The following is a 71722-nucleotide window of genomic DNA, read 5'->3' as shown; positions in this document are numbered from 1 at the left end:
ACGGCATCTGTTCTGTGACATAGTAAATCTATGTCTCTATGAGACAAGGACATTGATTTTTTTCCAGAGCAGGATTATTTTTTTCAGTTCTAAGAAAGAACTGCTGAGGGCTGCAGAACTGAGCAGATCGCCCCATGGAAGAATCTGCTTGGTTGATAAGATGGTTTAGAAGAAAAATCACCTTACTGCACATCCTGAATAACTGTCAGACTAGGTCACAAACGCTGTTTGACTGGACCGTACCAAAATATTTAAGGTATCGAATTTTCCAGAGCTCAAGGTAACTGTCTTGCCTAAGACCTGGACTTCAGCTTAGATTTTCCCGTCATCCCTTCGTTCACAGCGACCGGTCTGGGGCCATGTCTGCGGATCCAGTCTTTACTCTGTTGACCACACAGGGGTCTTTGTAATAATACCGCGTCTGATCTGAGTAAAAGGTAAACAGTAAAAGGTGCTACTGAGTGCTGGGTGGTCATCACCTGAAGACAGGGTTCAAGGACCCAGCCAAGACCTGAAGCTGGATATGACTAAGTAATTCTGTAAATCCTCAAACAAGTGCAGTGAGGTGCTTATCAGAGCAAAGAGATGCTCCTTCGCAAAAGAAAAAACATTTTCTTGATCTGTGGAAATGGCAGAACGTCTCCCCTCTACCATGATGGGCAGCCTCTGCCCTGAACAGCAAACTTGCAGATTAATGAAGGTAGTAAAATACAGCACATCGTCCTGCCTCCAGGTATGATATTTTATTCATAGAGGAGCTGTGTGAGCCTTGATGTAGATGGACTCCCATTAACAGGCAAAATTCAATCTGAAGGTGTCACCTCCAGGCTCCCTTAAATTCAGCTCTCAGTCAGATGTGCTGGGCGTCCCCCCTCCTCAGGTGATTCTTCCCAAAAATAAAAAGAAAAAACAGGGGAAAAGGAAAGACAAGCAGGTTAGAAACAACTTGAGCGCCAGTATAACTCATGCGGGTCCAGATAGAGCCCTGAATCTCCCAGTCACGGAGAGAACAGCTCTAGGTTCCAGTAGAGCCATTTTATTTTATTCTCTAAATTTGTACTCCCAAGTTTATTTATTTATTTTATTAATCGAAGTATAGCTGACTTACAATGTTGTGTTAGTTTCTGGTGTACAGCACAATGATATACATATATATATATATATAATACATATATGTGTGTATATATACATATGTATATATTCTTTTCCATTATGATTTATTACAAGATATTGAATATGGTTCCCTGTGCTATACAGTAGGTCCTTGTTGTTTATCTATTTTTTATATAGTAGTGTGTATCCGTTAATCCCAAATTTCTAATTTATCCCTCCACCTCTTCCCCTTTGGTAACTGTAAGTTTTGTTTTCTATGTCTGCGAGTCTGTTTCTGTTTTGTAAATAAAATTCACTTGTATCATTTTTTTACATTCTACATATAAGTGATATCACATGATATTTGTCTTTCTCTGTCTGACTTACTTCACTTAGTACGATAATCTCCAGGTCCATCCATGTTGCCGCAAATGGCATTATTTCATTCCTTTTCATGGCTGAGTAATATTCCATTGTATACATGTACCACATCTTTTTATCCATTCATCTGTTGATGGACTTTTAAGTTGTTTCCGTGTCTTGGCTATTGTAAACAGCACTGCAATGAACATTGGGGTGCGTATAACCTTTCAAACCATGTTTTTCTCCAGATATATGCCCAGGAGTGGGACTGCAGTATTATACGGTAGCTCTATTTTTAGTGTTTTAAGGAACCTCCATACTGTTCTCCATAGTGACTGCACCAATTTACATTCCCACCAACAGTGTAGGAGGGTTCTCTTTTCAGAAGAGCAATTTAAAATCTTGTCAGATAGGTAATGGGTGGTGTCAGATACACCAAAATTTGTGATTTATTTTCTCCATAAATTGTGAATGTTTTCCAATTACCCCCAAACCTTTAAGAAGCTCTAATTGGCCTTAAATAAAAATTCAATTACACATTTATCATCATTTCTATTCTCAAGTGTTTGATTTCTTTAGGTTCAGAGCCTTCGTTCATCCACTCATTCATTCATTCACTTCGTTCCGAGCCTGGCATCACACAAAAGCAGAATTGCAGGAAGTGTATAAAACCATGTAGGGACCCCCAAATGGATTACTTTTAACTTTCTTAAACCATTAAGATGTAACTCAAGTACATTAATCTATCTGCCAGGAAAGGAAGTGGGGTGTTAAATTTTCTGATATATAGGACAGGATAGTGGACTCCTTGGGATTTGAAGCCCAGTATTTTAAGCTTCCGGCCATTCTAAGCCCTTAGCGCTTGCCCATGACATTCGTGCAGGACCCTCGACCCGCCCCAGAACGGCTCCAGTCTGGGCTGAGGGCAGGAATAAAGGCAGAGCTGCCCACCCCACAAGCTCACCGCTGGCTGCCACTCCCAGAGAAAACAGAAAGGTCAGCCCTTCCTTATGCGACTCCTAAAATTAATTTGGTGCTTAGCCTCAGAGGTGGATCAAAGGGTGGATTACCTGAGGTTGCCTCTGTACTAACAAAGGCATCTCTTCAGCATGGTAAATCGGTGTGATGGCCCTGGGCCCAGAGCAGCGATTTGAGAAAATCACCCATGGCAACAATTAGGCCATGAGTCTTCAGTGACTGCCAGGAATCTCACTGAATATTGGAGGGAGAGAGAATTTATATGTAATCCAATTTAGAACAACAACATCAACTGAACATTCCCTGTTCTGCGAGGGCGAAACCCAGCCCAGGTCTGAAGGGACCCGATGGCTGTGCCTCTAGTGAGACATTTATCTCACAAAGCCTTGGCTTCCTCGTCTATAAAATGGGATATCAACCTCACAGGCTCCATGAGGCTTCCAGGCCGGCACAGAAGCGCTCAGCACACAAGTTATTATTATTATGATCCTTCAGGCTGCTGTGATAGAAGGAAGTCCACACCAAGAAGCAAAGGCCTCCCGAACAAGGGAGCACCCTAATTGCCCTAATATAAGCCTCACAGAGATGCTCTCCGTGTGGAAGCTCAGAGGAGGGACCTGCAAGAAAGAGGTACAGAGCTGACATTATCAGCTCCAAGAGGAGGGAAAATTCAACCTCACAGCCTTCTTGCAGACCTGTGAATATCTGAAGTCTTTGAGAAAACTTCAACAAGGAAGAAATAGCAAAGCCACAAGAAATGAACTTTAGCAGCAGGAAGGAGCCCCTTTGGGCCCCAGCATCTCTGACCAAATGGAAGCAGATCTTGACGGGTGCTAATTGGGTGAGTGTTTCTTAAACATATGCCTCATTTTCCAGCGGAGACCCTCAGCCCTCACATGAATGGATGGAGGGCTGTGGTCACTGGTCAAGGAGCAAGAGATGGGTGAGGACGAATGATGGGGGAGGTTATCCTCAAGGGGGCTGCACTCCGTCAGTTCCCAGCCTTCTAAGGAATCCCCTCTACTGGGAGAGGTAGGGGTCCAGGACGAAGCAATCGTCCCTTAATAACTAACTATCTTTTATTCTACATATTTTATGTGGCAGGCAGTGTGGTGGCTATTTTAAGCAGGTGATATTTCTAATCCCCTCAATGGTCCTGGAATGTAATATTATTGAATCAGTTAGCTGGATGAGTGAAATGAGGCTCTGTGAGACTGAGTACCTTGCCCAGCTCAATACACATCGATACATATAATATTTTGTCCACCCTAACGTCCTTCCTTTCACTAGGATTCTGAATGCGGGTGGGCAGGAGAGCTGTCACATAGGGTGGATGCTGACCCAGGCTGCGGAATCAGGCTACCCCACAGGGTCCCCCGGTGACTGGTCTGGGAGTGAGCATGCAACCCATACAGAACCAGAATCATCTGGAGGAAACTTTGTACGATGTTGGGAAAATCTCTTTTTGAAATTGCTAACTCTGAAGGGAATGTAGGCCTGGGGCTGCCGGGAGCTTACTGTGTCAGGACTTCAGCCCACAGGAATACAACACGGAGAGGTGAGGAGAGAAATAGACTCCTAGGAATTTCATCCCTGAGATCCAGCAGTGACGGGATCTTGGGCCAACGGTTCTCAGAGTGGGATACCCAGGGCAGCAGCAGCAACATCCCTTTGGACCTTGTTGGAAGTGCAAATTTCAGCCACCCCGGACTCAGTGAATTGGAAACTCTGGAGGTGGGGTCCTCCAGGCGAGGCTGATGCAAGTTCCCCTAGAAAACCACGGCTCTAGGTCAACCACGGAGTCTTTACTTTCATGAGCTAACAAATGCCCTTTCTTTGCCTAGACTTTGATTAAAATAAAAGAAACAAAACCAAGATAGTTTTGAATTATTTTCATGAAAAAGTTAAAGTCTTTCTGTACATCCCAAGCAAACAATTATTTTCTAATGAGAAGCTTTTCACTACAGAGGTGTCTTGGGGGGTGTTTTCGTTTTGTTTTGTGTTTGTTAGTATCTGCCTGATGCTTACAAGAAAGAGGAAATTTGAAGCTCCACAGACAGAAGTCGTATTTGACGCCGTGAGTGCTGCACAGTGGAAAGCACTGCTGGGGATGTGGAATCTGAGTGGCTGTCATTTACACAGGAAGCAATTAGCAATAGGAGTCCAGGCCACAGAGAAAGGAGGGGGCTGGAAGCGTAGATGTGGCCACTGGAGAACACCGCAATTCAAACAACACAAAACTCTAGTGAAGAGGAGAAAAATGACAGACGATGAAATCTTTGAAGAAAAATTTGAAGACTTGGAAATGACATGCATCCTTACCTTTGCTAAATGCATGGAGAAAGAATGGCCGAAAAAGATATCACAGGAGATCAGAGCAAAGGAGAGCAGTGGATGAGGGGACAGTTCTCACGGGCAGTGGTCCACTGCATGCGGTGCTCCTAGAAAAGCAGGATGTGGCCAGTGGTTTAAAACTCCTCCCAGAGGTCCAGGGCGGTGGGCCTAGGAGTGTCCTTTGGATCTGCCCATGGAGAAGACTGGTGAGCTGTTTCAGCAGGGGATGGAGACGGGAGGGAAACTAAGCTGGAAAAGGAGTGAGTAGATGCTGCAGGCAGTTGTCCTGGGGGTGGGGTGTACACCCCAGGACACAGGTTGTGTGGATGGCAGGTGGCTGACGTGGAGGCTGGAGGAGGGCGCGTCCTAGGAGGATGGATGGCCGCATGCTTATAAACTGAGTGGAGGGGTGAGTAGCAAGCAATGGAAAAGAGAGGAGGTGTGAGGTATCCTATGAGGCAACCCTCTTGTAAAAGTGGGGAGGCTCACGGCTGCAGAGGTGTGAGAGAGAGAGAGAGACAGAGGCATCACAGGGCTCTCGGGCAGAGCTGGGCTGGAACCCCTACCTTCTGGCTCCTGGGTTCCGTGCTTTCCACCCATAGGTCTGCACGCTGTTCCTCCAGAGTCACCCATCTATTCATCCAACAAATGTTCAACGAGCACCTTCTACGCCAGGCAATGTGACCGTGCACAGAGACATAGCAACGCCCAAGGCAAGAGTCGTGTGACCACGGCTGTCGCCCCAGAATCATAACCCTGCCCCCCCATGAATAGAAAACAATTACTGTTATCCAAGTTTCAGGAGGAAGCTACAAAGAGAAAAAAACAAGAACTGGTTCAAACCACCGTGACCCAAGATGGCAGAAGATCCGACTTCCGGTGGTCCCTGAGCCTCATCACAGGCTCACTGCGATGCATTAGCTGAATGACACGCCCACCAGCTGCACACGTTGCCAGTTGCCATGACAACAACCGGGAAAAGCCAAAACAAGGACTGAAAAGGACGGTTGCATCAATTCTGGGCCCAAGCCACAACGCTGTTTCCAGATAACTCATGTGTTCCTCTCACTCTTTTCCAAACGCCTCCCTTTTACCTCGACCTTCCTATATACTTGGTGTCTCCACCCGAACTGTGTTGAGAAGTTGATTTGCAAACTAGGTTCCCACTTCCCCATCCTTTGGCCACTGAATAAACCTGGTGCTCTTCCAGTCTCAGCATCAGTTTTGTTACTGGCTGCGTGAATCTGATCGGAAAAAGAACCTCCCCAACCGAGACAGGTCGTCTCCACCCGGGCTACGATCCCAGCATGGGTCTGGTCAACCAATCTGGTAACAGTTGCAGGGTAGGGTTTGGGGCCTTAGCTCCTGCCCTGTGTGATCTCCAAGCCCTCAAGGCCCCTCAAATAGGTGCTGGATATAAGTTAGAAGATAGCATTTGCCATGAAACGCAGCTTCCAAACAAGTGCCCTCCTCAGATCACCCTCCCCACAGGTCCTCCCTGTAGAAATCCGGGGCTGCCCCTGCCCTGGGAGGTTTAGAGATGAGGACACCAACCACAGAAACTGTGACTGCAGAAGCCCAAGGTCAACGTAAGGAGGTAGTGACGATGCTGAACTGTGTAGAGCAGAGAGGTCGACCCCGGGTGCTCCTGGGAGGCTCACGAGTCCATCGGAGCATGGAATTCCCGGAGGGAGCGAGAAGGGCCTGTGCCTTAGACCAATAGGAGCTACCCAGTTGGAGGAGGCGACTCACAAGAGGCAACAGGATGTAGCAGGAGGAGAAGCAGGAGGGCAGAATGACCAAGTGCAGGAAAACCCGGGCCATTTGGCATCCCCAGAGCAAGGGAGGAACTCCTGGGACCGGGAGGCCAAGCTGGCGCTTGGGCTTCATCGTGAAGGCCATCGGGAAGCCCGGGGCACACGGCAAGACACCTGCCAGCATCACGGATGGAAAAGAAACCAGTGCCAAGGCTGGAGGGTGAGAGTCACGATCCAGGCAAGAGGCAGGTGGCGGGCGGAGTTGCCAACGGCAGCAGTAACAGAGGAAATGGGACAGCGGGGCAGAATGTTTAGGAGACAGAGTAACTGGGTTAGAAGGGGGCATGTGAAAAGCTGTGACAATGGGGGCAGATTTTGCATACGTGTGCAAGTCTGCCTTTCTTCCTGGGGACAGTTTTCATTCTTAAAGATGTCCGTGACCCAAGAAGACGTCCTTATCTAATTTTGGAGATGCATGCTGTCCATTGGGCGGGATTGGGTGTTTTACTGGTTAATGGCAGGTAGGAATGGGGCGTCACTCTTAAGGCTTGTGGCTTCTCTCCAGGGAGCCTAGGGGGAGGGTAACCTGCAGACACGCCAGGGAGAGGGCACACGCGTTCACAGGTCGGCAAGTCTAAGGTGCACATGTTCTTTTGTGTGTTTTTTGATGTATCTATTTATTTCTTTATTTTTAAACATCTTTATTGGAGTATAATTGCTTTACAATGCTGTAAACATTTAGTTTCTGCTATTCGTATACATATATCCCCATATCCCTTCCCTCCCACGTCTCCCTCTCACCCTCCCTACCCCACCCCTCTAGATGTGGCTATATATACAATGGAATATTACTCAGCCATAAAAAGAAACAAAATGGAGTTATTTGTAGTGAGGTGGATGGACCTAGAGTCTGTCATGCAGAGTGAAGTAAGTGAGAAAGAGAAAAACAAATACCGTATGCTAACGCGTATATATGGAATCTAAAAAACAAACAAAAAAATGGTCATGGAGAACGTAGGGGCAAGATGGGAATAAAGATGCAGATGTAGAGAATGGACTTGAGGACACGGGGAAGGGGAAGGGTGAGCTGGGACAAAGTGAGAGAGTGGCATGGACATATATACACTACCAAATGTAAAATAGGTGGCTGGTGGGAAGCAGCCGCATAGCACAGGGAGGTCAGCTCCGTGCTTTGCACGTGTTCTTTAACTGGGTTAATCGGTCCAGCGCGGAAGGAAGCTGTTTCAGTTCAACCCAGGGAAGACTCGTCAGCTCTGCTTCTTCAGGCACCTCACCTTGGAGGGACCACGTGCTGCTCAGCACAGTGAGGTTGTGATACCCTCTGCCCAGGTCGGGGTTGGAGACCTCAGCCCAGGAAAGAAGCTACAGTCTCACCCCAGGCAAGTAGGGTCTCCTGAGCCCAGAAAGACGACCTGCTTCACACGTTCCAAAGATAGCCAGCAGCAGCGAACAGGAAGCAGCAGGAAAGAGAAAGAAAGGCAGCCGCTCTCCCCCCCATCAACGCAGTTTCAGGCTGGTCCCAAACAATCGCCCAGAGCCACTGGGAGGCCCTCTGATGGCCTCACCGAGGGGAGGGTGCATTGCAGATTAAAAACAACAGCCTGCCCGTCAAAGGCAATGCTGTTCAGCATAAGAAGAGGAATGCCACGGCGGGGAGCAGATCAAAGGGCTCTGAGCATCGCAGAAGCGGCTCACAGACTCACAAAAACACCTCTGTGCCTTTAACAGCAACCCCTGGAAGGGTCCCCGGGTTGCACAACCCGAATGCTGCCCAGTGATGTGGTTTGGAAATTAACCTGGCTTTTCTTCCCACTGCTGTTTTACATATTAATTAAAGTGTTTTCCCTGGATCTGGAATGCCTGCAGGCTGGCTGGGCTCTGCAAAGGCCCTTCACTCCTCCGGCTCTGCCCTGGCCCCAGGCTCCGTCGTGCAGGGTTCCGGGATTAAATCTCTCCTGAATCTGCAAGGGACCCTGTCCTCCCTGGCTGGTACCGTGCTAGAGAACACACACTCCAATAAGGCCTTTAAAAAGTCACCCGTCACTTCCCCCAAAGATGACTGTGCTGTGCAATTTAAGGGAGCTGGGCTGTAGGAGAAATTGCTGGAATGGCCTCCATCTCTCTCCTCCCCGCCAGCCCATTCCTTTCTTTTCTTTGCACGAGCCTATTCCTTTCTTTTTCTTGTTTCCTATTCCAGCAGTGTTTGGAAAAACGTGCAAACAACTCACATTTTAAGAATAAGCTGACTTGTTTTAGATCATATATTTTGAGGGAATCACAGTGGCTTAACGTTTAAAACCACGGAAACCTGAACCCTCAACATGCAGAACTGTTCCGCAGAGCTCAGCTTCCATCCGCCTGCTCCCATCTCAGGCTCTGTGTCCCGACGTGCACCTTCGAATATCATTTTTTTTTTTTTAAATGGAAGATTCACAGTGCTGCTTCAGATATACAGTAATGCCAGGATTTTCTAGTTAGATACATGTGGTTCATATATCTGTCACCAGGGTAATAAAATGAAGTCATAGTACTGCCTTAGGTTTTAGATGGTTCAGCCTAATACATCCTTTTCAGTTCTGAATTATAATTTGGACTGTATCCATGAACTTCTTGGATAACGTTAAGCTTACGTATTTCTTTGTGATTTTAGAGAACTTCGTTCCCTATAACATCAGGCGTCAGGTGATTTAAACTCAACAATGCAAAATGTAGGGCTCATTGGTCATCTGTCACAAAGGCAACTCTGTTTCTATAGCAAAGAGAAGATTATTTCAAAATTTATCTAACACGTGGAAGTAGATAGCAGTATACATAAGGAAATCCAGTTGACTTATTGAAAATAAAATAAAGCTACTCTCTCTATTTCCCTACTTAGCGTTCATTTATAAAATTCAAAAGAGATCGGAGAAGGTCAGGATTCATTGCAACGAGGGTTTAGGGGTGCCACGGAAAGGTGGCCTCCACACCAAACGTGAGCTGTAGCAGCAGAAATTCCATCACCGTTGACGTATTCCTTGGAAGTATGTCTACAGTATCTACCACACGCTCACCTCCACCCCGCCCCTGCGTAGTGAGAGGGTACCAGTGAGGGTGGCAGAAATCCTGTACCAAACTGGTTTAATTAATAAGGAAACGTAGCGGCTCCTCCGGACCATCAGTGCAGAGGCAGGGCCTGCTTCGGGGCTGGAGGGGCCGGGAGTCCTGCGTTGCCCCCTCCCCTGCCATCAGCCTAGGTCTCCATTCTTCTGCTTGTTCTTCCCGCATTAGCTCCGTCCCGGGCTGGCACGTCTTGCAGTCCTGGGCTGATTGCCTGAGAACTTACCTACATTCACCGAGTGAGCTGCTTCCAGAAGGTTCTCAGTGGTGCTGGGGAAACCCTTCCATGAGCCCTAAGCCTCCCTCACATGCTATCCGGGGTCCCGAACCACCCAGCAACGAGAAGACAGCCCCCCTGGAGCTGCAGGGGGACCAGCCTCCTTCCGGCATAAGGTCCGTCGGGGCCTCAGCGTTCTCTTAGAAATGTCTGTGGAATGAAGCAGGGGATCTCTAGCAGAGGAACAGCGGTGCGAAGTTGCAAGTCCCCATCCCAAGAATAACTCCAGGGGACGGAAGTGATAGATTCCCAGTCGGGAAGTTCATCCCAGGGTTTCCGTACTGAGAGCTAGGACTCAAGCCCATCTGAGGCTTCTTCCAACTCCAAGAGCCTGTAACATTACACCTGTTTGAAATGTCCCACTTTGTCAGGACGGAAGATTCACAAAGGATTTATCGAATGCCTACTGTGTGGAGGGGACTCTTCTTCTAGGGTCTGGATAGCAGGAGTGAGCAAAGCAGACCTCACCGCCCAGGTCACTTACCTTCTGGCAGGAAAGACGGACAACACACAGGGTCAGCAAATGGAACGACAGAGGGACAAGCGTGAAAAAGCAACAGATGGGAAAGCGGATAGGAAGTATGGAGGCAACGCTGGAGTTTTCATTTTAAATAGTAGCCAGGGAAGAACGGACTGTGAAAACCAGCCCCCGCAAGGAGTTGGGTTCAATTCCCTTATCCGGGAGGCAACTCCAGGAAGCCCAGCGGGGAAGTAGGAGGTGAGCAGGGAGCCTGGAGAGTGAGCTGCACTGGGGCAGCTGGGACTCAGGGCGGCTGAGGACCAGAGGGAACATGGGGAACACAGCTCAGGACGCCCCTCAGACAGAGGACCGGGGGGGACAGAAGGTTCTGGAGCACAGGGGGCTGCCTGTCGTGGTGAGCACGGGGCCACTCGCTGGGCACCAGGCCCTGCCTGGTGACTTTGGGAGATGCCGTGTGGCGTGGCCTGGGGAAGCGGAGCTGGGAACGGAGCCAGGAAGGTTTTCAGGACACAGACTTTTCCCCCGAGTCAAGTGGGGACACATCTGACCTATTTTCTTAACAGGGTCACAGTGCTTCCTAATGAGGAATGAACTGAAAGGCAGCGAGAGCGAAGCTGGGGGGTCAGTCCGGGAGGAAACCAAGGCCCAGGTCGGGGAGTGGGCTCTTCTGAGGACCACGTGGAGAGGTGTCGGCCGGGCAAGAGTTGAGTCAGGGGGTCCCAGGCAGCATTAGGTCAAGTCTGCATGATTGGAATGTCTGCAGGAAGAGAGAGAGCTGGAAACTGGAGAGAGGGAGAGAGAGAGAGGAGAGAGAAAGATGGAGGGAGAGACGGAGAGAAAGATGGAGAGAGAGAGAGAGATGGAGAGAAAGATGGAGAGAGAGAGATGGAGAGAAAGATGGAGGGAGAGAGATGGAGAGAAAGATGGAGAGAGAGAGAGTTGGGGCAAAAGTACAAGGAAGTTGGAGGCAGAGGGAGGAAGTGTGAATTAAAACAAATCTTGTGTCGCCTTGTTTGTGTGTTTGCCTTTCTGACGCCAAGTCGGGATTTCAAACTTTAAATATAGCATAAGAGTGTGAAACATGCAGCTCACTGGAGTAAGGAAATCTTTATATTTGCTGCTGATGGGGTAAGAAATGTGGGTCTGGGGGATGATGTCCTTTTCCATTAAGATACCTTGGCCTCAGGGAGGGAAAGCTGGACTCCGCTACCCGCCACCTCACACCCCCGCCACGACTCAAATTGTTATTTATTCCTCGTCATGTCTCCACATCATAAAAAAATGACTGTGCAGGGCTTCCCTGGTGGCGCAGTGGTTGAGGGTCCGCCTGCCGATGCAGGGGACGCGGGTTCGTGCCCCGGTCTGGGAGGATCCCACGTGCCGCGGAGCGGCTGGGCCCGTGAGCCATGGCCGCTGAGCCTGCACGTCCGGAGCCTGTGCTCCGCAACGGGAGAGGCCACGACAGTGAGAGGCCCGCGTACCGCAAAAAAAAAAAAAAAAAAAAAAAAAAAAATGACTGTGCATATTATGGGGTTTAACATAATTTTCAACGAATGAAAGAATTTGGGGAGAGCGTTTCTCAAAATGCCAATACCCATTGGTTAGATCTTCTAAAGATACAGCTAGGATTCTTCTATGAACAGATTTATTTAATCTGAGAGTCCAAATAAAAGAAGCGATACACACTTATGATATGTTTGTCCGAGTTACACATAATCCTATCATTCAAGAACAGACCTGTCAAAATAGAGAGAGCAGAGTGCAGCTGGCTAAGCTGACCTGGCCACAAAAGTCATTTATCAAGATCCAAAGGTAGCTCCCCACAGGACGGCCTTTTCACACCAACCCACAAGTCCACAAATGATTTTGAAGACCCAAACTTTGACATTCTTTGAGATCCAGTAGCACTGGGGCGAACACTTTGACCAGGGAGAGGCCAGCCGTTGCTAGGGTTAATCCCCCAGCAAGCCGTTCGTGCCTCAGCGCCCGCGAGCTTACCTCCCCCGTCCACTCTTCCGGAGTACGTTCACGCCTCTAAAAGGACTATCCCTGAGTTACAAAACCACAGTTACCACCATACTCTCATTTTGAGTCAGTTTTCTAAACATTTACGCCCGTGAAAGTCCAGGTTCGGGGTAGGCTGGACATTCGTCCATCCCTAATCTCGGAGAACATACACTTTACTAGAGGGGTGACCAGGTACCTCAATTCAGGGGCAAGCATGAGCCGCCGCAGCCACCCCCGTGCTGTGGGTCCGTCGTACGTTTGAGGGAATCAGGGAAGTCTTCCGGGAGGAGGTAACAGTGGCGAAAGGCCTTCGAGCACGGCTAGGCTTTTACCAGGCCAACTTAGGGGACAGAAGGAGGCGGCATCCACACAGACAGCGGGGCGTAAATGTGTAGGGAGGGCTCCTGATTCCTTCCCGCCGCCCCTGGACCACACGGCGCCGGGGATGCCCAGATGAGTCGCTGGAGATGGGGCTGAGTCGTAAGGGCCCGGAACCCTGAAGACCAGAGTTTAGACCTTGCTGGGTAACAAGAGGGAGATCTGTTGAGGTTTTGTGCGCTGAGCAGTGATGCGACCTGAGCTGAGCATCAGAACGATGAAGGTGTGACGCCACAGAGGTGGGCTGGACGGGAGTCGGGCTGGAACAGGGAGTCCAGAGGAGCTGACGCAAGAAGCAGCAACCTATCAGCGGGGACGGCGAAGCAGGGGCGGAGCTGAGTGAGACCCCGAAGACAGAAACTGGCTGGATGTGGGGAGGGCCCAGGGGGCTGTCAGAAGTAAGTTTCAGCCTCACTGACTCAGAGAACGTGGTCAGGAAGTGGAACTGGTGTTCAGGGAAGACAATGGTCCGTTTTTGGACCTGCTGGATTGACGATGCCATCAGGAAAACCAGGTGAAGGCATCCTGCAGGCCACTGTTAATGCGAGATCGTGGCTTCTGGGACCGAGAGATGGGAGCAGACACCAAGAAGGAGGTCGCAGAGGAAGGAAACGCCGAGCCGGGAGGTTACGGAAGCAAAGCGGGGCTCGATGAGGGTCAGAGGGCAGAGGACGCAGGAAGGGCTGGAGGAGAAGGACAGCTGGGCAACCAGAGCCCCGGGGGAGGGTGGGCGCCGTGCGGAGGCGTGAAGCCAGACAGACTGGGCATGAGCCCTGGGCCCCCCCTCCTGAGGCCACAGTACAGCGCGGCTCCCCCTGCCAGCATCCCCTCGTGTTCCAGGGGGAGGTGCTCTGAGGATGAAGTGCGACCACAGGGTCTGGCCCACGACCGCCCCGTGGAGGCCGCTCGGAGGAGCCGTGACGTACGGCTCCGGTGGCCGGGAGGTTGTCCGCACCCGTGGCACCTGCTGGCAGGGAGCGCCGGAGCCACTGCGGGTCGTCCCTTCTCTACCTGGAAAACATGGAGACTGTCTGTCTCCCTGCCTTCCTTCGAAGCTATAACTGACAGTTTCTCCCTCGAACGCCCCTCAACTCTTCAAAGCAGAACTGGGATCTCAGCGACTGGCGTCTGCTGGTCTTTGTTCTTCATATGAGGCCCAAGGGGGGGCCACTGAGTTTCTCACCAGCTGGTTTGGCACCAGCCCACCCACACGGATTAGACAGACAGAGACTCAAGCAGGAATGATGCCCACGTCCTAGAGCAGGATGGGATCAAGTGCTGGTTGTACAGTTGGCTGATGAGAATGAGGCAGAAGGAGGGGAGGGAGGGGGCTTTGCGTGGTAGACACTCCGTCGCCCCCCCCCCCGCAGAACCAGGACCCCTGGGGCTGGCTGGACAGGGGAAAGGGAGGGAGAAACCCAGGCGGCCAGCATCCTGGAGAGCGGGAGGGGCGGGGAGCTGTCAGTTACAGACCCGAGCCGGGATTAGAAAGTGCAGATATGACGTGGGGTGTCCTCACAGCCCGAGGTCGGGAAGGCCCTGACCACAGGGTCCTCTGGGCCAAGAAGGTGAAACCTGTCGGGCCTTTCTGGACTGATCTCCTGACTCTATTTATGCTTGCCCACCTGCTTCAGGTTAAATGTGCACCTGAGACCACGGGGTGGCAGGGAGGATGGGCTGGGGACATAGAGAAAAGCGAGGGGCAGTGTCGTAACCATGGACGGCACGGGGGGAAGTGGGGCATGTTCAAGAGGAGACCTTCTTGTCACCGAACAAGCAGGGAAGCCCAGTGGCAGACAGACCTTCCCCTTTGCTCCGAAGGGTGGGCTGGGAGTCTTTGCATCAGCTGGGTGACTTCTCGTCTAGCCTGGGCTCTCAGAAGGCTTTGGGACAACCGGCCTGACGGGTATCTGCTGTGTGTGGTCCCCCGTCAGCCAACAGACCAGCCTGGGCTTGCTCCACGGCGACCCCAGGCTCCAGGGGGGCAAGCGGAAGCTGCCGGCCTTGGGGACGACCAGGTTCGGTCCCTGTCACTTGTGCCAGCATCCTCCTGGACACAGCAGGTCACGGCCAGCCTGACTCAGGAGTGGAGAAACAGACTCCTTTTCCTGATGAGACGGGGGGGTCACATCTCAGGGGGGAGATGCAGGGCGGGGCCGGAGAGGGACATGCGGGGGAGCGTTTTTGCAGTAAATGTATGCCTGAAGCTTGGGGAAGAGGAAGGAGACAAAGAAAAATGGTGCTGCGGTGGCGTCTGTCGTCAGGCAGGGAACTTCGGAGCGTGAATTCTTGGCATTGGGTCATTTTCAACTCCTGATAAGGCCGAATGAGTTGCCACTTGATACGATGGTCTGTCACGTAGAATGTCGTTTAGGGAATCGGGGGAAGGATCTTCAGAGTTTCTTATATGATTTATTTTCGTGCTTGTCCCTTATTATAAAATTAATGAACTTTTATGAAAGACCTGTGCCTGACACAGGGTAGGTGATTAGTAGAGGTATTTGCTGAATGAATCTAATTCAATCCCCTTTGAGATAATTCACGTGTAAGGAAAATGAGGCCCAGAGAGGCAGAAGAGTTTGCTTAGTGTCACACAGGAGAATCTCTTTCCCCGAATCCTAGTTAATCCCGCCTCTTTTTCATTCTCTGTTAATTATGGGTTTTTTTTATACGTGATAAGAAAAGAGAAAATGATTGAAGACACTGTAACATTAAGTCACGTAATATGTTTTATCATTTTAAATTTATTTAACCTAGCTTCGCTCAAAAGTTTTGTGGCTACGGTGGTATATTACATGATATGAAATAGATTATCCTGTAATATAAGGAACCAGTTTCTCTGCCGACTACCTAACACCACGCCTTGGGACATCAAACCCAAGAACGTTGTTCAATTATTTTATCAAACGGTACTTATTTTAGCCTCAGATTTTTCCAGGACAGCTGATTCCATATTCACTCCAGATCCTCTCTTTAGGTCTGGAGAAGTCGTTTCTTGAATAACTCAGCAAAGACTTCAGTACAAGAGGATCTTCTGCTTTTTATACTCAATCTGCTGGTCAGCGTTTCCCTTTGTCAAAAGCAAGTGGGGATTCCATCCTCAAACTGCAGGAGGGCCCTTGGCTAAGAGCAGCTCTGGACCACAGAGCAATGATACTACGGAAGAAAGCCCAGGGGACGTAGTCACAGACGAGGTTCCAGAAGAAGCACGTGCCACGGGCAGTAACTGGTGGACACGTGGCTTGGCTGGGAAACATCTGTAGCAGCAAAAAAGACGCGATCAGCAAAGGATAGCTGTGTGTCCTGGGAGTGGATTCATGGGCAGCACGTTATGAAGGAAATCATGGGATCCTGTTTTTCCTATAAAGGATTCTATCCTTATCCGCTGATTATATCAATCAAAACAAAGTGGGATTAGTTAAAATAGATAATCAACAAGGACCTATTGTATAACACAGGGAACTCTGCTCAATCCTCTGTAATAACCTAAATGGGAAAAGAATTTGAAAAAAGGATAGATACGTGTATGTGTATAACTGAATCACTTTGCTGTACACCTGAAACGAACACAGCATTGTTAATCAACTATACTCCAGTATAAAAGAAAAATTAAAAAAATACAAAACCACAGCAAAGCAGGGCAGGTGGCTGGTGTCACAGGAGTGGCCCATGTGGCTCTAACACTTCCTGACACGAGGCTTCACTCGCTCTCTGGAGATCCTTCATGCTTGTTCACCGTGTTGAGGGCACAGCAGGGCTGGGAGGTCTCCCCTCTACCTGTGGCTGCCGAAGGGCTCCAAGCCATCCGTCCAATGCCGAGCGAGACTCGGACCCAGGCTTTGGTCTCTATCCTGGGCCCCGAGACAGCTCCCTGCAATGTCCAAGTGCCAGAGACTGAGAAAAGCAAAAGCATCCTTCTCTGCCGTCTCCTGGCTTTGACTTTGAATTGCGTATCATCCTTTTAGCCATTTTCACATCCTAGGTGGGTGGGCACTTTACAAAAGTCTCAGTCTGTTTGGGCTGCGGCAACAAAAGTACCGTAAACGGAGCAGCTTAAACACAGGAGAAACCTATCGCGCATAGCTTTGGAAGCTGGAATTCCGAGGTCCACGTGCCAGCCTGGGCAGGGTCTGGTGAGGGCCTCTTCTGGGTTGCAGACTCCTCATTGTACCCACGTGGTGGAAGGGGGCCATCTCAGGCCCCCTTTCATAAGGGCCCTAATCCCACCCATGACCCCCTCACCTCCCAAAGGCCCTGCTTCCCAACACCATCACCCAGGGACGTAGGTTTCAACAAAGGAATCTGGAAGAGACACACACATCCCGTCTATAGCAACAAACAAAGATGAGCAGTTATTTTCTAGAAAATGACACAGAAACCATTTCAACCTATGTTTTCAACTTCCTGACATGTTCATTTTGGTGCCTTTCAATCACTACAAGTCTCACCTTTCTACCAGACCTTGAATGCCAAGGCATGTCATGAAAAGTCTTATTTTCTTCCCCAAGATACGAGCTCAGCGAGCAGCGTAATGAACCCGTGACGTCCAGAAAGAATGAGGACGTGTGAAACCCTCTTTCCAGAGAACTTAGGGAATCAGCACCCCGGCATCCTTTGCAACAAGCCAGCCACCTGGCCCCTGCATCTCTCCTGAGTCACCAGGTAAACAGCTCAGGTTACTGTGCGCATCGGTGCCCTGCCCAGCTGTCTTGCACGGCTGTTCACTGCCCTCAGGTGTGGCATTTACTCCGGGATGGAGCGTATTTTCAGCCACACCTGGATGCCCCCAGGTAGTCGGGAGAAAACGTTTAGTGGAAGGGAAACAACATCCCTTTGACTGACGGGAGTCTGTGCAGAGGAAGGCTAAGCGGAGGGAGGGGTTTACTCACTATCCTTGCAGTGGAACAACTTCGCTTCCTGCTGGAAAAGTATGTGATGAAAAGCTTCCTGCCGTGTTCAGTTACCCTTTGGAGGAGGCCAGAAAGGGGCCATTAGCAGCGCGACTCCAGAATTCAGGCAAGCACTGGAGGACCACCCCGGGGGCTGCCATCTGGCAAAAATCAAGGTGGCTGAGGGCACGGCTGAGCCAGAGACAGATGTATTATCGACTTTACATCCCGTGGCCCAAGTGGGATACACTCCCCTTCACGTGAGTCTTCAAAGGTCAGCCTGGTAAGTAACTCGGAGGGGAGTGAGAAGAAGAGGATTCCCCGGGCCTCTGTGTTTCTGCAAGACCAGTGGTCCTGACCTTGGAGGGCTGCTCTGGCCACTGGCCGGACGTCCTCGGTCCAGGCCAAGCAGATGAAAGCAGGAAGCGATGTCTGTGAGCCAAGAGCTGAGTGTTTTCAAAAAATAGACCGGACGGGAGGAAGCAGCACTGGTTTGCTTTGAGAGCAGTAAACAAAACTTTGGCTGCCTGCCAGGGAGGAGCTGACGTCTCCAGCAGATCCTGGAAAGCCTGGCGGCTGCTGGGGCCTCATTAGGGCTGGGAATGGGCAGCAGGAGGGCTGCTGGGCAGGGGCGGTGGTGGTGGGGGAGGTGTGGGGGGGTCGTCCCTTCTCCTCCGTCCCTTCCCAGGGAGGGCCATGGTCCAGAGGAAGAGGAAGAGCCCAGGCTGGTTTTGGTGTTTGGGATAAACGCCACCAGGGCTCAGCTCCCTGATGGGAAAAGAGGATGGAGGGAAACGGCCAGGCAGCATCTCCCGAACTCTGCCAGCAGGTGCTTCTCGCGGGACAGGAGCTCGTTCACGAGAGGGTCCTGTTACCACGGGGTCCTGCAGGGAGGGCCCGTCTGGGTCTTAGCCCAGGGCTTCCCTTCCTCCCTCACAAGGAGTCTGAGAGGGGCATGACCACATCCACACAGATGAAAGAACTTTGCAAAGACAGACCCTTCCCTGGGGTTTGTCGTCCGGTGCCCTCGCAAATTAACTGGCCTCCCTCGCTCTTTTAGGGGAAAACCTATTTCTGCACACCCCGCAGGACAGTTATGAACCGAATCTCTAATCTTGCAAAGTCGCCGTGGGCGTGACCACTTCTGGGCATCCTCTGGCCTCGCTGGGTGGTGAAGGTAGGTGGCCCGTGAAAACACTGCCAGAGAGACGGCAACTTCATTAAAACCTTATCTTTGATTATTGTAACAGGAGGTGCCCATCTCCCCTCCTCAGCACACCCGGAAGCGTTCATTCCGTGTGAGGACAAAAGGACCGTGACTCTTGTGTGTTTCGCTTTTCTTGGACACAGCATGGCCGTGTATAGCAGACATCACTGATGGTCATACTAACCAAGACCACAATAGTGCTAACAGCAGTTATATCAGTGGATGAAGAAAATACACAGCCCGGCAATTCTGAATCACCCTGACTCATCACATGCCCTATCTTAAAGGTAGGGCAATGGACACAGCGTCATCAAGATCGAAAGAAGCAACGGCTCCCTTTGTCTTTCAACTGGCGGCACTGAAGAGCGGAAATGACAAAGAAGTCGAACACTGCTATAGCTCAGGGTTTGGACACACAAAGGAATGAACCGCCTGCCCAAGGAGCCTGCAAACTTGCCAAGTGATCTTTAACCTGGGACTCAGGGGCTTCAAGATGGACTAGCTATGATCCTGCCGGACCCTTGAAGATGGTAACAGCGTCACTAGATCACCAGGAGTCAATGTGCACCTTCCAAGCTGACCACTAATGGGTCAGAGTCAAACTCTCCCAAAACAGTGCAGGGGGGCCCTTGAGCCCTCAGCGCGGAATGCCCTGGAACCTAGCATTCTCCTCCAAGTTTATAAGTTGGTTTCTGGTGAATAGTTCCAGCATCTACGGGACTTTGAAACAACTCCTCGCTTCTTTATTTACAATCAACTTTTCTGGGTAAATACACTCGCCAATTCCTGCCTTGTACGACTCCCTTAGAATGACAGCCCTCTCGTCACTAAAATAGCAGATTTCAGGGATTTTAAACCCTGCAGATCATGCCTTCTTCCCGGTGCCGAACAGGAGCCCCCAGGAACAATCAGTCAGGGCACCAACGGGCCGCGCGTCACCGACAAGTTCCCAGATGCCACACAATGCAGGCCAGTCTTGTGGCTTAAACGCCATCATTTAAAAATCACCTTCCCGGGGCTTCCCTGGTGGCGCAGTGGTTGGGAGTCCGCCTGCCGATGCAGGGGACGCGGGTTCATGACCCGGTCCGGGAGGATCCCACATGCCGCGGAGCGGCTGGGCCCGCGAGCCACGGCCGCTGAGCCTGCATGTCCGGAGCCTGTGCTCCGCAGTGGGAGAGGCCACAGCAGTGAGAGGCCCGCGTACCACAAAAAAAAAAAAAAAAAAAATCACCTTCCCCATCGCTCTGATTTTATTTGTTCAAAAGAGACGACACCCATGTTATTGCATTACTATAACGCCCAGGTAAAGCGGAGATACAGAAAAACGACTTCTAACAAGGAGGTGAAACCATCCTTGATGAAAACCAACAGACACCATTTTCGTATCTTCCACCTCCCGAACTGCACCTCTTGGCTCTGCTGACCTGACTGCCACGTGCTCTGGATGCCATCTGTCCCGTGCCCGTGTCTCGGAAGCAGGATGGCAGCAAGCACACGGGCACAGGTTCCGGGGCTGTGCTTCTGCGTCTGAGTCCTGGTTCCGCGGCTAGTGAGCTCTGTGCCCTCCGGCGAGTCCTTTCACCATTGTGAGCCTCAGTCTCCTCATCTACGAAATGGGAGGGCGAATGCCACCACCGAAGGGTGTGAGGGACGATGAAGGAGTGAGTGTCTGTACAGGACTGAGAACAGCACCCAGCACACAGGCAATGATTCTACGTTGGGTGAAGTGAGTAAAATATTTTTTTAATGAACACATCGACTTTTCATAAATGTTGTGATGTGTGGGGTATTTTCTGGTTTCCAGAATACAAATAATAAGTGAAGAGGTCACACAGTCACCAAGTGTTTTTAAAGAACCAAATATTTACTGAACGACCCCAAACACCAGAAGAGTGGCTTGATGTCAACTTCATTATCCACACAGGAAAAAGCGTTCTCCAGGCTTCCTTCATTTCATAAATAATGTATTTTATTGTATTGCATATGGCTATTAAGGAGAGCATCCATGATCATTACAGACTAAATACAATGCACTAGTCTAGTTCCATTGAGTCTGGTTTCCAGCAGTGCCATATAGGCCCTTATGTACAGCAAGGACAGTGGAAGACAGCAAGAGAAGGTCAGTCTTTTGTCATATCACAATAGCAAGAAATATATTTAACATCTTGATCTCCAGAAACAATACGTACCCCAAAAGAAAACACTGTTTAATAACTGTTAAAGTTTATATAGCAAAAAATATTTTAAATTTAAGGTAAGTCAGGCAAAATGTACAAAGACCCAATATACATTGTGAAGCTTTAACAAACATAACATTTATACATTTTGGTTCCATTCTGTAAACTAAATTAAAAATGTAAATATTGCATATGCCTTTTTTTTGAAATGTACAGGATAGAAGAAAATTTAGTATATTATCAACTTTTTACTTCGCTTGTTTAAAGTTGCAGGAGGAACATGAACCATGGGAAGGGTGGCAGGACCACGTGAAGGATGGGGAGAGCTACTTAAATACGAGTCAGACACTGCAATCAGCAGCGCCCACGTTCAGTCCTATCTATGGGGGGGGGGGTTGGGGGGGGGGTGGTTTCCATAGCAACTCCATCCATCCCGAGTCCCAAAACTAAACCAAAACTTTAGGACATTTTATACATTTTAATAAAGTCTCTCTATATTACACACTGAAAATGACCATCAAACTAACGTGGTATAGTTTACGCACTATTGTGCTGTGTGATTCTCTACAAAAGTGAAACTTGGAAAATGCTCAGGGCGATCACTTTACATTCAACTTTGTCTTGCGGTACAATCCTCTGTTCTAAAAGGTCAGCATGGCAGGAGAAAGACTTTTGCATTGCGATTAAATACATGTTTAAGACATTGAATTTTTTGGTCTTCCTCTAGAAAAGCCTCATTTTATGAATGCATTATTCTATAGTGATATCTATCTATATATTTATATATATTTTTCTCCCCCCCCCCCCCCAAAAAAAAAACAACTCGTATCTCCAATGAATTCGTGTAACCTCTACAGGACTCTCAGAGAAGAGGCACTGGGGACCCAGACACGGGAGGGGGGCTCTAGAGCTCCCCCGACGTGTCAAGGCAGCAGAGAGATGCCGTGACATCCTGCAGGTCAAGGGCAGCGGTCTTCCGCGACACCCGCGGTAACTGCCACCACACTGAAAACATGTGCAATAGGGGTAGCCTTGTTGGGAATTGTTTTCACAAGTGACATGTACTGTAAGATTGTTTTTCTTCTTCCTTGTCTATTAATAACATAGGAGCCAGAATGCCTCTTTTATCAGTTCCTTTGTGTGTGTGTGTGTGTGTGTGTGTGTCTGTGTGTGTTGTTGTTGTTGAGGGCAGCCTCGTTGCCAGACACAATAGCATCATAGTAAAGATAATACATTTTAAAAGAAATCTGCCAAACCCTTGACCAGCCTTGAACCGCTAGCATGCCTACGTGAATTTTTGGTTAGAGAAATGCAAGCTCAGGATTAAGGATAGCAGAGACGTTTGAGCTTGTAAATAGCATCAAAGGCGTTTGCAATTTGAAGTACCTACATAAACATCTACAGAGAGAAGATTAAACAAGTCTGTTAAAGGTAAAAAGAGATACTCACCCCCTTCCCAGACCCCGCCCCTCCCACCCCCCCATCCCCCAATACAGCTGATGGTTTTCCAAAGTAGGTTGCTTCAGTTACATATAATAATTATTATTTATCCATCCATCTTCAAAGTCCAATCTCAAATTTCATCTCCGTTGGGAAACGTCAGTCCCACGCTGGGCTCTGTCTGTGAGTAAACACGCAGGTACCTGGGTTGGAGTCTGACAAGCAGCTGTGTACCGGGCCTGTTCGATGAGGCAGATGACCGCGCTGGGACTCTCGGTACCCAGACGTCCTGCCGGCCCCTGACCACGCCGATCTGGCTTCACCTGGAACTGAGGTAGGACGGTGGCAGTTTTGAGAGGATGCCAGTAAATACCAGACTTTACCACTTTAATGCGAATTGGTGGAATCTCCTAGCATGCTGAGGGATATATCTGCTTTGCCAAAATGAAAGTTAAGGAGAAATTAAGACACTGGCCACAACGGAAAAGGCCGATGAAAACGTCCAATTTTCTCGTGAATCACTCCTTCCGCTAATTTCGTCGAAAAACAAAACACAACACGACCAGCACAAGGATGAATGCCCCCTGTGGGAACGAGGGACAGAGATGGTTCCACGTCTAATCCAGAGGCGTCCACGTGTGGTAATCGCTCAGATTCAAAAGGAAGCTGAGCAGCTTCAGATTTTAAAAAAATGCTGAGCATCTTCTGTTCATGTTTTTCTCTGATGTGTGTCGTCACGGGGATAAAGCCAGGCAGATCTTCACTCTGAAAGAGGAAGGAAAGAAGTCAGCGGGGCCGCTGTGCACACAGAGCCATCCTACTGCGGGAGACGAGGTCCCTCTCAACCCTCCTTTACCATCTGTGTCACTTCCAGGAAATGATCCACTTTGGGAAGCAAACGTTTACTCATTCCGTTTTCCAGAGACGAGTTCAATGGGTAAACTCCCCTTCGGTTTCCCCAGGAGCAGGGCGACTGGGTTTACAGTGAGTTGTGAGATCCGTAAGGTGAGGGTCACATTTTCAATGCAAGAAAACCATTCATGATTCTACCCTTGGGAGAGGGGCTGAGCGACCTGGCAACGGCCCCTTAAATGCTCAGGTCTCAGTTCTTCGTGTGGACAGAGGGGGAGAAACCACTGCTTTCCTCACAGGGCTGCGGAGAGAATGAAAACCACGCCACGTGTCACCGCGTGTTCTCAGCTACACGGATAATGCCAATGTGGGTCGCGGTAAGAAAGTGGGAGAAGTAATACGTTCACACTTCTGCCCTCGGAAAACCCTTCCCACTGGGTACTCTATCCTGTTGCTAAAACGACCCAAGATTCAAAAATAAGCCCCCGTTACACACCCGCTTCCTCTGCCCTTGGGCGGAGCCAGCAGGACCCTCACCAGCTTCAAGTGCTCCCCTCTTTCTGGGCTGAAAGATCCAACTTCCTTAACTTTTTCCCAGTCCCCAATGTTTTCAGCATATTTTTACTGGATGTGTTTGTCCCTTTAGAGGAGAGACTGGAGAGACTGACTGACATTTCACAGCATACCGCCTTTTTTCTCTTTTTAAGCCTCTTGGCTTTTAAACAAAAATGCCAAGTTGTTCATCACTCCCCATGCTGGTAACTACTTGGTCACATGCGTGCCCGGCGGGTCACGCCCCACCGTAAACAGAACAGTGTCTTCCTTTGCAGCTGTAGTTACTTAACCTGCACCTCTGAATATTCCTCTAAAATCACTCAGAATTCTGCGCTCGGCGCTCACCACACTCCTGGATTTGCTTTTTTTGTGTGTCTACTTCTTTTCTGTTCATCTTGAGTTCAGAGGACTAATCCCAGCAAGAGAGAAACTTCCAGTATCCCACAGCCAAGAGTAAGCACCTGCTCTGTAGCCCGGTAGAACCCAAACAAGAGCCTGTGTAGACACGTGCTGTCTACACGCAACACAGATACTGTATCTTTTCATGACGTTTTCAGAAGTTCCCTACAATGTGACATTTTGAGGCAGTGTCACTTCATTGTTTTTAAAAAAGCTTACGTCCTTTAAGAAATGTAACAAGTAAACTGTTCAGCACATGAAACTTAATGGAGAACAGGGTCCCAAAGTCCCTCCGAAGGGAAGATGCGTCTCCGGCTATTTTATTCATTATTGTGATTTCTGGTCCTAAGAGGCTCTGGTGAGAACCTGAAGGTTAGTGTCCCTTAATAAATACAGGCATTTGCTAAAATCCACCTGGACTCGAGTCTCACCCTAATGAGTTTGCATTTTGTCACTCAGGCCCTGACGGTGAAAGGAATCTGACGGCCACCCTAGAGGGAGTACTACCCTGTGGGTCCACTTTCAGAAGGTTTCTATTCAGAGTTTATTTTATTTTTACACTAACGATTAGCTAACTGTACCTAATTGTCTCCTGTTAACGCTAAAACCCCATTACCTTGAAAACAGCTAAGCAAGTAACTTCTTTAATCCCTCAAACTCAAACACACAGAGTTAATTATTGCTGAAAAACTTACATTCCTTTACTGCAAACTCATAGGGCCATGGACATTTTTGCTCTGTTTTTAAGGATGCTTTCTTGCTATGAAATAACTATCATTAGACCGTCATGAGCTCTAATCAAGTTGAATGTGTAACTTCATTTTTTTGAAGTACAAACAACACGACTGTCAAAACCTTAATTTCTAAGCACTAGCATTATGAAAGAAAAGAGCTGCTAAGGAGCAAGGAAATAATTCATGCATTTATTCACACAGTGACCTTTCAACATGACTTCCAATTCTGCTCCGGTGCAGGGCCTCTGTGAGGCACATGGGAGAATGATGAGGTAGAGAATGGGAGTCACATGACAGCTGTTTTCTGGGCAGGGAAGGAAGCAACTCTTTCAAAGGTGCACTGCCCTCTGCAAACACCTGCATTCTGAAGGATGCTCGGCTGCCGTTACCAGCAAAGGGAGAAGAAAGCTCTTCCAAGGGCACAAGAGAGATTCGGGCTGTCGGCCACCCAGTGAGTCAACTTGATGTGGGGACAGTAAGGAACATGGTCCCCTAAGGTGCTGAGCCCTGGGCCGAGCAGCCCCAGGCTTCCACGGAAGGGAAGGGCCAGGGATGTGGTCCCACACCTGGCCAGGGAGAGCCACAGATGACTGGGGAGGGAGGCTGAGCACGCGCGCACGTGCACGCACACACAGGTACCATCACAGGGAGGGGGGTTCGTTCACGGCACATGGGAAGGACGTGAGCAGCCTCAGGCCAAGGAGAGCAGAAAGAGGACGGCCACCAGCTCAGAGACAGATGTCTGGGCGAGAGCTGTGCCGTGCTTCAAACACATATCTCAGCGTATAGATGTGCCCTGGAGCCAACACATCGACCCAACGTGGATGCAATCTGTCTCCTACTGGGTCAGGTAACAGTGGCCTTGCACAGACACCTCGAGGCAGAGAGCCTCCGAACTTCAGTCCACGCCACCCAAGTCACCTGCCACTGAACCCTCTTGGGTTCACCCCCAACTCACGGGGAGATCCTCCTGCACGCACCCCAGCAAGAATCCCGACCTAGGATCACCAGGAGGGGGCCACTCGTGGAAGATTCCTGGGATTCGGGGCTCAAGTGCACCAAGCAGGCAGGCTCTCTGCGGCCAGGCCAGCAGCCAGCCAGCAAAGCCAGACCCGCCTGCCACGAGCCGCCTCTCACTGCTGTCGCTCCATCCCGCATCCCAGGAAGGAGGGGACGGAGGCAGGAGCGGGGCCCTGGGAATGTGAGCCCACTTCTGCCTTTTATTTAGTCCCTTCTGAAGTAAGTTAAATTACCCCTCCCGCTGAAAATCAGTCTGGTTCAGCCAACTAGAAACAAAAATCTTCCAACACCGCCAGCCCATCACCCTCAACTGTTAAATATGTATGCTTCGTAACGATGAGATTCCAGCAAAATTTTATTTATTTTATGACCTATGTTAATTCTACTAGAGGCAAAGAGCCAGTGATTAATTTCACAATTCCTCCACGGTGAATATCATTAAGATGGGAGACATTCTCTGAACTGTGAGGGTACAGGGGCGACACAAAGAAGAAATAAAGGCCAGAACCATGTGCTGCTGGTGAAAATTACAGAGTAACATGCACCAGTTCTGAATCTGCTCCTAGATGCAATGCTTCTAAAATAATTTAAATTTATTGATACACATTGCATTTGCGGTATAATTACACACTGTACTGTTCTGTAGCCTAGACATTGCTTCGTAAAGAAACTCATTCATGGAAAGCATCAATCTAGAGTTATTTGATTGAAAAAAAAAAAAACTTTCAGCACAAAGACTGACGTTGTCCCATATGGCATGTCACGCAGCCCAGCTATCCTTTTCCTTTTCACTCGGTGACATATGACAAATGACGTTCATATGAGGGATACAGTCCCTTATGCAGTTATCCTAACTCCCTAGGGACCAGCGCTAATTCTGCCCTTTCTCTTCCATTTAAAAGACCAATCAGAATGCAAATGAGGACGGGTGTTGTCAACAAAGGTCCCACCTCCAATTTGTTCTATTTAAAAAAAAAAAAAAAAAAAGGAAAGAAAAAGAAAACAATCACTGAAAAACTCTGTCCTTGAGCCCAGTGGGGGAGCTCCCTAGCCACGGAAGGCTCGGATGTCAGAACACGGCCACATCACACCACCGCCGAGCTGGCCTCCAAGATCGCAAACACTTCAGTGGAAAATGCAGTGAGCGTCGGGTCGAGAAGGTTTCAGAAATAAATCGGGTAAATGTGCTCTGGCAAAGAAACTCAAGCAGCATTCTGGGAGCGTGTTCTTACTCACGGCTCTTTTTTAAATGATTTCTTATGATTACTTGGGTTTGGATGCAGACAGAGTCCCGTGTGGGGCTCCACGGCACAGCAGGAGGGAACGGGGCCTGGTCTCATGGGCCCTGGGTAAGCAGCAGTGGACAAAACAGACAGCAAACCCACGTCGCAGGTACCAATGACTTACTATTTTCAGGCAGATCTGAATGAGGACCAGTGCAGACACTTATGTGCATGACAAGAATGAAACATTCTACTTCTTAAGATTAAAATTTATATTTCTAGTAGTAACTATGATTGAAAAAATATATATAAACCCTATGGTGAGCCCAAACATGTCCTTCAGGTCCATTCAGACTTTTTATGTTAAACACAGAATGACGGGAGAAAATAAACTTTTCTGTTACATGAGAAATTCCTAGAAAAGTCAACCTGATAATTCAGTATCTCCTCACTTTACTAGAAGCAAAAACACTCTTAGAATATACAAAAAAAAAAAAGTAAGGTCGGGTGTGATAAGCCAGGGATTCTAAGAAAAACGGTTACTTGAACTTTGCAAGTGGAAAAAAAAATAACTTAAAAGGAAAATATGGAAGCACAGGGTCCCCGGGACAAACGGGCTCAGTGACTGACTTCACCAACCCGACTCGTGAAAGATTTAGAAGCTTCTTGGAGTTGAGCTCATCATTTCCACTGACAATTAAAATCATTTCATCCGGAATGCTTGTTATTGAAGACATTTCCCAGCATCGAGTTGCAACTTGATGCTAATGACACAACGTGAAACAGGATGAGACAACCAAGTTCTCACGTGAGGCTGGGGTTAATGAAAGGCATCTCTCCTTCTTTAGCTCTTGCTTAATCCTTCCCATAAGACCTTGTCTTAATCACCAAAGACTAGAGCAATCAGGTGTCCTAGACTGTTATCGCACTTCGAATTTCCCCCCACTGTCCAAGTTTCACCCACAGCAACCAGCATAAACTTTATAGTGAATAGCCTACACCAACTTTATGTTGTAATACGTAAGTATCCATTCCTTTTCTGTTTGTTATTGAAAAGCCTGGTGTGTGGATCCTGGAAGCTACCCTTTTATGGCAAGAGTTTTCTAGCATCATCGGAGAACTATTATCATGCCCTAACGCAAACACCCGAGAAGCAAAAATGTCCTTAAATTGCTGGTGGACCCTTCTCTTAAATTATGAAACGTTAGACCTTTTCTAGGTAAAAACCAGATGAGGGAGCCTTGGTGACTTGCCCGCTGCCTTGGAGCTGATCAGCAGGAAAGGACGATCCTTAACTTCTCCCAGAACTTTCCTCACTGCTGCACTGGGAGCCGACAATGCAGCCCCCATTTTTGCAAATAAAAGACGGGAGGACTCGGGAAGGAGTGAGGGGAGGTCTGGAACTTCCATTTGGGTCCTGGAGTTTAAACCTTTACACGGTACCATCAGCTGTTTATCAACTCCCCAAAGACACCGAACCCTGCAAACTGTGCGTTTCTGTTTCGTGCACCTATCTCTCCTGCTTGGTCAAGGGCCTGGACCACCTCGGTCCCCAGCATACAGCACATGCCTGTTAGGTCCTTCACGAAGCTCTGACGAGCTAAACAGAAAGAAAAACCCATGTGGTTCACGCCATTTCTCGTAGGCAGAAAAGCAGAATAAAATCTTCTAAAGGAGCACAGAACTTTAGGACTGTCTGAGGCCCAAGAGAAAAGAAAACCTTTGTCGTCTCACGCGAGAGTGGCCTTCTAAGAGAGAGGTCAGCAGAGTACGGCCAAATAGGGTCCTTGCCTGTTTCTGGAAATAAAGTTTTATTGGAACACAGCCACGTTCACTCACTTGGACACGGCTGTTTCTCACTTTCACAGTGGAGCTGAGTGACGGTGACAGAGACATTGTGTCCCAGGACACGAGGAAGACAAGGAGGAGAAAGAAGGGTAAATTTGTGCAAGTTACAACATACATTTCCATCTGCGGGTTACACCTGGAGACTAACTGATACCCCCTCTGAAAATTATCGGCAGGCTTACGTGCTTCAGAGATGCAATCCCATTGACTTAAAAGCCTGCTATCCTGTTACAGACCCTACGGAGGAGGAAGCAAGTCATAAAATCATTTATGAAGCTAGCACACACTTTAGGAATTAGTTTTCCTTACTCTTCCACTTGATATTCCATGCATAACACCATAGTACTGAAGAAATCTCATTATTACTAAATATATCCTACAGTACTACTCTTTCAACTTGAACATGATAAGTAAAGTTAATATATGATAGATCTGCAATTCAGAAAGGGCCCAAATCTCTTCTCTTGCTTGAGTCATTTGAGAACGTGACTAGAAGCATTACGTTCCTACCCTCTGAAACAATATTTGGGCCAAGTGATGGAACCTGCGTTAAAATTGCAAATATCCTATGAACGGTGTAATTCTCCCTCAGGAGTGTATTTTTGTACACTATAAAAATGTTTATATTGTGTCTATCTGAGGTTCTCAAACCTAAATATTATAGTTTTGCTATGAACTTAAGGGAGTGTAGAATAACAGTTTGTTCAAAATATATCCATCCCCAAATATCCTGTTACGTATCATTTCAAATGAGCCGTTCTTTCCTTCGAATATTTAAATATTTAAGAGTTGCTACTGGGTTTTCTTCATTTTATAATTTGATACCTTTTTTGTTTTTATTATTGAAACTGAAATAAGCATTTTCTGGAAGTCTGAAATTATGCCAAATGTAACTCAAATTACCTCTAGGATATCACTAACAGGAAACGTACTTATGAGTACAGTTAAAAAGGTACACCTTCAGTACACCTTCAGGAATCTGAAATTTACTCTGATTTATACATAATGATAATGCAATAATTTGGAAATGTTCTGAAAACGGGATTTGTGAAGTGCTTGTCTGTCGTCACAGAAAAAGAAAAAAAAAGAAAGGATTAGAAAAAATGGGGGGAAACATATTGTGACCCACCACCAGCCCAGCCAGCGCCCCGAGCTGTCTTGCTGGGCACAGACCCACAGGGCCTGAGCAGCCTCCACCTCCAGACTGCGAGTACACTCCCTCCCGTGGACGACACCTCACTGATACGGACGCCAGCGTCCTGGCTCGGAGGGAAGAACACACCTTGTGCAGACGTACACCTGGCCTTTACATTGAGATGCAGGATCTCCCAGCAATGAGGAGGCTGAGGGCCGTGTCCTTTGCCCTGGCACAGGTGGACACCCATTCCTACCACCGGCCACCTCAGGAGCCTTGCTGGGAGCTCAGGAAGGACTCAGGGCAACCGTCCCCACGGCTCAAGGACATGCGAGTGTGGAGAGCCACTGGCCTCACCAGAGTCGGGGTCCCCAGGCCCAGCAGGCAGCACCCACCAGGGTGTTCCCTGTTAGGAAAATGGGGACATTATTCTTCTGCCCTAGATTTCTCACTGGGCATGGGGAAACTACCAAAAGAGGTTTTATGCATACACTATATAACTAAGTAGTACAAACAGAAAAAGTATATATATACACACAAAAATTGTTTTTTCCACACACAGCAAGCACGTGCTGCTGGCAGGATGTGCACCTTGGGGCCGGGTCCTTCTGCCTTCTTCCCGCACCTTTCAATGACGTACACGGGTAACCACACGCTGTGCTGTGAATGACAAAGCCCTAGGCCTGGCAGCCCTGTGCACTGGGAATCTCTGAGCACATCGATCTGCCGTCACGGCGTCTCCTCCATTCAAAACTACACCCATGAATGACATCACCAGCAATTGCAGCTTCAAGCAGTAAGTAAACAAGCCATGAATGCACAAACACGAGGGCGAAGAGCTCTCGGGAGGGGAAAAAAAATGAATAAACTTGTTTTCATTGGCTAGAAGCGGAACAGAAGCAGAATTGTGGTTTTCTTTGGGGGGGGGGGTAACTCAGGGCCATTTAAAGCTAACAGTTCTCAGACCCTGCCCAGAGCATCCTGCCTGGGTGCTTTCTGCACGCCTCGTGCACAGGCCGCGCGTGTCTCTGCATCACCGGAGAACGCACACATCCCTCTCCGCATCGCAGGGCCCGCGAGCAAGATGCCAGCAGCCGGCGGGGCCCCAAGGCACAGGACCTCTATTCTCTCGGGGGTCACACACAGCGGTGCCCCATAATGCAGACAGACATTTAAATTCCTCTGTAAATTCCTCTGTGGCCGAAGAGAGCGATTTACATCCAAATGGAGTACCCCTGATTGAAATTTCAGGAATGAAGAGTGGAACGTGCGAAGTTACAGACCATCTTTATCAAGTGCATTTGCTAAACAGTAAAGTAAGACAGCAGCCACTGACAGCCACGCCTTCCCGTGGTTCCAGGGGGACCCAGGCCCCGGTGCCCCAGGCTGCAGACCACCCCCAGCTTCCCCGGCAGGCAGTGCCCGGACCAGCCAGGTGAAGCGGCCCTGCACGCTCATTCCGCCCAAATGCTGAAATGTTTTTAATGTTCTTCACAGCTTGAGCCTCAGCTGGGTACACCTGCTGAAGAGAACTTGTGCAGACTTGTCAGAGCCCAACCTAGACATTCTACCTGCTCGTTTGCTGGGAGGGACCCTGCACACCAGGGGCCTCAGACCCGGGACTTTCAACGTGCCATCGGGAGATCCGCAGAAGCCTGTGGTTGGAAACTTTGGCCCCCAGTCCCTCCTGGAGTGCCCAGGGCCACCAGCTGTCAGACACGGAGCAGGGAGGTGCCTGCCGCTGCCCCCAGGTGGGAAGCCTTCATGCCCGGGGCTGGAGGGCACCCAGTCCTGTCCAGACGGTGACACACAGGGGGACACTGCTGGGACACCCCTGATCACAAACCCGTCTCATCCTTCCCTCTTCTCCAGGGAGAAGGCAGAGGGCAGGACCAAAATACCCAGCGACATAAAGTCAGCTTCCCAAACTGCTGAAGGCTTGGAAAGGTGGGAAACGATCCATCATCCGGTGTTAAGACGGCATTTCTTACTGATTGACACGAAAACCTTCCCGGGCTCCAAAGCTGGGCAGGGTTTGTCTATGACTTTTTTTTTTTTTTTCCCTGAGGTACGCGGGCCTCTCACTGTTGTGGCCTCTCCCGTTGCGGAGCACAGGCTCCGGACGCGCAGGCTCAGCGGCCATGGCTCACGGGCCCAGCCGCTCCGCGGCACGTGGGATCTTCCCGGACCGGGGGCACGAACCCGTGTCCCCTGCATTGTCAGGCGGACTCTCAACCACTGCGCCACCAGGGAAGCCCTCTCTATGACTTTTAAGAATGGATTTAAAGAAGACATGCCTTCCCAACCACCTCTTTAGGAATCAAAAACACAAACTCCAGACTGAGCAGACGACCACTTGATAGACCACAATGACGCCCAATACATCACACACACAGGCCCCTCCCCTCCAGAAAAGCATCACGCAGACAGGGAAGTCCTGTCCGGAGAGATCACTTCTACCTTTTCACATTTAGCAGCGTTATGATTCTGTGACACTCGGTCTATATGAATTAACATAAAATAACTTATTTTCTCCATTCTCCTTAGAGGGCAGCCGGCCATTCTGCAAAATCTACTCGTTGTATCGAACTGAACACGAATGGGGCGTAGGCTTCAAAGCGACCGAAACAGAAGAAGCAGAATAAACTTGCCCATTCATTGTAACTTTTACTATATTTACAAATCAGTTGTTTCAATATGCTCACATAAAGAAATATTAATACTTAGCCATTGTCATTCTTTGGAGATACGCTTGAATTGGAGCCTTACTTGACTTGCCCATACTTCACACATTTTGCACAGATCTGACAAGACTATGCGTGAATCAAGTTATTTACAAGTCTATGCTAGCAATCTGCTTGTAGGGCGAGAGTGGCAGACACAGAGGGGGAAGCACAGCCCCCCCGGCCGTGTGTCCCCGCTGAGACCCTGGGTGTGGGTCACAAACCTCCCCCCAACGCGAACACGCAGCCTCCCGCCATCCACCCCTTCCTGCTCTGATTCCTTACACATCAGATTCTGAAAAATGACTTTAAGAGACCCACGAGCATAAGCGTGTTTCCTAAAATATACACTGGACAGAGAAAATGCAAATTTCACACTTCCGGTCTGGACAAAGTAATAGCAACCCCTACGAGAAGGAACAACTACTAACACAGTAGAAATAGACAATTAGGATGGGATCGTCATTTTTCTCTTGTTCGAATGAATGAGCTGCTTTAAGACACTTCATGCAGGCCATCCCTTTTTTACGTATCTCAGAAAAATTAAGTAAAACCGAGCTTATGTTCTGAAGGTAGACCTAGACCTAGACCCACGTCAAGTCCTTAAAGTGACGTAAGCTACAAACAGCCACAAAGTCCACGTACGAAGGGTGCGGTTTCTCCACAGAAAGGCTAGAAGAAGGGGAGGGTGTTTATCCACACGCGGTACTAGCTGTTCTGGACGCCTTACTCCCCTTAACTCCAAGCTCACCCCCATCGGTGCTTCCACGTTGAGGCCCAATCTCCATGAAATACAAGGAATACTGACTTTTCTATCATTTTAGTTTCCCAATCAGCTGATGAAGAAAATCAGTTTGTTGCAGAGCCCGAATTTCACGCTCCTTACCGGAAAGCACACTGTGCGGATGGATGCCCTGGGGAGGGGGAGTTGGGAGTAACTGACCCAGTTTTTCAAAGGAAGCCACTGGGGGTTCTGAGAAGACACAGAACCAGGAAGCAGCGAGCGGACCAGAGCATCGTTCCCTACAGCCCGGCAGAGGCTCCCCTGAGGTCCACTGCTAGACCCCTTCATCCTCGGGTGGTTCCTTTAAAAAATAAGGGTAAGGGCAAGAACGTTCCCTCCTTGGAGGTTCTGAGGATGAAACACCATCTAAACACGTTATAAGGTGCTTTACAAATAACGTCTGTGTAACCGAGCATGTAATTCCACGACCAGACACTTGTGCTTTGATGGCATTGTTTATCTTGTGACAATTTCCCTCTGCCTTCCCCAGTGCAATGACATCTCAGCATATTCCTTCCCCCGGAAACTTTTAGGTCTTTTCACCTTTTACATCATATTTTTGAGAAAGAAAGTCAGGAGCTGACATATACCACACTAAGTGGAAAAAGATGCTAGGGCGAAATGATATGAAAAGTTTTTAAACACTTCCCATACTGTTCCAAAGAAACTATATTTTCCGTCTTCGCTGTTGAACGTGAACAAAGTCTTTACACTGGTTGCCCAGGCTCTACACGTCACGGTTCATTGTTAGTTCCTTCTCATCACCTACTACTCTCTCCCTGCTCCCTCTTGGTCAGCTACACGGGTCTCCTTCTGATCCTGGGACACACCAGCAACTTTCTGCCCCAGGGCCTTTGCACAGTTAGTCATTCCCTTTGCTCATATGGACTCTCCCCCTCAATACCTACAGGACTTGCTTCCTCTCCACCTTCTCCCTCTCTCTTCCCTGCCTTGTTTTCTGGAGCACTTGTTACTACCTACACTACTTCATGCTCCGAACACATGTCAACATTACGTTTATTTCCTTGGTTTCAAAGGTAGGTTTGAAGATTCGGTACTTCTGGTTTTGGGTTGTTTTTTGTTTGTTTGTTTTAGCTTGGAAGCCAAACCTCTTTCTTTCTAGCCTGCACTGTAATATTTTTCAAATGGATGAAATAGTTTTAAAGTATGCAACATGTCACAATTAGCATCTCTGTAATGAAAAAATAAGAAAACGTAACCATTTGGTTAAATCTGAAAGCTGAAGGAAGATCTAACCTTTCCCGCCTCTGTCTCTCCTGCCCCACAGGCCACCTTTCTATCCTCCCAAGGAGCCCTTATGGGAAGTGCCTGTCATTTCTTTGTTGGCTTTTTTCGGGGAAAAACAGATAAAACACACACTTTTTAAAAAGGCTCAGAGCTGCCTGCACGTGGTTTCAGGTGTGTCTTAAGAAAACAGAACTCTACTTGGAAATTAATAGGACGTCTGAAAATTAAGCAATCTTGAAGCCTGCACTATAAATAGAACTGTGATCACATGAAATGTCTGTGGATCATTTATGAGGAAAAAAACGAACTAAAATCGAAATGTTGACTTCTCACGGACAGGCAGCAGCACTGAGCACATCTTACGTGTGAGTTTTCTCAGCTTTGCAGCTACGGATGCTTCCCGTCACACAGACTACAGGTGAGCATCCTTCTTCGGCAAGAGCTGAGGGTGAGCAGGGAAGCCTCAGAAGGAACGGGAGGGGGAGTCCACTAACCTCGTGAAGTTTCTGGAATCCAAAGGCTAACAGCAAAGACAGAGCACACAGAGAAATACTGGGAGTTCTGAGGCGAGGCTACCCAGAGTTCAGAGAGGCTGACAGCTCGGAGCCGGGGCCCAGCAAGATCAAACCTGTGGTTTCTCGGAGGAGAAAACTGATGTGGAAATTCCACTTCATTGGATGGACCCCAAGTGTGTGTGGAGGACTGGGGGCGCTACACGTTTGAGTGGTTCCACCAGACTTTTCCAGCAAGGACACCTGCAGTCCCAGCAGGGACAGCCCATCCTGTGTCTTTGGCCGAGAACGGCTGAAGAGTAAATTCAGAGATGAATTCGGAACATTCCCGCTGAACGGCACGGACTCCAGACTCGTGAAGATGCGTGCTTGTCGCCCAGAGTTATTCTAGGAACCGAGTTAAACGCTCCACGCGTTTAACTTGGGTTAAACTTGGGTATTTTACTGCGGTGCTTATTTCATTGAGAACTAAATCTACTCATAAACCAGCACTACCCACAAGCTAAACCACAAATAACAGTAAGAAGGAAAACGGAAGTAAGATCTGTCCGTGCTACTGCGTCTTTACAATTTTGATTTTGACCCTCCGCACCAAAATGTCATTCTATCAGTGTTTGGAAGCTACTGCAAACTTTCAACTTGAAAAGAAAATGTTCATTTCAAAAACTTGTCAAAATAAATAAAATCGAAAGACTGTTTCAAAATTCATGAATGTTTGTATTTATAGAAGTGGGTCAATATTTCATATCGAATATTTCCACACGGTTCATTATTAAAAGTTTAAATTTTTTTTGGTTATTCAACCAGTTAAAGTGAGTTTTCTGAAACTGACTGAGATAAACGTCCAGTCTGGTTTTATAATATTCTAAAGAAAGAAGAAATACAGATTTTGCAGTTTCGCAACTAAGATATTTTGCGAAAACGCATCTAAATATTTTCAGCTGAACTGTACATTTCTTATAAGTCTAATTGGTGAAGTAAGAAGAGTTCTTTGTATTAGTTTCACCAAACTTATTTGATATAAATACTTGATAAAGTATTTGTTTAAAAAATTTGATATAAATACAACTGGAAGAGCTTATGCGTAGCTCATGGATTTGTTTTGTTTCATTTGCATGATACCAAAAGTATTAGTTTAGGTCCCTTTCATGCTGGAAAACATTTTTTAAATTACCTGCATCATATAAGAATAAAACAGAAGCCTAACACCACCACAAATCACGGTAGCAAATTATCTTTTAAAAAAATGCATCCAGGCTGTGGTATAAGAAACTGACCACTTTCCCTTTCTAGGAATTCTTCTTGCCTTAGCACTTCAGGAGCTCTGGCTGTACGTCCATCTCTGATTTTCAAACAAAATCAATGTGCACAGCACCCTCTAGTCCATGCCCTGTTTAATCCTGCTTACTGCCTGGAGTTTCTAAAATACTATATGCACAGTTTTTAAATTTAGTAAGAACGTCCTGGCCTGTTTCCAAAACTTCTCCCCCAGCTAACAATTCCCTCCATCCATCCGTCCATCCGTCTATCCATCCATCCATTCATCCACCCACCTTGGGCTCCGGAAACCCTCCAGGAAGAAAGCAGCAGGGGGCCACAGGGGGCCTGAGCCGGGCCTGGCAGGGCAGAAAACGGCTGCGTCACTCACATGACAGGTTGGGGAGGCTTCTACGACCTGGGGATCCACGGGCATCAGACGGTCACTGAGCTCAGCGTCTATTTTCAGTTGCCTTCCATCACTAGCACGGGGCCGGGAAGCCAGAGCTCCGTCCCAGGTCCTCCGAGGAAGACAAGTTTTCACAGAAGGGATCCAGACCTCATCCAGGGAAAGACTACGGGGTTTACTTACAAACACTCCCCACATAGCACATCAGCATCTAACCCGTCCGCTTTCCACCTAACTGGGAAAGTGCTCCACAGAGCCAATGCCCCCTGACAGGGTCCTCTGAGCTTTGCTTTCTTCTTATCCTGAGAAGCAGTTTCATCACTCCATTCATTCCTGACAGGGGGACAAGCATTCCCATTTTGTTATCCTGCGCCGCTGGCCGCCAGCGATGCTGGGTGGATTACTGGCGCGCGTGGCTTCTAATGGCAGGCGTGTGGCCGTCTGCTAGGAAGGAAGTGCTCTCTCTGCGGATGCTGGAGAGACTGGCAGCTCGTGTAAACACAGCCCTGAACCACTCCCCAGAGCACAAGGCTATAGATTCCCGACCACGGTTTTTCAAACATGGATAGCTGTTGTGTGAGCTGTTATGTTTGTTTATGTCTTCTTTTATGCCTTTCAAAGGGGGGTTAGAATCCATCTTAGGAAGGCAGTGCCTTCTGAAAAACCATTTCTCATCCCATAACAATGAAGTTAAGTAAGTTTTTTCTCGGAAAAAAATAAAAGATCTTAAAAACAAGAAGGGCACCGGTGAGATAATCCACTCCCCAGAAGATCACCACCTAGCAACCACTGATTATTCATGGGTCCTTAGGCAAATTCTAAAATTGTTCGTTTTCAAATAGACTCATCATCAAATAGAGTGATGACTCATCATGAAACAGTTTCTTAGGAGACTGCTAATGGCCTTATTCGTAATGACGAGTATAGGATATTTCACTTAGAGAAGAAATGCATCTTAAGGACCCCTCAAGGAATGAATGAAAACACAGCCCCATTAGATGTCAGATCAGGGCCCCAGGATGACCCACTGATAAAGAAAAAAGACTTACATTTTCCCAGATCACAGAGGCCTTTCGATTTGAATTATCCCAAGAATTTTCTTTCTTCCTCTTCTCTTTTTTTTTTTTTTTTTTTAAACACAAGTAAGCACATGATCTTGAATGTCTGCCAGGCCTTCACCCTTCTGCCACATCAGAAAACACTGCCCACATGGGCATCAGCAGCCTATTTCTCTAACTTACAGCATTCTTCCTTGTTCAAGTGTCTGCTTTCCTCTAGTTCTGTCCACCAGCATACCTTGTAGTATATGCATGAAGCCATTTCCTGCAAGGCTCCCAAATCAAAGAACAAATAGCACTTCTACAAACACTAAACCATTCTAGAGGGAACAGGCCATATCCTAGGAGAAAGGTATTCATCTCCACACAAAGGCCCACAGAGACAGAGCAAACCTATTCTTTCCTGATAATATTTACAAACATCTCTACCCACTAATTAAATCAGTGACCTTGGAAAAGACGCATGACCTCCCTCGGCCTCTGTTTTCACAACCTTAAAATGAGTTACATTAGACGGATGGTTCTCAACTCCTCTCCCTCAAAATGACCTTGTATTTTTTTTTCCTGTCACCACTCTGTGTGGAGAGAGTTTTCAAGCATTTAGTGTTGTGGGGGGTGGGGGGGGATCTTATCAAGTACAATATACAGTTTGCTTTACTAAAACAAAGACAGCGGGAGGAATATAAGTTTTCCAACTCTGCAGACCACTGGAAGTCCAGGAAGAGAGCCTGAGAGGCCCCAGAAGAAACGACCAACCAACATTTTGATTCAGCTCTGAAATTCACCAACATCACAAGAGCTTTGAAAACAATGTCGAATCCTGAGCTCTTCCAACTGGCAGGTGTGGAAAACAGTTTTAAAAATGAGGGGGACTTCCCTGGTGGTCCAGTGGTTAAGATTTTGCCTTCCAACGCAGGGGGTGAGGGTACGATTCCTGGTCAGGGAGCTAAGATCCCACATGCCTCGCGGCCAAAAAACCCAAACATAAAACAGAAGCAATATTGCAACAAAGTCAATAAAGACTTTAAAAGTGGTCCACATCAAAAAAAACCAAAAACGAAAAAAAGAGGGAGCTTTCTGAAACTAACATGACCTTGTAAATCAACTGTACTAAAATAAAAATTAGAAAATAAAATAAAAAATACATTTTTAAAAAATGACAGAGCTTTCCTTATTGTCCGGTCTTCCTGCTTTTAGCTGTCCCCATCTTACTCTGAATGAATAACGTGTGGAAGAAAAGAGAGAGAAATTAAGTTACTGCCACCAAGTGAAATAAAAACCCAGCTGTTAACTTGAAAGCTGCCTAAGGCCGATCTACGGTAAAATCCCAAGGTCACTATTGTATATGAGCTTCCAAAGTAGACAGTGTGTAGGACTTGGATAAGATGGGATATAAGATAAAGAGCACTGGTACAACAGCGTCTTCGTGCGGTTCAACCCATCACTACCCTTTTCTGTCTCAGGGATTCCCAGGCAAGTCACTGGGACTCTCTAAGCTGCAGGTTCCTCGTTCCAAAAATGGAGATCCAGGCGGCCCTCCTATGACACAGGGCTTTTGGAGTATTACGTGAGACTTTATGTATGAAAATGTCTTAACGCTATAAAGTGAAAAAAAAAATACTTTTTGGATTTTAAACACTTCTTTTGATTGAAAGGGGAGAGGGGCATGCAATTATCTTTCCATATTGATCAGAACAACGGTTACGTTTTCATCATCTCATCGACTTCAGCAGCATTCTTTCAAAATCATTCACTGTCCACCGAGTTTTGGGGATCGTTAGTTACACTTATAATTTGGAGGCAAAAGATGGGTGGATTTAAGTAAGTACTTTTGAATTTGCATAGAGAAAGCACTGTGTTGCATTCATGAATAGTAAAGATTATGCAGTGATTCTATGCAAAAGTGTAAGTCATTCTTGAGCTATACATATGGATTTTAAGGTAATCATTAAAATCACTAATATAATGAACTCTATCATAATACCTATTTTTTTTCACATTGGAAAGATTGAAATTTAGTACTATACCATAGTAACTCACTCAAGCAGTTGTACTTACAATACCATATGGATAGATTAAAGTAACAGTAAAACTATAGTTATACTTAAGGTTCTAAAGTTTTAACGCGATTAGAGAACACATTATCATTCAGTATTGGAGCTTCAATTATGAAAATAATATCCAGAGCCAGCCTCTGGGAGCACAACTGGATGCGATATTATGAAGCTACACACATGTACACACACACACACATATCACCCCAAAAGAGTAATTATTTATTTCCCCCAAATTTGGTACTCTTTAAAACTGACACTAAAAAGCCCAGTATTTACAAAATGCCGTACACGTAATCATTCATCTTTAAGGTCTATCATGGATCACAATATTTGACCAAATATTCCAAATTTCAGTAAAAGCACCAGAAGCAAATCGCATCTCTGGGCATAAACATCACCTATGGCATAAGAAAACTGGGCCAAGTCTGAAGACACGTTTGCCTGATCAACTTTCACAAAGTCTCTGGACAGGTAAAAGCGACCTGATACAAAGTTAACATTTCCTAGTCCAATAGAAAAGACATCGAGAGCCGCTGACTTAACCACTGTATCATTTGTAAAAGTGCAGCCTGTAAGTCTTAACCCAATTCCATTTCAGCAGAATGCAATGAATTCAGTTCTGATGCAATGAATTCAATTAAATGAGACGGCCAAGCACAGAAGTATCTTGTATTATTCGCACCCACAGAGCAAAATGCTAGTGTCCAACATAGACTCCAGCTCTGTTCACACTTTCTTCTGTGCCCGTTATTTCAGTGCACAGTTCATGGAAGTCTCTGCAGCCACATCTAGAAAGAAATGGAATCATCAGGAGCAATTATCAGCCTCAGCATTTCCTCCATCTTGAGTGATGACTTCACCAGTTCTCTTCAGAAAAAATCTACCGCTGAACTCTGTCTACAATAATCGACCTGGAGTGATTCAGAATAATCACTGCCACCTTGAAGAATACGTTCAAATTAATGAAACGAACACAGAAAGAATCTTCCCATTGAAATGTGGCTATTCTCATAAAACCTACCACCTGATCGAAAACATGTTTATATCCGCTGATCTTGGAGGTTCAGAAAATTCCGTTTGGTGGAGAAGAATGCCAGCATTCAAAGGCCTTGCCCAACTTGTACGGAAACGTGCATTCTGCTCATGTCTGCAGTAGATAAAGTCTGCAGAGGATTCACCTATCACAGGAGCCCCAGTGAAGACGGGGCTGTGGGGAAGGGCACGCTGGTCCCCTTCCCTCCGAGCTTCCCCAACTTGGTGTACTTGGCAAAGCAGATAAAGGAGTCAAGGTACATTTTCCCTTAAGTTTCTGAGGTGAAATGGGAACACCTGATTCCGTGCTACCCAAAAAAACAAAACAAAAAACCCTCTCTACTTGCCAAATCTGATACCAAAAGTTAACCGGCTCTTGGGACTCTGCTGCTACAGAAAACGCATTAGTGGGAATTTTAACAGAAAACCCATTATCCCCGTGCTGGTCCTGAACCTTTCGCAAGTTCTTTTCAGAAAGAGATTCATTTTAATACTAAGAGTTCTAAAGAAAATAAAGCATTAATTACCTATGAAAATTCCTCTTCTGGGGGTTAGTGGGCCTGTGGAAGAACAAAAGAAACGCTGGAGGTTTTCCTACCCAGTTTGACAACCAGTCAAATCAAAACAGGGCAGGAGTGATCACCCTCATTAAATCAACCCTGAAGACTGAAGCCCCAGGCCAAACAATGGCCGATTCAGCAACTCACAGTTTAAGGGTTCTGCTTTTCTCATAAGGCACCCCATGTTAGGAGCAATACTGTCAATTTTAAAAAACCTATATTCCAGTTACACGTTTTTCATCTTGACACTATCTCTTACAAGCACCTCGCAAAAGGGCATCAGAAAGTACGGTCCTGATGTAGTTTCAGGATCGGAATGCTCTTGTCCTTAATTGTTATTTTACTCTGTAATTTAAAACACTACTTCATGACAATTGATAATTATCTAGGAAAAGAAAAATCTCAAGTGAAACAAAGAGGGGGAAAAACAATGGTTCTCGGAGACTGGAGTAAAACCAGCCACCAAAACAGAGAAGGCCTGAATTTCTTAGGAAGGTACCGGCCCCACGTTCAGACAACTTTGAGCATCCCGGTTTTTAATTAAGAACACCCGTTTACAAAAGTGCCTTCCCTGTACATAAGCATCGGTAGCGTCGCTGGATCTATTAACACGCTGAACCGCTCCGGATGTTGACAACCTCCTGGGCCTCCCAGGGGCCCTGAGCACAGGAGGAGAGGGTTATAAGGACCCCATTCTACAGACAGAGAAAGTGGGATTAAATGGCTTTCCTCTCTTGCACGTGACTCACGCAGCACGGCAACTAGACACCTGGCTTCCTGATTCCTGGGCTAGTGTTCCACACACCCTGCTTCCTGCTCCGAAGTACTATTTTGGTAAAGGTTTCTCTTTCAATAAAGGAACTAGAACAAGTCATGTGACTTTCATTCAGGAAAGCCTGTGTGTGTTTTCATTAGCACCTTAGTTGTCTGTTCCTGGGAACAGGGTGGGAACAGGGCACGGATTACCTTATTATGACAAGAGCTAGCCAACCAAAGCAGAAAAGCTTGCACGACAGGAAAAATAAAGCGTGTGTGGTTTGTCAAGTCATCTCCTTGGAGTTCTAAAAATATTCAAGCCCCTTGCTTTAAGACTTCAACAGACAATACTTTGAAACGTGCCTTGTGACTCTGCTGCCCCTTCAGAAACAATTGTGTTGCTCTCTCATCCCTGGATTCTTTCACTGTGGGAGGTGAATAAACAGTCCTTTTATGGAACAAATTTAAATACAGATGCTTTCGGGGTAATTCTTATCTGATCTGCCTTGTACCTACAGATAAACCAATTCTAGAACAAAAACCCCACTAAAGAGAAATAGCAAAATAGCACAGTTTATGGTATACACCGATCTACAACCCTAACGACCAAATATACAAAGTTCATTTTAAAAAGTGGCTTTAAAGCACAGTGACTCCAGTAGCATAGTTTCAGTTCCCAAACAACAATACTCTAAAGATTGGTTGTATTTGTTCCCATACACACCCACAAAACACAGGGTAGGTAACCTTCTCCCGGCTCCCAAGTAAGGTGCATAGTTTCGAGGTAAATTTGTACCTGCTCTGCAGGACCTACAGATACATACACACCCATCTGTGTCAATCTAAGGCGTGCTAACTTTTGAATCGGCTCCACCATTGAAACCCCACCGCCATCCCCAATTCTATTGGAAACAACCATCAGACACTGCTGGGACCTTACCTCTTTGTCACCACCTCTCCAAATACCAAACGCTAGCCCCCCAAGGGACCCCGAATGGTTCCACTTCAGCATAACTCGTGAAGTTTTTCCACGCGGAACCCAAGGAGCTGGATGTGGAAACACGGCCACTTCCGAGAGTCAGGGCAGCACACCCAATGACTCAGGAAGTTCATTTTCCATTTTCTCTTCAAAGAAATGCTTTGCAAGTCTTCCTTCCATAAACCGTGCTCTCAAACAACACTTATCTCCTGTGCACTTTTTATCTATCAGCATCACAGACAAATGTCTACGCGTAAACGTGAGTTCAGTAAAAGTGGATGTTCGTTCTGGGTTTCTCCACAGTCCCCTTCTGGCTCCACAAAATGCAATTTAGTTTCCCCGTTAATTAAGATGAGATGCCCGTCTTCCCTACCCTACTGTTCTCTGTGCTCAAATTAGTTTACTAGAAATCCATTTAGCATGTAGTCCTTTTTTCCAAAAAAAAAAAAAAATGTGGTTTGGGCACAATGGACCAATTGTAGTTATCCATTTTGCTTAAAAATAGTCTTTTTTCCTTCTTAAGAGAGTGTTTACATTAACGCCCACAGAGACTCTGGACAACCAGCAATCCAAAGCGATCTCTCATCTTTGTTCAGCCACCACCGAACATACAAACTGCTGTTTTGATTTCAGAATCCTGAATCCTATAGGTTGTAAGGAATTTTATACTGGTGGGAAATCTGAAACAAAACAGGCCAAATCAGGCCTCTCATAAACTTATCTCTTGCGGTTTAACATTTTCCCTCATCTGAAAAGGGCATTATATTAGACGTGAATCACGTTTCTGAAAGTATCTACTTTATCGGAAAGGCCTTGAATCCTTTCAGGCCTGGAGGTGCGCGCTCCAGCTCGTTCGCCCTGTGACTGCAAGAAACGCCTCCCAGGGCCCTCCTCAATCCAGTCCAGGTTTTTCCCGCCTACTCGACCAGAAGCAGTAAGAGGTGTTGTGTTCTCAGGCTGTTTTTCTGATTAGAATCAGATTTCAGCAAAATGTACTTTCGTGCTCAGGATGGCCTATACCCATTCCCGTGTGTACAGATTTCTCCTCCACTCAAGTCTAGTTACGCTGGTGTGCATCTTGGACGGCAGCTAATCACCCTTCAAGTCCCAGACACACGCGCAATTTTTCAGATGCACCTGTAGGGCTTCAGTTAACTCCAAGCAAAGTGACCTTCCGCTGAGCATCGTTTATGGGACACATCCTGACAGCTTCCAGGAGGCTTCGTTAGATGCTGAAGCACCACACTCTGATAGCTCTCCGTGACTCTTTTTATCTCGTGTTCCACAATTTTAATAAAAAAGCAGGTAGCGTTTCCTCTGTTATATTGGATTTCCAGGGTATCCACTCTACAGCTATAACTTTAAATCCCGTGGATACTAGAAAACACATGCTGGATTCAGATGGCATTAGAGGGCTCTGTTCACTTTTAGAAAAAAAGGTGTACGGATCCCCAAGCTACCTCAATCGTCAGCCTGTAACCCTTGCAGACTGTTGACCTCGGACCAGCATCTAAGACGTGTTCTCTGCTCTGTGTTCTGCGGTTCCCATAAAGCCTCTATCTTCCTGACAACGCTGCACAGAAGCGGCTACAAAATTAAAGAAGAAACTCTCTTGAGCCCCCCCGCCCCCCCCACCTCTCCTCCACCGCATCATTCAAAGTTTGAGACAGTCAGAACCTCTGAGACAGTCAGGACGCACCTGCAGGTGCAAGGCAAGCACACCTCTCTCCTTTTGGATCTGTGATGAGACTGCAAAGAACAATACTGGACACCATCCCATCCAATGGTTCCTGAGAAGACCAGCATGGTCGTCTTTCACTGTCTCCTCTGAAGCCCACATTCACATCACCTGGGCGGCTGAAAAATGCTGGGGGCCTGGGCCCCGCCCACTGGCCGCTTCACATGACTGTGCCTGGGCTGCCCCCATAGGCCATTTCTCAAGCCTACTCAGGCGGTCTAACTGGGTCAGGTGCTCCCAGCCATGGTCCCCAAACTGGCAGCACCAGTACAACCTGGGGGCTTCTTAGGAAAAGCACACTGGGAGCCGCATCCCAGACCCACTGCACTGGAATCTCGGGGATCCACCTAGCCCGGCCGTCCGGGGCTCAGCAAACTCTCCAGGTGACTCCCAGGTGGGCTCGAGTTGGAGAACCACTGCTTTTGAGCTGTGTTTAAGCAGCGTCACCATTTCAGCTTGTTCGGAGCAAAGGAACGTCTCTGGTGGGAAAGCTCCCACAGGCTACGTGTAAACTTGAAATGGTTCGCTGTTCCCTGCAACAGTCACCAAAATGGATGTGCGTTTCCTAAACAACTTCTGGGCCCGTGTTTTATAAACTCTGAGGCTCGGCGAGAGTCAGCCGGGCCCGGCTCCAGGAAAACAAAGAGAAAGGTGAAGGCTGCGGCCTGGGAGCTACTGGAACTTCAAGTCCCCTCCCGGCACAAGTTTCCCGCCTCTCAGATGGAGAAGACCCCCTCTGCCGCCTGCCTCCCCCCGGGGGGCTGACCTGGGGGCACCCGCCAGGTGTGTTCATGGGAAGACGGGGAGTCTGGGCCCAAGAAAACAAATCAAAAGTCTCCCGAGTCCAAAGATTCCCACTCAACTCAAAGACGACCTGAGCGCTCCTGGCAAGGTCCCTGAGGTTCGAGAGCTGACATCGGCCCACAGTGAAACAGAACAGGAAACCTGCGCCCGCACTCTGGCATTTAGGTCGAGGTACCAAAGAAGGGAAGAGGCTTTAGCCACGGACGCCCTCGCGTGCCCACCCTTCTTCCACCAGCCGCAGGGGTCTCACCTTTCACGACCGTGGCCTCTTTCAGGTGATGCGTCAAGAAGTCGAGGCTGGCGTAGGTGCTGGCGGAGGGCAGGGCGCCAGGGCCGGGCCCCACACACACCCCGCCGGTGCTGCCGGCCCCTACCGCGCCGATGAGGCCCCCGAGGCTCCGGGTCCGGCCCCAGGCGCTCTTGTCTCCCGTCTGAGGATGCTGCTGAGGCTGCTGCGGGGACGGCGACAGCCCCGGCTCGTCCCTCACGTCGATGGCGATGTAGTTGAGGCCGTTCTGGAAGCCAGCAGAAGTCTCCCGGCGCATCGGCGAGCCACTGCCCCCGGGGCAGCCGACCAAGCCCCCGGGCTGGCTCGGCGTCCAGGGCCGCGCCTGCGGGTGTGGCGGCGGCGGCAACTGGCGGGGGGACGTGGGGGGCTCGTCACCGCCACCCAGGACGCTGCCGCCGCCCCCTTCGCCACTTTTCCTGAGAGACACGTTCTCCACCGAGGCCGAGTTGTGGCGCTTGGGGTTGTGGGCGAAGGACGGGGACACGGGGGTCACAGTGGTGGTCGAGGAGAAGGTCTCCGAGCTGTGGCGGCGGCGGCCCCCTTGCGGGTCCGCACGGATGACCTTGGCCCCGCGGTGCGGGTCTGGGGGCTGGCTGGCTTGCAGGAAGGCCTCAACCCCCGACAACTGGTCCATGAGGCTTAGCCTCTTCAGGCCGGACACGGGGCTGCTCACGCGGGCCCCGTCGGGCTTCGGGGGCGCGGCGATCGGTTGCGGCGGCGTGGCAGCCACGCCGAAGGCCATCTCGGTGTAGTCGTCGCTGTCGCCCGCCCCCGAGGATGGAGAGGAGGCCGCGCCAGGGCCCTGGGAGGGTGGTGCCGGAGGCAGGCGGTACAGCTCTCCGGGCGGGGGCGGCGGGGGCGCCGGCTGCAGGGCCGAGGAGGGGGCGGCGGGGCGCGGGGGCAGCGGCGGGTACGCGGAGGCCTCGGGGGACAGGAGGGCGTCCAGAGAGCCCACGGGGTCCCCGGCCTGGCCGCCCGGCTGGGGTGACTTGGGCGAGCTGAAGTCGAGGTTCATGTAGTCGGAGAGCGGGGAGCGCTGCCGGCTGTCGCCGCTCGTGCCCGGGGTGCCCGAGCCCAGCGATGAGGCCGGGCTGCCGGCGGACAGCAGCGACGACGACGAGGCAGCCGAGGCCAGCAGCGGGGGCGCGGGCGGCGATAGGCGCGCGCCCGCCTCGCCGAAGTCGATGTTGATGTACTCGCCCGGGCTCTTGGGCTCGGGCGGCAGGGGGTACTCGTGCATGCGGGGCAGGGTCTGCAGCCCCTCCAGGGACAGGCGCGTGGGCCGCGTGGCCCGGCAGCGCTGGCCCAGGAAGCCCTCCAGGCGGCCGCTGCCGCTGCCACCGGGCCTCCCGGGCGAAGGCACCGCCTGGTGGGGTGGCTGCGGGTGGCCACCGCCGCCCCCTGCCCCGGCCGCGAAGGCGCCGGCTGGCTGCGTGGACCCCGGGCCGGCCGTCGACTCCAGCCGCTCCTCCTCCAGGATGCGCCCCACGGGGGAGCTCATGAGCACGTACTGGTCGTTGTCCCCGTTGCAGGTGTAGGCGGCCTTGTAGGAGCGCGGCAGGGAGCTGTAGCAGTAGCCGGGGACGCCCCGGAGCATCTCCCCGCCGCCGCCGGCGTGCAGGGCGGCCGAGAAGAAGTCGGGCGGGGTGCCCGAGGCTCCCGCGTCGCCGGGGGACATGTTGAGGTAGTCCCCGTTTGGAAGCAGCCTGCCGTCGGCGGCGCTCTCCACGGACAGCTTGGAGCCTCCGCACCACATGCGCATGTACCCGCTGTCCTCCGGGGAGCTCTCGGCCGGGGAGCTGGTCTTGTAGCCGCCCCCGCTCCCCGGGAAGGCCCTGCTGGCGGCAGACGCGGGCGTGGGCCCCGCGGCTCCCGTGGGGGGCAAGGCCGCGACGGCGGCGCGCGGCTGCAGGATCTGCTTCGGGGCGGACACGCTGGTGGGGCTCATGGGCATGTAGTCGTCGCTCTTGCAGCTCCCGCCGCCGCCCGCGAGGGCCACGCCGGGGGTCATGGGCATGTAGCCGTCGTCCGTGCCCAGGTTACTGCTGGAGCTCCTGTGCGACCCGATCTCGATGTCGCCGTAGTCCTCGGGGTAGGGGTGGTAGGCCACTTTGGGGGAGGACGCGGGGCACGACGGGCAGAGGCGGCCTGAGCTGCCGGAGAAGGTGGCCCGCATCAGGGTGTATTCATCCAGGGACGCGGAGGAGGGCTGGGGCACTGGCCGCTGCCGGGCAGGCGTGGTCAGGGAGTAGGTCCTCTTCCTCAGCCCCCTGTCCAAGTCCTGGGCCCCGTCCCCGGAGACTCTGCGGTAGGGTCGGCCGCAGTGGCTCAGGGGCCGGTCCATGGTCATGTACCCGTACAGCTCGCCCCCGCTGCCGTCCCTGGCCGGGGGCGTCTCGGCGATGGACTCGGGCGTGTTGCTCCTGAGACTGCAGAAGGCTCTCAGGTCCCCAGGGCTCGAGCCGTACTCGTCCAGGGACATGAAGCCAGGGTCGCTGGGGGAGCCCGAGGCCGAGGCGCTGCCGCTGGAGGGTCGCTGGGGGTGCAGGGGGTGCTGCATGTGCGGGTGCGGGCCCGGGGGCGGCGGGTAGGAGCCCGAGCCGTGCCCGCTGCTGGACGACAGGCTGCCGGGGCTGGTGGCGGCCGCCGGGGGCGAGTGCGCCACGGGCATGGACATGGAGCGGCTGTGCTGCAGGGCGCCCCCTGCCGGCGCCAGCGTCACCTTGCTCGCGCGGCCGCCGCAGCCGCCGCTCAGGGTGTGCGAGCGGCTCAGGGGCGCGCGCACCGGCCCCGGGCTCAGGGGGCTCCCCGCCACCGACACCGGCCTGCCGCCCGCCGCCCCGGCCCCCGCCGCCACGCCGCCGTCGCCCTCGCTGGCCGTGCGCACTCGGCACGAGCTGCACTTGGCGGCCGGCGGTGTGGCGGCCAAGCTGTCGGTGCGCGAGCGGCGCACCAGGCCCGTCTGGCTGGGGGGCAGGTTGACCAGGTGGTGGTGGCGACGCGCGCCGGGGACGCTGATGGGGTGCGTGGCCGACGAGCCGGACGACTGGCTCTTGCTGCGCGGCCGGAACTCGAAGAGCTCCTTGAGCGCCTTCATGGCCTCCAGGATGGTCTCGTGGATGTTCTGCGCCACCACCGAGTCGTCTGCCTGCATCCACAGCTCACCGGGGCCCGTCACGGCCGAGCGGCCCACCTCGATGAAGAAGAAGCTGTCCGAGTGACCGCAGCGGCGGATGTTCATCAGCTGCAGCGTCACCGACGGCTGCTCGCAGTTGAGCTTCACGAAGCCGATGGTGCGCGCCGACAGGCACAGGCGGTACACGCCCGTCAGGTTCTTGCTCTGGCCCAGGCCTTTGGGCTTCAGGTTCACCTGCCACACCTCACGGTAGGCGGCCGTGGCGGGCGCCACCAGCCCGTAGCTGTCATCGGCCGCGGCGGCGGCGGCGACGGCGGCGCCGGCCGAGCCGCCCAGGGCGCCGGGCAGGGAGGCGCTGCAGGACGCGGAGGGGGCGGCGGCGGCGGCGGCGGCGGGGGGCGCGTCGCCGGCGCTCGCTCGGCCCTCGCTGACCAGGTCGGTGAGCGCGCGGTACCAGCCCTCCTGCTCCTGCTCGTTCTCGGCCGCCACTGCGAAGTACTCGTCCTTGGTGTAGAGGGCGATCAGATACTTGTGCTTGGCGTCGGCGCGCTTGTTGATGTTCAGGCAGCAGTCGAGCGCGATGACCCGCTTCGGGGCGCCCGCTTTGCTCCGCCACTTCTTCTCGCTCTCGTAGTACTCGAGCCGCGGCGGCTGCGGCGCCGGCCCCCCGCCCGCTGTCGCCGCCGCCGCCGCCTCGTCGCCGCCCGCTCCGGGTCCGCGCAGCACGAAGAAGCGCTTGTGGCCGTGCTTCTGCTTGCGCAGGTAGCCGCACTTGCGCACGCCGCTGTTGTTGTTGTTGTTGTTGTGGTTGAGGTTGAGGTTGGGGCCGTCGCCACCCGCCGGCCCGGGGCGCCCGTTCATCGGCGGGCTCGCCATCACCGGCGCTTCAGGCCGCGCCGCCCGGCCCGGCGTGGAGGGGCCGGGGGGAGCGGAGGGGGCGCGGGCGGCTCCCTCCCCCCCTGCTCGCCCGCCGGAGCCCGCGTCCCTCGGGCCCAGGAGGTGGGGAAGGTTCGGGGAGGCCCGCCGGGTGGAGGGCGGGGGGCCGGCACCGCGCGGTGGCGCAGCGCCCTCCGCGCTCCGGGGCCCCAGAGGATGCCCGGCGCGGGCGGCGGCGGCGGCAGCGGCCGCTGCCTCCCGGGCTCTCGGGCGGCGCCTGGGGCTCGCGGGCTGGGCCGAGAGTCGGGGGTCCCCGAGCCTCGGGGCCGAGCCTAAGGCGCGCCCGGCCGCACGGGTCCTGCCGCCGCGCCGCGCTCCGGGGTGCCGGGGTGTGCCCCGGTACTCGGGGTCCGCGCCGCCGCCGCCGGGGCTGCTGCTGCTGGTGCTGCCAACGGCGACCCGGGCTCGTCGCGGTCCCCGCCGCACAGTGAGTAACACATCGCGCACCGAGTGACTGAACTAAGAAGAGCAAAACAACATGTGACTCGGCGTTACGCAGGCACACACGGCGCGGCCCGCCCCGCCCCGCCGCCCGCATTGGCGCCGCGCTCCGCGACGGACGGCTCGCACGGCCAATAGGCGCGGGGCGCGGGGGGGGGCGGGGCGGGCCGCGCACCCCGCCCCGCCCCCCTTTCTCCCGGGGCCGCGTTTCCCGCCGTCCCCTCCCCCTCCCGCGGAGGCCAGGGCCCGGGTCGGGTGGGGGCCGGCTCGGGCCTCATTAATCAGAGGCTCGTTGTGGATGCCGGCGGAGGAGATGCCACCCAGGGCGGGAAAAGGGGCGCGCGGGAGGGGCGGGGGCCGGCGGCCGACGCGCGGAGGGCCCTGCCCTCCCGCCTTTGACTCAATTAATTGGGCTGGGAGCTTCCGCCAGGGAGGGGACTGGGGTGGGCGGTGGGGGGGGGGGGGGGTTGGGACTGCAGGGGGCGGGGGCCGGCGGAGATCAAGGGCCGACACCGCCCGCCAGGGTTCGGTGCGTGGGAGGGGACGGTGGCACCGCACTCGGGCCCCGCATCGCCTCGCCGCCGCCCCACTAGCGGGGGCCAAGATAGGGGCAGTGAACTTGGCCGCCCTCTCGGAATCCCCCTCCCCCCAGCACACACTTTGGCTTGCGGATCCGGCGCCCCGGCTTGGGGTGGACGCGCGCCCGCCCGGCTGGGCGGGTTTGCTCCTGGGTGGTTCCCGGGTGCCCGGCCCGCGGCTTGTTTACGAGCATCACGTTAGCACCAGTGAGCTCTGGATCCATAGCAGTTTCGTGCCCCATCCTGGAAGGAGAGCCGGGGTGCTCCCGGGGTCCCACCCGCTCAGGGGCGCCCTTCCCTCGCACCGGGTCGTGGGCTCTTTCCGGGGCGTCATCAGCGCCATTCACTTGTCAGGGTCTCGGGAAGTTGAAATCGTCTGTTGGATGTAATAGGAGAAAGAGGAGGACGAGCAGGCGCAGAAAACTGCAGTTTCCTTAGTGCCGGGAAGGGGGCGCGCTCCAGCGAGCACACAGCCCTGTGAGCCGGGTCCCCGCGGCGGGTGCCCTCCTCCTGCTAGACCCTCCGCCCCACGCGCGGAGGCGCGGGAGTGGGCGGTTCCAGACCCGCGCGCCCTTAGCCGGCAGCGGCCGCCGCGTGGAAGGCGCCAATGGATGCTTCGAATTTTTACATCTGTGTGCCTTCTGTGACTTTCAAAGTCGATCACAAATAAGGACCCACCATACAATCGCGTCTCCTAAATGACAGTGAGGGCTACTGGTGAGGGTGGGAGTCCCCGAGTTCAGATCAGAGCAGGCTCCGGATCCTGCAGAAACCACGAAGGCTAAAAGCAAGCTTGTGTCTTTGTTTTTTCGTTTTTTGTTTTTTTCAATTGTGTGTCTTCACGAAATGATTTGGAACAATAATGTTGGTTATTTTTTTATTAAGTCCTGGAAGTTTGCCTTTGAATGTCCTCTGTACTTTATAAAAGTCTTTATTTTAAATATAATAAAGTCTTAAATTTAAGAAAAGTAACAAGATTATAATATTTGAAAGGGTGATATATATTTTAACCTGTTTGTAAAACTGTGACCTAAAAATTCTGCTAGTTAATTTTATGGGCCAAGAGATCCTTACTTACAGAAAGATCATAGTAGTTTTGTTTGTTGTGTATACACATTATGATTATTGATGAGTAACAAACATAAGAGTAATCAATGTCACAAAACTCATCATAGAATTTGCCTCAAAGAGGTGTATGTAGGGTTTCCCTGGTGGCGCAGTGGTTGAGAGTCCGCCTGCCGATGCAGGGAACACGGGTTCGTGCCCCGGTCCGGGAGCATCCCGCATGGCGCGGAGCGGCTGGGCCCGTGAGCCATGGCCGCTGGGCCTGCGCGTCCGGAGCCTGTGCCCCGCAGCGGGAGAGGCCACAACAGTGAGAGGCCCGCGTACCGCAAAAAAAAAAAAGAGGTGTATGTAAAGTTGATCCTTCATTTTAAACCATGCTTTAAAAAGTAATACCTCTGGGAGTGCCCTTTTAAGTGTGCATGTGTATTTCTATGTGTGGGCCTGGGTGTGTATATACATTTGTGTGTGTGTGTGTGTGTGTGTGTGTGTGTGTGTGTTGGGGGCACCACCATTATGGACATTGTGCTTCGGTTTTTTCTTTTTAGATCTTGCTGCCCCTTTTGTGGTAACATGTTGCCTAGCAATCTGCTAAGTAGTTAATATCCATTCATGTTTTCTTCTTCCTTGACCCTTTGAAAAATAAAATTCTTTGGAACTAAAAAAAAAAAAAAAAGAGAGAGAGAGAGAGATGAAGGGGTTCTTATCTGGGAGCTTGAAGAAAATGTGGCCCAATTTTATTGGCTTTGTGATGAGTTTCAGTAAAGCAGCGCTGCCTGTATGTTCAGTAACCCTAATGGGCATAGTATGATCATGGGGCAGCCTGTTTTCAGCACCACGCCATAATAATTTCTTCTGAGAAAGTACCTTTTCTTTTTGATTTTGACTTTTCATACTAAATTAAGTTTTCAAATATTCATTGAATACTTCTTTGCTGTGCCCTTCAGATGTTAACAAGTCCATCTTGGATTTGTTTGTTTTTTTCCCCTTAGAGGGATTACAACGTTCAATGCCAGTTTCAAGTAAAGGTGTCAGAAGCTCTCCTTTGGCAGTTGACACTTTCCCCATGTAGTACTGCCTCAGTCACTGATTAGGGGCAGACAAGGCAGGGTGAAGAATGATCTCCTCTCTCAGTGGCGTTCTCGTACTATAAGATCACAAAGCTACAGCAAAACTACTTGTCATTCTGAAGTCCTAGAACCTCTCACTACAAGTGTGGGAGCACAGTTTCCATTCTCATTAAGAAGTCAGTCCATGAAACCAGCAGAAAGGAGCTCTGTAATTAGAAGCGTCCCAGTCTTCTTCCTCAGCGAAGGAACTGGTTGCCTTTCTCCCTTTCCATTGCCAAATAAGCTATTTATTTATTTAAAGCTTGTGTGACACCTTGTGATTTTCCAACTGCTCTCCCATACTTTTCCAGCAAAAGTCAGCTAAATAACATCTGGCAACCTGCTCTCTGCGCAGGGCTGGGTGCTGCTGTGTGGCCTGTTGCCAGCAAGAGCCTGGATGAAATTTTTTCTCATGGTCTGAAAGCTTTCATCAGAAATTCTCTTTCCTTTCATGGATAGCAAAATGGCCATATCTTTAAACAAGGAGGGATTTTTGTTTGTTGGTTTTGTTGTTTTGTTTTGTTTTTTAACGTAGAATCTTACACAAGGATTCTTTTACTAAAACCAAAAGTCCTTTCTGGAATAATTTAATTACCTTTCATAAAGTAGTCAATTTCACAAAAGTGTAGACATTAAATACGTACCATAAATCCGTAACACAAATAACAGTAACAATAATAGTGACCATCATTAATTTTCTTCTCTGTTTCATATAAGGAAGCATCTGTAACAGGAGAAAAGTAGATAACATGAGAGGGTTTTTTTTTGTATTTTTGGTTTTTTTAATTCTTAACCCTGTAGCTGTTTGACAGTATTTTTGGTCTGGATGAACTCTTATCTGACTGAGGAAGCAGATCACTAAGTGGAATATTACATGACCGGTTTTAAAATGTATTTTAGCCACATAGCACAGGGAGATCAGCTCGGTGCTTTGTGACCACCTAGAGGGGTGGGATAGGGAGGGTGGGAGGCAAGAGGGAAGAGATATGGGAACATATGTATATGTACAGCTGATTCACTTTGTTATAAAGCAGAAACTAACACACCATTGTAAAGCAATCATACTCCAATAAAGATGTTAAAAAAACAAAATAAAATTAAGATATACAGTGTAAAAATAAATAAATAAATAAAATGTATTTTAGGAATAGAAATTTTAACATCAGAGGTTTACATTGTAGTCTTTAAAAAGAGTGGCAACATTTCATCAGTTTTGCTGTGTTAAATAATGTGTAACAGTTGCTCATTTAACACATTTCCCTTTCTGTGATGAGTGAACCCTGAGGCCAGACTTTTCCTCATCTAGGATTCATATCGGGACTTCCTACACTTTCGCAGCTAGTTTTTTTCTCTCACGAATATATTTGCTAATATGTTTCAACTGAAATTTCACAAGGATTTTGTAACATTCCAGTGCTGTGCAACAGAATGATTTACATGAAGGAATGTAACTGCTGTTTGGATCATTCACTGTCAACGGGTGGCTTTGCAAATGTTTGAAAAAGCAGGATTTGTTCATAGATTGTATCGGTTTCTCGGAAGTTGTAAAGGCTTTCCACTTCACTATTTCTTTCGCTCATTAAAAATCCTGATATATTTTAAATAGTCCTTTCCTTAAATATTCATTTGGGGAAGAGGGATTTTCTAAAATAAATGATTTCTCATGCACATATATGCTAGAGCAAACTAACACTTAAGAATTATTCTGAAAAGTGTATGAATTGAATTAATACTGTTTAGAAAAATGCTCATTTAAGTAGTAGGCACCAGGATAGGCTAATCCAATATTAAAAACATTTTTATTTTAAATAGAATTGTGTTGAAGAAATATTAACACATAAACAACCAATTACATAATGACTGCTGTCAGTGACTTAAAATTCTTATTCATTAACCCCTGAATTTTGTTGTGTTTAAATTTCGAGAATATATTTCTAGATTAAAAACCAAACAGAACTTTTTTTTCCCTAAAGACTTCCCATGATTGAAATAAAAATTTCACATTAATGGCTATATAAAATTACTGAATCATTAAAAAAACAATCAAACAAAAAACCTGTTCCTTCTTAAAACATCCCTCTTCCTTGGAATTCTTGGCCCTGAAATACAATATACTAACATTTTGCTTGACTAAATTGATGCTTTGCAATGTTCTGGCTGCAGAGTTAAAACGTTGTTTATTGTGTTTGTTTGGTTTTTCCTGTCAGAGCAGAACAAAAGTGTCTGCTTCTCAATGTGTCGTTCAGAGCAGATGACATTAAAAAAAAGGGGGGGCTTTAAAGTGACACAGCTATATTTTCTGGGAAGGGAGGGGGGATGAGCAGTGAGGCCCGCTGGGAGTGCCCTTGAACAGAGCGCAAATGTTAAGGAAGGGGAAAGATCAACCCGAGTTCATTGATCCCACCGTTAGTTCTGGGAACAAGCTTTCGCCCTGTTTTTGCAAACTGCTCAGGACACAAATAGGACACGGCTGCCCCGCTTTTCGCCAAATGCTCTGGTGTTTTGGGCTGTAGTCAGAAACTCCACTTTTCTGCAGTCGTTCACGTGCTGTTTCTAGGCTTGCCTTTCAGTCTGTTTTCTAGAGTTGTTTTGAAATCCAACCTAAAGATAAGAGAGGAAATGTGACCCGCTCTTGTGAATGCTGCCACCAACTGGCAACGCTTCTTCCCAAGGCAGGACCAGCTCCCAAGTGAGTTGTCACAGCCAGAGTGGTCCCTGCTTTTGTAGAAAACTGGTTGCAACCTCACCTACACTTGCTCTGCACAAATCTTTAAATAAATCAATAGAAACTGTTGGAGATAAAACAAAGAAATATCAACAAGTGAACTAAGGGCAAAGTCAGATGACAAATGAGGGATGAGTATATTAGTAAGTTTAAGAATTGTTTTTTTTTTTTTTTGGATTGGGTATCAAGCTAACATGGTCACATTTTCTAATATTCTTTAAATCTCAATTTGCATCTTTAGTTACCAAGAACAGCTGTTGTATACCAATGTCCATTTAAGATTTTAGAAAACTACTTAGCCAACAATTTAAAAACAAGAATCTAAACAAGATTATTCTCGAACATTTCCTGGAGCAAACCTAAGGGTTACAATAGGGATACAAACTTTTGGTTGTTTTCTCCACTGAACCGACCTATCAGTCTCAATTTTTTTTTTCTTTTTTTTTTTTAGAATAAGCCAAAATCATCTTGAGAGATAGTGAAAAGCAAAATTTGAAAAGTATGGAGGAAAGAAAATATATTTTAAAAACTATAAATAACAACATTTTAGAAGCTATAAATGACAAATAGCAGTGAAGTGTCAACCGTGGCTATCTTTCTGATTAATTTGAACTTATGAACTCATGGCTTATTTATCAAAGCTAAATGTATAAATTGTACCATCTTTCATAATTGCTCTAGTCTCAGTTTTTAGGCAATGCCAATGACAGAGATAGTCAAGTTAGTGATGGTATTTGAGCTAAGTTACCCTAATAAGGTGAAGGGATCAGAAGATGGGATTTATTTGCTACCAAATTTGTTCTTTTTTTTTTTTTTGGCTACGTTGGGTCTTCATTGCTGCACGCGGGCTTTCTCTAGTTGCGGTGAGTGGGGGCTACTCTTCATTGCAGCGCCCAGGTGTCTCATTGCGGTGGCTTCTCTTGTTGTGGAGCACGGGCTCTAGGCGCGCGGGCTTCAGTAGTTGTGGCACACGGGCTCAGTAGTTGTGGCACGTGGGCTCTAGAGCACAGGCTCATTAGTTGTGGTGCATGGGCTTAGTTGCTCGGCGGCATGTGGGATCTTCCTGGACCGGGGGTCGAACCCGTGTCCCCTGCAGTGGCAAGCAGATTCTTAACCACTGCGCCACCAAGGAAGTCCCCAAATTTGTTCTTCAGGTACCTTTATCCTGGATGAAAGAGGAAAAAAAAAAAACCCAATAGCAATAATAATAATAATAACAACAACTAACTAGAGTGGTTTATCAGTGTATTTACATGTTACAGCATTTGATTCCCACCAATCTGTGAGTATCAAATCAAATAATGTAATATATATTATTATGTTATTAATTAATATATTATAATTATTATAGTTATAACTATATTATAATAATTAATAACATATTGATATATTATTATAATAGGTATCAATGTAATATAATAAAATACATCATTCTCCCATAATGCCAACATTATAAACATATGATTCTGACACAAGTGAGCGTCCAGCTAGATCTTTAATTCCCATTCTGGGTTATCTTTAGTAACTTGAACTATGAACCCACATACAATGTTTAAGAATGATGAGCTATTTATATGTGTATGCTACTTTTTGCCTTGTTTAACACACTTAGAACACAAATGATATTAACTAAACTGAAGTAACTTGAGGCAAGAGGGATTCCTGAGGTTCACAAGAAAATAATTAGAGCAACAACTTGTGAAATTAAAGCAGATGCCACTATCGCCATTCCCCACTGACTGTTAAATGTTAAACGGAGATTTCAGTTCAGATAAACACATTCTGAGAATCCCTGCTGGGAGCGCACACATCAGCCTGCATTTTCACGTTTGTTAGTTCTTCATTAAAATGTCAGCCTATCGTCTTGCTAGAAGAGAGAAAAAAAATTAGAATTACATATTGAAAATTTCTTGAAATGACATTTGATCCTATAAGAATGTCTTTTTAGGTAGTTAGTAGTAAGGATTAAAAAGCCATACTTTTCTCTGCTGTTAAACAGCACACAGAAAATGAAATATATTTGGTATTTTGAGACTTTATTATTCTGTTTTTATTTTGGCAAGTGTGTCCCTGATTTTAAAACTTCTGCACACTAAAAGTGGATTCCAATTTCAAAATGGTAACCGTATCCCTCATGGTATCAGTTTAAAAGGAAATTAATATGCAGATTGTCAATGAGCAACATTGTTTAAAGTTACATTATTTTTCAGTTATAGAATGATAGAAAAGTAGGCTTATCCTTTATTATGCAGGTGAATTTTTATCTTTCTCAATTTAAAATATGAAAATCAGGAAATATCAAATTATTAAACACATGTTAAGTATTCGTTTAAGCATCAAACATTTTAGGAATTATCTAGAACATAGGTTTTTGCCCCTTTGGTTTTCTATCTAAATAATAAATGATTTACGTTTGAGAAATTTCTTTCATTACAATATTGTCACATATAATTCGGAAACAAAAATTGTTATATGTTATTACAACCGTCATCTGGCATTTTTCTTAATTTTCTTAATGCTGTATTTTGGTTCCTAATGTTGCTATTTTAACCTCTTCTAATTAATAATATATGGTAGAGAAAGTGATTTTCATCTGTAAGCCCAGGAAGTTTCACAAAGTATCCCATATCACATTAGATAACATTTAGGAAAATTCCAGGAAAAGGTGATATGAAGATATAATAAGAAAACAAAAGCTACTTCATCTTGGTTACATGGAACTATCTTCTGGTTAAAATTCTGTTTGTAATTAGAAGAAAGAAACAGGATACATGGAACAAGTAAAAGGTAAATTGAGGCAACTTTAACATTAATCGTGTTTTAAATGGCTTTTTATTTTATTTCATTTTCTTGATGGGAGGTGTTGAGCAGTTAACATTTAAATCAACTTGCAGGTGATCCGGAGCCAACAGAGACCTTCCACCTGGTCTCACAGGAGCATGCGCACGGCTCATCTGCCCTCATTCCATGTTCAGTTAGAGTAACAACCCCATTTTTAACGCTATTGAAGTTCCTGTCATTCATTTCAAAATGTTTCCTAACTGTAATTAAGCTGTTTGTTTTCCACTGGTTCTTTTTTTTTTTTTTTCCTCCCTTTACATTCTTAAGCAAGTTCACTTTACTCTCTCCTCAGTGCTCTTTGCAATCTCCAGCTGATGCCATAGGAGGGGAAACCCGTGTTGTCTTCCCAAGTTTGCTTTCTGGATGCTGTTCCCAATCGTGATTGGACTACAATTTCAAACACAGCCATGCATAATTAAAACATTTTAGTGATAATAACAAAGTGCCCATTTTACAAGCAAGGCACATCCATTTCAACGAGATGAAGTGTGCTTAAACCCCGTGCTTGCTTCCCAAGCCGAAAACTCCGCAGGGAATGAAAATTGTTTAAGAAAAAAAAAAAAAAGTCTCTAACTTTCATTTCATGGAAATTAGTTTTAACTAGTCAAACATTAATAATTCTGTTTAGACTATTTTTAGGTTAAATTTTTTAAAGCTAATATTTTAGACAACTGGTCCTGAAGGTCTACAGTAGGGAATACTAGTAGATGGTCCGCAGTTAACGTTATCTGGTGATAAACTCATACTAACCCAATAAAATATTTGATTCTATCAAATTGATCAATGTCTTAAGCATCTACTTTGAGCTAAAGTCTGTGTGGTCCTGTTGGCACCAAAATGCAAACCCACAGCAGCCCCTGAGCTGTGCCTGTCGGGAGGGACGGCCTCCCACAGGTGTCTCTGGTCCCCATACCTCTTGCTGGGTAAGTGAGATGTGCAGGTCCCTGGCTCCCCCTTACTCAAGCCATTTCCAGGGACTGCATTTGCAGCAGTCACCCTAAGAGATAGGGTGATGGATGGCTCCCTCCAGGATAAAGAGCAGGCTTGCTTATTTCCTGCTACAAAAGAGGTGGATTTCCCAAGCCCGGTGAACCGCAGCTGTGACAGCCTATCCCCTGCTGCAGGGACATCCTTTGGGACTCCCCATATCACCCCCATGATGCTTGGGGGCATGTGAGGGACAGAAGCAGGTCTTGCTCTTTTCTGTGGCACAAGTCTCTGACCCGAGAAGCCCACGTCCTCTGCCAGTGAACATGTCACAGTGACAGGCTAAGTGCTCAGCTCACAAGGAAAAAGCACAATGAAATCTCAGCCTGAGATACCGCCTTTCAGGAGGCTCCGTCTGAGGGGACAGAGAGCCTGTACGTACATAACCAAAGCCAAGGGCCAGAGGCATTCAGTACAGAAACACATCCAGCTTCACAGGGGAAGTTGGTGTACTCCAAAGTTGGCATTTTATTTCGTTTCTGGAGAAGATAGACTCTTTGATAAATGATGTTGGCACAACCGGAAAATATATCTGAAGACACGTTACAGTTGCATCCCTGTCTCCTTCCACTAAAATGTCAGATGAATCAAAGTTCTGCATCTTAAAACATGAAACCATCAAACTTAGGAGAAAAGGAAAGAAATATTGATAAATTTAACTTTCTGAAACAGAATTCTGAGGAGAAAAATACAAAATCAAAGTACAGACAGCAAACTGGGAAGAAATCACAGCCAATATCACAGATGAAGTGCTAATTTTGTGTTTATTTCATACTTTCAAGTCTCCTGTAAGGCAATCATAAAGAGACCACAAACACAACATAAACATGGACGAAAGATCTGAACACAAAGCTCACAAAGATGAAAATAAACGCAAGAAAGTCTTAATCCAATTAAACCTTGCTTAACCTTTCTCATAATAAGATAAATGCCAATTAAACCCACAGAGTGGTACAATCGTTCACCTATCAGATTGGCACCAATGAGAAGTTTGATAACACAGTGTGTTTGCCAGAATGTCAGGAAAGGTTCCCATGAAAGGATGCTGGCGGTATAGACTGAAGCAGCATCCACGCAGGGCAGTTTGACTCAATCTATCAAAGTGACAAGTGCCCACACTCCTTGACTGACAGTCTAACTTCTGAGAATCACTTGTGCATTCTGGAAATGATTGCTTTGCAAGAGTATTTATTGCATTATTGCTGAGAATGAACCTGATATACATGTGTGAAATAATGTGTATTGGAAGACCTTCATTCCAGTCTTGTCTGGAATGGCAAACATTTGGAAGCTAGTTGAGTGCCAACAATTTGGAACTGGTCAAATCATATATGGATGCAATACTCTGCAACTGAGGCATAAATGAGGCAGCTTTATTCGTACGGACCATAATATCTGAAGATGCAGTATAAGGAAAGAAAATATAACACAAGAATCTGTTAAATATTCAGAGGTGTAAAAGTAATGTATGTTAATGGTTAGTGGCTCAGTAGACCTTGCTGATGGTATGTCTGTGAGGGAGGAAGGGAAGAAGCAAGAATAGCTCCTGAGAGAAGGGACCCTCCTGCACTGCTGGCGAGAATGCAAACTGGTGCAGCCACTATGGAGAATAGCATGGAGGGTCCTCAAAAAGCTAACGGTAGAGCTACCATATAATCCGGCAATCCCACTCCTGGGCATATATTCAGAGAAAACTCTAATTCGAAAGGATACGTGCGCCCCAATGTTCACTGCAGCACTATTTACAATAGCCAGGACATGGCAGCAACCTAAGTGTCCATCGACAGAGGAGTGGATAAAGAAGATGCGGCACATATATACAATGGAATATTACACAGCCATAAAAAAGAAACGATATTGAGTTATTCGTAGTGAGGTGGATGGACCTGGAGATGATCATACAAAGTGAAGTAAGACAGACAAAGACAGACAAATATCATATGATATCACCTATATGTAGAATCTAAAAAAAAAAAAAGATACAAATGAACTTACTTACAAAACAGAAACAGACTCACAGAATTCGAAAACAAACTTAATGTTTACCAAATGGGAAAGGTGCGGGGTGGGATATATCAGGGGTTTGGGATTAACAGATACACTCTACTCTATATAAAATAGATAATCAACAAGGACCTACTGTACAGCACAGAGAACTCTACTCAATATTCTGTAATAACCTATATGGGAAAAGAATCTGAAGAAGAATGGATATACGTACCTGTATAACTGAATCACTTTGCTGTACACCCGAAACTAACACAACTTTGTAAATCAACTGTACTGCGATATAAAATAAAAATCAAATTAAAACAACAACAAAGGATGGCTCCTGAAACGTCTTGCATGGGAACTGGGTGGTTGGCAGCATCCTTTCCTGAGGTGGGGAGACTGGCCATGGAGAGAGGGCTGGGGAGGGAGGGTGATTTGAGATGCCGGAGGGTTTGGACATACCGTCAGGATCCAAGGGAAGATGATGGGTAGACTGTCACAGAAGTTTGGACCGGAGGTATCAGTTTGGGAGTCACAGGCATATAGTGGCATTTAAATCTGTGGGATGGGCTAAAATCGTAGTGAGAGAGACGAGAGCAGGGAGAGCACCCAGGACACTCTCACATTTCAAAGTCAGTGACAGGAAGAGGAGCCCTCAGAGCACACTCAGAAGAAGCAGCCTTTGAAGCAGGAGAAAACAGCAGGGCGAGGCATCACAAGAGTGAGCGGAGGAGAGCCCTGCAGGGTAAGGATGCTGAGTGACCCAGGGAGGTGGATCTGGTGACACAGAAGCCTCTGTGGATCTCTGGACAGGAGCGGTTTCCTCATGGAGGGTGTTTGTGGAGACAAGGAGGTTGGAAGGAAGCCCAGAGAAGGCATGAAAGATGAGCAGGGTCCCTGAGGATGAAATTGAACAAGGGAAGTACTTCCATTACGGGTTTAAAGTACTGTCCTGGCAGGAGCGGTGGGGACCAAGCAGGACACAGAATTCCGAGGGAAGCTGAGGTGGAGAAATAGCAGTATCCTTGGGGAGCACAGGGCAGCGGGCGTCCTCAGGATGGAAGGAGGGTTCACCTAAGACAGACTCGGGTTTAGAGTCAAACGGAAACTTGAAAGAACCTACGGAGGAGTTTGGGAGATGAGGGAGGAAAACTGCGCTGGTTGGAAGGTGGTTTGGCAATGTCTTACAAAACTAAACATAATCTTATCACGCAATCCAGGAATCATGCTTCCTGGTATTTTTTCAAAGCAGTTGAAAACTCATGTCCATATAAAATGTGAACACAAACGGCTACAGCAGCTTCGGTCCTAACTGCCAAACCTGCCAGCAACCGAGATTCACAGTCATAGGTAAATGGATAAACAAACCAGTCTACTCACCGGTTCTTTTAAAAACTGAGCTGTCGAGTCATGAAAGATATAAAAGCACATTAGATGCATGTTACTGAGTGAAGGAAGGCAATCTGAGAAAGCTATGCACTGTATGATTCCAACTCTATGGCATCCTGGAAAAGGCAAAACTATGGAGACAATAAAAATAAATAAATCAGTGGTTTCTGGGGGAAGGCGAGAGACGAGTGAAAATAAACACTCTGTATGATGTAACGATGGTTCTGTGTCATTACATCTTTATCCAAGCCCGTAGAATAGAGAGCACCCAGAGTTAACCTAAGGTAATCTATGGGCTTTGGTGATTATGATCTGTCAATATATGTTCATCGGTGGTGGAAAATGCACCATTCTGGTGAATGATGTGATAATGAGGGAGGCTGTGAATGGGTGGAGGGGGGCAGGAGGAAATCTCTAAACCTTCCTCTCAATTTTGTCGTAAACCTAAAACTGCTCTAAATAATAAAGTCTTAAATTTTGTTTCAAAAAACATCTCCCGTGAGAAAGTACTAAATGTCACTGAATTATGTATTTTAACATAGTTATTTTATGTTATGTGAATTTCACCTAAAAGAATCCTCCGTGATTAAAGAAAAGCGTTTCACCTCTACGGAGAGGGTTCAAGTCACGCCATGGTTATCCTACTGCAACAGACAAAAAAACCAAAGCATAATCTTTCTTCCAAAAGATGTGCTTATTTCAAAAACAGGAAACAGAAGGAGAGCAGAAATGGATAGAGAAAATTAAGAAAAAAGGGAAGGCAAGGCTAAAACGCAAAATGCTGACATTCCCAAATTAAGGAGAAGAGAACCAGGTAGTGCCCTAATCCCACCAGATCAGAAGACAAAAAGTTTCTGATAAACTGACAAGTTTCTCTTAGGGGTTTGTGCTGGAGGTGCTGGGTCCTGACCTTGAATCACCTGGGATGCACTCGAACAGAAGGCATTACGATCCACGATCCTGCATTAACAGTGTCTGAGGGAATGCTCTAATTTGATTGCCCAAAGAGGCTTTTAACCTTCAGCCACATAATTATCGCATAACAAACATACATCCCTCTTCCCCGTTGATTTCCCACAGCACACGCACAGTTTCACGAGCCACCCATCTACCCTCAGTGTCGTAACATGGGTTTGAAGAGGTTGGCAACGATTTCAGTTGCCTTGTAAAATGCTACATCTATATTCTGATTATTGAAGGAATAATTGCTTAGCGTAGACAAATTTTTGACTATAGAAAAGTGAATAGAGGAGAATTAAAATGAGCCATAAGTGTGCACCCGGAGACAGCCATTGTTACCGCTTTAAGGACATCCTGGCTGTCTTTTCATATGCATATATGTTGTTGTGCAAAATGGAAACCACGCTGCTTTAAAATGTTTCAATGCCACCAATTTCTTAAAACATGATTTTTCTTATGGCTACGTACCATTCCATTTCCTCACTGCAATTACCTGGTCCCTTCAGCCACTTGCACTCATTGCCCACGGGCTGCCAGGCTCAGAGCGTTTGGAAGAGCCAGACACGGCCTGTGAGCATCGCCGCCACTGTCTGATGGTCACTGTTCCCGAGGGGCTGCAGACGCAGCAGATGCTGACAGCAGACGTGGATGGCGGTCCGTTCAGTTCACTGAGCATTTGTTGTATTTCTGCATGCAGGAGCCCTGGCTACTGAGGACCCAAAGAGAAAGGACACAAAACGGAGTCAGGGAAATAGAAGATATAGCAAGGATGGTCCTAAATACTGCAGGTGTCATTCTTCCCATTTTATAGATGATGAAACCGAGGCACAGAGTGGTGCTTAAGCTCAAATCACATGGCTGGTGAGGAGCAGAGCCGAGATTCAGGGCTGGCAGCCGAGCTCTGCGGGCCATGCCACGCCCCCCCCCCCGAAGCTGCGTGGTGCCCGAGGCCACAGGTGGGCTCAGCGCCCACACAGCCAGCTGGTGAGGAGGGTTACCAGTAACTTACTTTCCCACATTCCCACCATTAGCTAAGCAGAAAGGTCAATGGGGACCTGCTGTGCGCAGTGCACTGAGCTGTGTGTCAGGAGGGTCGATGAAGCAGCCCCATGGATCCTGCCCTCAGGATAGGAAACAGACGTAACAGTAACGGTACAGCGATTATGCGATTAAGCTTTGCTTATGTACCACGAGCCCAGGTTAGGGTCCCGGGTTCCCTCCCTCCTTCCTGGTGGAAGGTTGGGTAAGGAAGATCAGGAAGGAGACGGTACGGAAAGGAACAGTGACCGGCCAGCCCGAGACGACCTCTAGCCCTCAGATTCTTTAAGGAACTGAGTTTGGTTTGAAGAATGCTCCGAGTTGCAGAGACTGACCTGTACACCCTTCAGCCAGCAGAGTGACACGCAGAAGCCCCAGGGGACCCCGGAACTTAGCCAGCCTCTCAGAACCTCCGATCCACAAGCCGTTTGCTGTTTGGAGGCTTCCAAGCGGCCCCTGGCGAGAGGCGCTCCAGGGAAGCCTGGCTGGTGTTGAGTCCAAATGCAAACCTGGACATAAACAATCCCACGATACGTCCCCGAATACGCCCTGGCCCCGAGCCCTGGGCTCAGTGTGGTGTTTCCAGCGTGATGCTTGCTAGGAGGGTTCCTGGAAGTACCTGGCTGAAAATTTATGAAAACTTGGCCCAGGTATAAATGTTTGTAAGCTATTGTTCTTTGTCTGTAAATCTTTGGAACTGTTGTTATGTATTTTTCCTCTGACAATTTGGCAGAATTGGAAAAAGTTACCATGAGATCCAGGTAGAGCCCCAGAGGAGTTCTGGCCAAGAGGGGAGGAGGGCACTCAACCAGGCAGGAAGTTGGGCTGAAGGAGAAAAGCAAGGACACCAACTCCTTTGCACTGAAACCACCTCAGCTAAAGAAAAGAAAGGGAGCCCAGCAGCGCTGACACCTTGGCACTCCCGTGGGTGGTCCCTGCCTTAGCATGACTGTCCCAGCTGCCCTTCCCAAGCCCTCCGCGAGGCGTCTCTGCCGTCCGATGGGCTGCTCCTGCTTGCTGCCGTTGTTCCCTCCCAGACTTCCTTCCGGAGTAGGTCCTGACGTCTGCGTCGGGATGTACGTTCTCCCATTCTGCTTCCCTTCGTGGAGATCTTGGGGAAGCACAGGACCACCAGCTGGGCATGCTAAGAGCTTCCCCCTCTCCTCTGGAGCCCGACGTGCATGACTCACGTAGCTCCAGCTGCCAGGACGAGATGGGTGATACATTCTGGACGCGTCCTCCCAGGGAGTGGGCATGTGCTCCTTAGCTTCTGCACCTGTGGAACCACTTTGGACCCAGAGGTAACTAAGACGTGTGTTGACGACGGCAGAGCTGCCTTACCAGTTCTGCACCACCTGCTTCTGGATCGATGCTGAGCCCAGGCCAGGCCCCTGTTTTGGGTGCATCTGTGCAAAGCCTCCCATCCTTCCAGGCTCCTCTCTGATTCTGGCCACGGCGATGGCTGGCGGTTCAGTGAGGCTGCAGCTGGCCTCGTGCTGACGGCACCTCAACTCAAACGCATGCCACTCCTCTCTTGCTCTTTCCTTGGGCTTCTGTGATACTAAAGACACAAGGGAATGTCTCCTCAGCACTCAGGCTTACGCTACATGAAAGTCCCACGGCAACCCAATACCACGCGGCAACCCTCAGACAATGGAGGGTGAGAGCAATTGGACATGGGTATCTCCCTTTGGTAACACAGCCTAGGTGATGGTGGACTAGGTGGGCTAATCCAATAGGCCTTGTGTCCTTATAGAAGAGAAGAGACACAGAGGCAGACACATGCAGAGGGAGGATGGTGTGAAGACACACAGGGAGAAGCCACCTGATGACAGAGGCAGAGATTGGAGTGCCAGGTCTGCTACATGCCAAAGAGCAAGGATCGCCAGCAACAGAAACCAAGAGGAAGGTGTGGAACAGATTTCCCCTAGTGCATTCATTAAGAGCACGTCCCTACTAATACCTCGAGTTCAGATTTCTGGTCTCCAGAACTGGAAGAATACCTTTCTGTTGCTTTAAACAATCAGTTAATGGTACTTTGCTACGGAGCCCTAAGAAACTACTACAATTAGCCTAAAACACGTTGTAATTCCAGATAATTATTAAGCGATAAAAGACTACTAGGCTTATTTCAAAAGAACTAGGGAGCCAGCTTGACAAATTTCCCCCTGGTCAAAAGGGCGCAATTTGAGTTTTAAAAAGGGTAGAAATGGCAAAGATTGACCTATATCACATTGGCTTAAATCCTTGTGATTATAATGATATTTTACAAAACCAAATTGGTCACTTCTTGAGAGGCATGAATAATGAGCCCATTATTTTGAAACCCCAGTAAATAAAAGGAAAGGATCAAGCACTTTTTATGCTTATCCTCCATCAACTATAGACATTTAACTCAAGATCAGATGAGGGGAAAGCTCTACTTATAAACTTATTCTAGCTAATAAATGAAAACAAAATGATAAAATTTGAATGCAACTATTTACCAATCTCCAGTGGATCTATGGATCGAGGTGTCGAAAAGGACAAAGAAACAGACATAAAGTACGTTCTGAGGATACATCCCAGTGTGGTCTTGCCAAAGGAATTGAACCCAGATCTGAATGAACCTCTGAATCCAACCACACACAGCGGGTACAGGATAACTGGCTCTAGGGAGTAGGGGACCTTTCTTTTGTCAAAAGGATGAAAGAGTCTTCTAAGCTAAGGAAACATGGAAGTGTCCTTTGTCCCGAAATGCCTTAACATCTCAACACTGCACTTCTGTACTTTACAGGTAAGTATGGAAAACGCATATTCTGATTTTTAATGTTATCAATTACATCTTTGCAAAAGCTATTCCTGAAATAAATGCATTTTTTAACATCTTTATTGGAGTGTAATTGCTTTACAATGGTGTGTTAGTTTCTGCTTTATAACAAAGTGAATCAGCTATACATATATCCCCATATCTCCTCCCTCTTGTGTATCATGATCTCCCAAAAGGATTTAATATTTAATTGTAAAAAGTAGGCAGCAAATCTGAATTGTGGCATCATTATGATTTTTAGAACAAAAATATACAAAGAATCATTTTTGGTGGCAAACATAATACTTTTGGATCAGTAAAACTTTATGTAATTATTGCTGTGTGGTTTGTTCATGATATATGGCAATCAGCAAGATCTAGTCCTTGGGAAACACAACAGGACAAATGGCCCACCTTCTTCAACAGATGAACAGTAAGAAAAAGAATTGGTCGGTGGGAGATGATGTGTGGACTTAAAACTTAATCAAGTTTAAGTACAGCAATAAGGAAGTGTAAAGGAGCGATTAGTGTCAAAACCAGGAGAGGGGTGATTTTGGAAGGGATGAGAGCCCGTGACGGGAAGGGGGACACAGCCAGGGCTTCTGGGGAGGCTGGCATCGTTCAGTGTATGGACCTGGTTGCTGGAACAAATTCACTGGCTTTTAGCAGTTGACTAAGCCCCGCCTTCGTTTCGTGCACCGTGGTACCTGTGTTCCACGGGCTTGCCCAGGGGGTGCGCCTGTTGCCTTCTCATTGTTCGCAAGCTGATGGCAACTCACTGCCCTTTCTTTGAGAGTCTTCATTGTCTTTTATAGCATTTGGTAGGGTTTACCTCTCTAGGTTGGACATGTCTCTACAGAGACAGATGCACACTGTTCGGCGTAGGGGTGGAAAACGGTCTGACTGTTGGCAGTAGCGAACATTGGTCATGCACTTTCACATGGCAAGTTACCGACCTGACACATCAGGACGATGGCAGCGCATCGATCTCTGTACTGACTTGTCTATTTATGCCTTCATCCAGCACTTGTTGCCAAGGAGTGGGAGAGAGAATATTTGGGACCTCTATATCAGCAGAGGGGATTTCCTAGGGGATGCCAACTGGATGACAGGGAATTGAAACAGCAGTAATAAACCTGACATGTATAGGGGCCTTCCAGGGGAGAAGCGAGTTTCTATAAACAGGAGACCCCAAGGCCTCAGGAATGAATGAGAAATAGGAGGTGTGCAGGTCAGGACTCCTTTGCTTGCAATAAAGTCAACCTAAGTTGAAATCACTGTCATGGGATACTACATTAAACTTTCCTCGTGCCTCAGAGGTTCAGGACAGTGGGACAGGATTGTCCTCATTATTGATGGGAAAAGGCACAGCACCTGCAGAAGGTCCTTCTGAGATCCTTTGCCCATCACCCACCGCCAGCCAAGGTGAAAGAAGAGGAGAGAGTCAAGGAGACTGATGGCCGAGCTTGCCCTCCTTGCCGGGACTAGTTTGGATTTTATGGCATTTGTGCTCCCGAGTCAACTGAGGGAAGTCCAGAAGAATCTTTGAGCAACAAGGATGTACTTTCAAGAAGAGGAGACACCCTCTAGGGCCTCACAAGACCTGCACTGGCTCAAGAAGTGATCGAGAAGTGCACCTCCAGGAGCCCCCGGGGGGCTTACAGGCACCCCTGGAATTGGTGGGCATATTTGAAGGAAGAGACTGTTGACCTGATCTTACTTGCAGAAGCAGGAAGGCTGAAGCAGCCCCCAGTGACAAGACAAAAAGACAGGCAGCAGGGGGAGAAACAAGCTCTTCCCGGATTGGGGAGGGGGGAGGGGCAAGGGTGCCAGGTTTTCCCAGGGACCAGCTGGGTACCAGGAAATGTCACCAGCTCAAAGACTTCTCCCAAGAAGGCGGCGGGGAAAAGGCAGGGTCAGGATGGGGCTTCTGCCTCCAGAAATAGAAACGCCCAATGTCTAGGCATCTGCAAACGAGGATTAAACACTCAGACCATGACACCGTTCAAGCAGGACGCTCTCCCTTCCCTTCTGCGGAAGTCATCGTACCAAGGGGAAAGTCACGACACCAAGAATTGAAGGACAAATGCCAGCTTTCCTCTCTCATGGCTGGTCCCCACATTTCAGGGAATCCCTGAGCTGGAAGGAAGAGCTCTTTGACCAGGAAGAAAGAGTACGGTTTTGATGTGTATGGGAGTGGCATTTGTAATGTCTGAGGAAATGAGGGTGCCGATAACTGAGTGTGACAGAAAAGTCATGGGACCGGTTTGAGTGTCTTTAGGAGGCAGAAAGAGGAAAAGATGTAGAAGGTGTTTGAAGTTCCTGGTGCCCACTGGTTGCACTGACTTAATTAGAAAAGGCTTACTGGCCTACAGCACGCAATCTGGATGGAAGGCACATTTGGACCTGAAGCTTAAAGCTTAGATGGTATAATATAACCTGACCTCTCTCTCTCTCTCTGTCTCTCCCTCCCCTCTCCCTTCTCGACTTATTTCTAATATTTAATTTTCCTTGTTGACTCCGTTGTCCCCACCAGCAGGCAGACTCTCTCCCCACGGTTGGAAAGGTGACCATTTCTTTACAGCTAGTGCTCTGAAGCCAGAAAGAACCCCTCTCTCCCGGCATCTAGTATCAGTTGTCACAGAACGACTCAGACTTGTCCTACCTGGGGGTTTCCTATATGCCTTGATGAACCATCACTGCGAAGGGCAAATGGGACGCCAGGGTCACCAGGCTCAGCCAGGTGCCCATTTCGTGGTTGGAGACGGGGGTCTCAGAGTTAACCCTCTAGCTGGAGTCACGTGAGATGGGCGAGGGTACGTTCTCAGTGGTAAGAGAAGTGTTGGGGCCGAGAGAATAAGGAACTGGAGAGTTCAGGAACAGCAGAGGTAGCCCAGGAGCAATCGTGGGAGAACAGACCACAGAGGGCTCTTGACTCTCCTTCAGAAGTGATGGAAGGACTTCTACGTTTCAGCGTCCACTTGGCTGGCATCCTCAGTGGAGCAGAAATGAGGTTCCACCTCCTCTCTAGTCTTTGTTCCTCGGTGTCTGTAGCTTTGAGATGCTGAGTGGAAGGAAAAGAAAGTACTGAGGTTGCATGAACATTTTCAAAACACATAAATTGCTGAGAAAGCAGTGGACTGGAGGCCAGTAACAGACACAGTCAGTCATGCTGGAAATTACACCCCACTCCATCCAAGGAGCTTTACTGAAACACAGAAGCGTGCATACGAGTGGCCAGTAGCGCAGATTTTCCCACTTATGACTAATA

At 48.4% G+C, this 71722-nt stretch overlaps 1 protein-coding gene across 2 annotated transcripts; it reads right to left on the bottom strand.

Annotated features, from left to right (window-relative positions):
* Nucleotides 1-20827: 20827 nt before the first annotated feature.
* On the bottom strand, nt 20828-51006 carry IRS2 (insulin receptor substrate 2). Of its 2 annotated transcripts, none has more exons than XM_027115847.1 (2): nt 46431-51005; nt 20828-23262 (listed from the first exon to the last, which is right to left on the bottom strand). In XM_027115847.1, exons 1-2 carry the CDS (start codon nt 50479-50481, stop codon nt 23258-23260), a joined length of 4056 nt encoding a protein of 1351 aa, XP_026971648.1. In that variant the 5' UTR covers nt 50482-51005; the 3' UTR covers nt 20828-23257. The 2 variants fall into 2 exon arrangements, with proteins under 2 accessions (XP_026971648.1, XP_026971647.1); XM_027115846.1 differs by lacking the exon at nt 20828-23262 and adding an exon at nt 39229-41099 and having other exon boundaries at nt 46431-51006.
* Nucleotides 51007-71722: the final 20716 nt, after the last annotated feature.

The sequence above is a fragment of the Aethalodelphis obliquidens genome, unplaced genomic scaffold (genome assembly GCF_003676395.1).
Source record: "Aethalodelphis obliquidens isolate GAN/ISIS:26980383/991018 unplaced genomic scaffold, ASM367639v1 scaffold15, whole genome shotgun sequence".
NCBI classification, from domain to species: Eukaryota; Metazoa; Chordata; class Mammalia; order Artiodactyla; family Delphinidae; genus Aethalodelphis; species Aethalodelphis obliquidens.
The sequence above is the reverse complement of the archived record's forward strand: the minus strand, read 5'-3'. Positions and strand labels throughout refer to the sequence as shown.

What these genes read in the sequence shown, in the direction of transcription:
- IRS2 (XM_027115846.1), bottom strand. Translation starts at nt 50,481, where the DNA reads ATGGCGAGCCCGCCGATGAACGGGCGCCCCGGGCCGGCGGGTGGCGAC. An exon ending in AGAGGCCACGGTCGTGAAAG is followed by an intron (nt 41,100 to 46,430) that starts GTGAGACCCCTG and finishes ATTTCTTTCTAG; the next exon opens with ATGTGGCTGCAGAGACTTCC.